At 41.4% G+C, this 72,089-nt stretch overlaps 1 protein-coding gene across 1 annotated transcript; it reads right to left on the reverse strand.

The window, feature by feature from the left end:
- Window positions 1-17,444: 17,444 nt before the first annotated feature.
- Window positions 17,445-55,289, reverse strand: LOC307194540 (overexpressed in colon carcinoma 1 protein). The gene is made up of 6 exons (XM_079937710.1): window positions 54,912-55,289; window positions 40,416-40,440; window positions 23,535-23,570; window positions 22,635-22,714; window positions 21,248-21,283; window positions 17,445-18,326 (listed from the first exon to the last, which is right to left on the reverse strand). The coding sequence occupies exons 1-5, from the start codon at window positions 54,955-54,957 to the stop codon at window positions 21,279-21,281; spliced, it is 192 nt and encodes a 63-aa protein (XP_079793836.1). The 5' UTR covers window positions 54,958-55,289; the 3' UTR covers window positions 17,445-18,326; window positions 21,248-21,278.
- Window positions 55,290-72,089: the final 16,800 nt, after the last annotated feature.

Genomic DNA, 72,089 nt, shown 5'->3' on the forward strand with positions numbered 1-72,089 from the left:
TCCTGCTCATGAGAGGAAACCAGTTCATTTCTCTTTATCATTAAAAAAAAAAAAGAAAGAAAGAAGAAAGAAAGAAAGAAAGAAAGAAAGAAAGAAAGAAAGAAAGAAAGAAAGAAAGAAAGAAAGAAAGAAAGAAAAAAGAAAACTAGTGCTGAACAAATGAGAATACCTATCCTTAACCAAACAACTCTTGCCAAGAAGAGAGCTCTGAGCAACTTGGGTAAGAAGTAATATAAAGGGGAGCATCTCAAAAATCTCCATTTGGGCTTCCCTGGTGGCGCAGTGGTTGAGAGTCCGCTTGCCGGTGCAGGGGACACGGGTTCGTGCGCCGGTCCGGGAAGATCCCACCTGCCGCGGAGCGGCTGGGCCCGTGAGTCATGGCCGCTGAGCCTGCGCGTCCGGAGCCTGTGCTCCTCAACGGGAGAGGCCACAATGGTGAGAGGCCCTCATACCGCAAAAAGAAAAAATCTCCATTTACATCCTTCCAAAAGTTCTTCTGGCCATTTTCCCTGAGGATCCATCCCCACCTCAGGCTCCAATGAATCCACGTATTCCCCTAAGGGGGCCTCTTCCCTGGCTACACAGCCCAGCTGAGGACCAACGCAGACTGGTTAGTTCAGAAAAAAAACTAAACGAGACTAACATTCCTTCTCCATGAGATTTTTCTCTCTTCCATTCAATCTAGAGAAGGAAATTTAATCTCAAGGCTAGGAGAGCTGTGAGGAATGACCCAATATAGTCATTTTCAAATCATTTCTAGCAAGAGAACACTTTTGTCCAATGAAATTTTATCCAAAACCATAATGCAGAAAATGGGTAAAGTAGTATTTTTTATATAAATGTATTATTTTATGTTTTTCTTCCAGTTTTATTGAGATATAATTGACATTCCGCATGGTATAAGTTTAAGGTGTACAGCATAATGACTTGACTTATATACAACAGGAAATGATCAACACAGTACGTTTAGCAAACATCCATCTCATGTAGATACAAAATTAAAGAAATAGAAAAAAAAATTTTCTCCTTGTGATGAGAACTCGAGGATTTGCTCTCTTAACTTTCGAATATAACACACGGCAGTGTGAATTATATTTATCATGTTGTTAAAGGTATCATTTTAATTTCAAGTTATCTGCCATTGAATTTGATTGAGGTTCTTTGGATGAATCCAACAAATTATACTGTGGGATTCTGCATAATGTAGGAGAGTTCGGTCCTATATTAGCTTCAGCATCTAAGTTGTGTTATTGCTGTTGCACAGTTCCAAGAAGACCTTGATTTCCACAGTTAGGCAATGTGCCAGTAATTATAATTACAATTCGCCATCTTTACGTTGCACATGAGAGAAACTCAGTTCAACTCAGATTAAGGAAAACAAAATAGAGGGAGCATTTATCAGTTCCCATAAGAAAGAGTCAAGGACTTAAAGAGCTTCAGCCCTGGCAATCTTTTCATCTCCCCCTCTCCCCACCTCTCAACCCTGCTCTCCCTCAAGGTGGCTTTATTCTCAGAGAGCATCCCTGTATTGGAAGGAAAGGTGGCCTCAATAGCTGTAGGCTTACATTATAGTTAAAGCTATGATCATAAAGGGAAAAAATTTTCCCTAAAGTTCTGGAGAAAATTTCAGGGCAGATGCACATTCTCTTCTCAGAAGGGATGACTACAGATAATGACAATAGGGAACTCTTCTTGACCAGGTTAGGGTCACATTGTCATCTCGGGATGAGGGAGGGTGTGAGGTCAGCCCTTCCCATCCATGAAGAATCGGTTTCCAAGGGGGAGGAGGGCTTCTGTTAGCAGAACAAGGGGAAAAGGACAGTGTGCTAGACAGACAAAACCCATAGTACCACGGCTCACTTCATTTACATAAGTAGCTACACAGGTAAAAGCTTTCATAGCTCACCTTCCAACCTCAGTTTACTGGAACAGACTCAGAGCTTGAGAGATAGTAGGAATTAATTGGTCTAACAATGAATCACTAACATTAACAATTATTCACGTTCCTTAACTACTAACTGTTGTCTTAGGAGGGATGTGACGAGCAAGTCTTCAGCCAATTTTGATTTTCCTTGTTTTGAAAAACCAGAACGCTTTTCAAACATACCTTGAAACATTCGATGACAACATTTTTAATTACTAGAAATCTCAATTTCTGTTCTGTCAGATTGTTACAGAATACTTCACAACTGGGCTTCCCTGGTGGCGCAGTGGTTGAGAGTCCGCCTGCCGATGCAGGGGACGCGGGTTCGTGCCCCGGTCCGGGAAGATCCCACATGCCGCGGAGCGGCTGGGCCCGTGAGCCGTGGCCGCTGAGCCTGCGCGTCCGGAGCCTGTGCTCCGCAACGGGAGAGGCCACAACAGTGAGAGGCCTGCGTACCGCAAAAAAAAAATAATAAGAATAAGAATCCTTCACAACTAATTTATTTTGTTTTGAATGTTCAGTCCACAATTGTGTTACAAGAATTTATCCACTAGCAGTTTCAGGCAAGTAGATGAGTGCTGGCCTAAATTGTTTCTAAATTTTAGTGTAACACTCCAGCCCCATCAGTTAGTGAGACTTCCACCAGAATTTTAAATATGTGCAGAGCTCTGGTCCAAAGTTGCATAAACCATGCAACATATGTTAAAAAGAAAAATGGTGGTGACCCGCCCCCCCCCCCCGGCTTTGCTACATGGTAGGATATGATACATTTGAGTCTTACTGTTCTTTTTAATCAATTTTATTGAGGGATAGTTAACATGCAATAAAATGAACCCATTTCAAGAGTATATTTCAATGAGTTTCCTAGATAATTAAAATTAACTTTAATAATGGTATTCTAGATTATAATCTTTAGCATTTACATGAGATCTAAACTTTCCCATCTTAAAAATAAGATCCCTGGGATTAACATGACCAGATATTTTTAAGTATTATAAAGCTATAATAATCAAAACAGTTTGAGACATTGAAGCACTGTATTAGCTTGCTAGGGCTGCTATAACAAAGTACCACAAACTAGGAGAAATGTATTGTCTCAGAGTCCTGGAAGCTGGAAGTCCAAAATCAAGGTGTTGGCAGGGCCAGCTCCCTCTGAGACATGGGGAAGGATCCTCACCTCTTACTGACTTCTGGTGGTTCACAGGTACTCTTTGGCATTCCTTGGCTTATAGGTACATCAACCCGGTTCTTCTTCTTCGTATGACTGCCTTCCCTCTGTGAAGGGGGACATCTATCTCTGTGTCCAAACGTCCCCTTTTTATAAGGACAGAAATTATATTGGATTAAGGTCCACCCTAATGAACTCATGTTAACTTGATTACCTATGTAAAGACCCACTTTCCAAATAAGGCCACATTCTGAGGTCCTGGGGGTTAGGACTTCCACATGTCTCTTTCATGGGATACAGTTCAACCCATAATAACCAGGAATAGCAGATGAAGTAGAATTTTACCAGAATTGACCCAAACACCAAAAAAGTGATAAAGGTGCCATTTCAAACCTGTTGAGAAAAGATGGATTATTCAATACATGATGCTTGAACAACCAGGCAGCCGTCCAGTTGTATCAACAACTAAGTTGTATACTTTGCACTGTGTACCTGAGCACTTCCCAGTTCCTGGTTCTAGTCCCTGGGGAAGCCTCACTGGCCTTGGGTTCTATGAAATACTCCATTATCCCTCCAAATAAATTCACGTTTTTACAAGGACTGGCTTGAGTTGGTTTCTGTAGCTTGCAACCATTTCAGAGGCTGATGGCCTCCTAACTGGGCCTTCCTTCTCACAAGGAAAAGTTTATATGTCCTTCATTAAAAAAAACAAAAAAAAAAACACCAAAAAACCTTTCCTCTCTGTCACCCTGCCTCCTTCCCAATTCATCTGGCTTCTCGCCTCCACCTGGAAGTAGGCTATTTGAAGTCAGTTGGTTCCTTCTGTGTCTTCCATCATTCCAGGCCTCCCAGGAGAAGTGATCAGTCCGAGCAGAAGCTGTCCTTTGAGGGCCACTAGGAAGTCTGCAAAGCCAGCTAAGATCACAACTATTTTAAAACCCAGACATCAAAGTATTTGGATGGGATCCAGAGTTTCCTGCCTCCCCAAGACCTCCTTCCAGAAGAGAATCAAACTGTCGAGGAGGGGGAAAAATCCACCTTAATTGGACCTCTGATTCCCAAAACTGCTATTGGACTTCTTACTACAGAAAGGAGCTCCTTGGTAGCTGGCTTATTAAAATATTTTTCTGAAAATTGGTGAGATGGAGGGCAGCCCTAAAACCAGACAAAGCACACTTCATGCCAGAGGCTTTCTCTCTGTGAGGTTTCCTCTTACAATGTCCAGTTTGGCTTTTCAAACAGCAGCAAGAGCCCCCGTCTATTGAGCACTTACGATGTGTCTGGCGTGCGTAAGACTCACATGATTATATTCTTGAATCCTCTCCATGGCCGCATAAGGTAAGTTCTATTTTTATTCCCATTTTACATATGAGGAAACTGAGGCTCAAGGAGGTGAAGTAGATTTTCCCAAGCGCACACATTTAGGAAGTAAGGAGCACAAATTTGAACCCAGGGTTTGTCTGACTTGAGTCTGCTCTCAACCACTAATCTGAGAATCCTAAGTCAAAACGTCTAAAGGTGCCAAGTGGGAGCAGAGAGGATGGTGTGGACCAGGGGTAAGACATGGGGAATGGCAGGCAGAACGGGGAGCCCGAGGGCCCCCATCTGAAGAAGGCACCAACTGGCGGCAGCAGCCAGTCCTAGCCCTGTGGGGAAGTGGCCCAGTGTGGCCAGATTTTCCATTTTCCAAGAGAAGCTTGAAATCTGGATTTTATATGAAATCTCCCAACTTTTATGGGAACTGATTCAAATATTTTTAGAAAAAAACACGGTGCAGCCTGGAAAACTGGCATCCGCAGTCCACTGTTAGGCAGGAACTCTTATTCCCCACTCCTCGTGTTTCCTGTGGGAAGAACTTTACCTGGACTACTCCCATCCTTCCCCTCTGATTGGTCAGTTTCCAGGAAGGAACTGGGCTTGCTCAGCTAATCTCCATCCTCCTCCTGAGCCAACCTGCCCTGGGGTAAAGCTTCAAAGAAAGGCTGGGTGGGAAAGTCCATCTATAGAGGGATGCGGCACTCACAAACCCACTTCCTTGTGAGCAGAAAGTCGTGTTCTCCAAACTGCTTTTGTGGTGTTTTAATTTCCTGTGGATGCCATAATGAAGTACTGCAGAATGTAGTCTCTCACAGTTCTGGAGGCCAGAAATCCAAATCTAAGGTGTCAGCAGGGCCATACATCCTCTGAAGATTTTAGGGAAGAATCTTTTCTTGCCCTTGCTAGCTTCTGGTGCCTCCTGGTAATCCTTGGCATTCCGTGGCTTACAACTGCATCACTCCCACCTCTGTCTTCATCTTCATATGACATGCTCCCTTTGTTTTTCCTTCTTGTAAGACACCAGACATGTTGGATTTAAGGCCCATTTAAGCCGGTATGAACTCATCTTAACTAATTACATCTGCAAGGACCCTATTTCCAAATCAGGTCACATTCTGAGGTGCTGAGTGGACATGAATTTTGGAGGGGGATGCTATTCAACTCAACAGATTTTTTTTAAGAGTGATATTTTAATCTCCACCTGTCTGATTCCTGTGTCTATCTCTACACTGGTTCCAACTGGGAGAGGAAGAAAAGACTGTTGTTTCTTTATCTCCTAAAAGTCCAGCTGTCGTATCTAACACGAATGTTGCCTATTTGCAATCTCTAAACCAGCGGTCCCCAACCTTTTTGGCACCAGGGACCGGTTTCATGGAAGACAATTTTTCCACGAATGGGGGGGATAGGGGGGATGGCTCAGGCAGTAACGTGAGCGATGGGGAGCGATGGGGAGCGGCTGATGAAGCTTCGGCTGCTGCTCACCTCCTGCTGTGCGGCCCGGTTCCTAACAGGCCGCGGATCGGTGCCAGTCCGTGGCCTGGGGGTTGGGGACCCCTGCTCTAAACCACACAGTAATGAGGTCATCTCTCTCCTGCATACTTTTTTCTTTTCTTCCCTGTCATTTCCTCTTATCTCTCTTTCTTTTTGCTTTTTAACCACTCTTTTGTTAGTTAAGTCTGTGACAAATATTACTATGCTGTAGTAGAAAGTCTTTGAGGTTGTACAAACCTAGACTCAAGCCCCACCTTGCCATCTACCAGCCTTTGGGCCTGATTCCTCGTGGAGTCAGGGAAGGCTTCCTGGAAGAGGTGGCTGAAGATGGGCAGCAGTGGCAGGACTTCTGGTAACCAGTCACAACAGCATGAATGTCCGGTTCCATCACCATCAGTGTCTGCACTAAGCGGCAGCAGCAGCAGTGGGATCTTCACTGGGGCAGCCCCCATGGGATGGCCTGGGTGTTGCTTCCGGCTGAAATAGCCTCAGAGCCTGACACTCTCTGCCTTCCTTCTTCTCCCGCACCCCAGATTCTTGCACTCCTAATATCCTTTCATTGATTCATTTTATGCTAAAATTAGTTAAGGCAGACTCTGCTGTTTCAACAAAAGCCCTGACTGTTATAGTAAATAGTGTCAGGGGTTGTCACTGGCAGTGGACACTCGAGGACAAGGGCATCAAGGATGGATTTCTGGCTCGACTCGCTCTGAAGTTGGGAGATTACAGCTAAAATTGTAAGATGGGACTCTAGTAGTGCATGGCATTTCATGGGTAAATCCAGCAATTATATTATCACCTGGGATCTCTGGAAACAAAATGTCCTTGAAAAGTGAAGCTTAAGCGGGGGGCCAGGGGTCACATGGCCATTATCCTGAGCAGTGCGATGGGCTTGAGGGATTCAAGGACTGTGGGTGGTAGGACGGATCATGGTCTGCACTTCTGCGTTCCTGTCTAAAAGGATTCCCCATCCTGGCAACAATAAGAAAGAAAGGATGGAGGGATGAAGGGCGGGAGGGAGGGAGGAAGGAAGGAAGGAGGAAAGAAAGAGAAAGAAAGAAAGGGGGAGAGAGAGAGAGAAATGAAGGGGGGAGGGAGGGGGAAGGAATGAAGGAAGGGAAGGAAGGAAGAAAGGGAGGGAGGGAGGAAAGGAGCGGGGAGGGAGGCAGAGGGGGAAGAAGGAAGGAAAGAAGGGACTTAGATTCTAAAGTCTTCAGGTTAAGTTGAAAGACCATGGATGAGACTTCACTCTGTGCTGGGTAGGAAGCTGGACAGATTCAGTATGTACTTGCACAGCAACAGTATTGGTAAGAACCGGCAGTTTCAGGTAACAGGCATTGCCGAGCAGCTGCCTGTTTCCCATGAAGCAGCCATGCTGTCATTATACCACTCATCTTCAAAGTGAAATGGGCACCAAGCCCATCTTTCCCTGGAACGTCCTATGTGCTGGTCATTCCCTAGCACATTCTCTTAATACTCCCTCAGCTTTCTATGTGCTGTCCTCTAGTGCTCTATTTGTTTTTTTTTAAAAATCAAGTTCCAAAATGTACTCCCTCCCACCTTCAATTATCGGCCTCCATTAATATTGGACTTGATTATTTAAATTGTCAGAAGTTCAATTTTTAATTTTGCATGAGCAGCACTTTGATCAAGATTCAAATGTGGGACTTCCCTGGTGGTCCATTGGCTAAGACTTCACACGCCCAATGCAGGGGGCCCAGGTTCGATCCCTGGTCAGGGAACTAGATCCCACATGCCACAACTAAAGATCCCTCATGCGGCAACTAAAAAGATCCCGCAAGCGGCAGCGAAGATCCCACATGCCGCAACTAAGACCTGGTGCAGTCAAATAAATAAATAAAATAGTTTTTAAAAAAAGAATCAAATGTAATGTCAGTTGTTGAACGTTCAAATGTTCACAGTACATATATTGAATTTCTTTACACAATACCTATCTTTTCTTTTTAAGATGCAATGTAAAAAAATTTGTCTGGAATTTCCCTGGTGGCACAGTGGTTAAGAATCCGCCTGCCAATGCAGAGGGCACGGGTTTGATCCCTGGTCCGGGAAGATTCCACATGCCGTGGAGCAACTAAGCCTATCAGCCCGTGTGCCACAACTGCTGAGCCTGTGCTCTAGAGCCTGTGAGCCACAACTATTGAGCCCACACGCCACAACTACTGAAGCCCGCGCGCCCTAGGGCCCCCATGCCGCAACTACTGAGCCCATGTGCTGTGACTACTGAAGGCCACGTACCTAGAGCCCGTGCTCCACAACAAGAGAAGCCACTGCAGTGAGAAGCCCACGCACCACAATGAAGAGAAATCCTCACTCGCCGCAACTGGAAAAAGCCAGGGTGCAGCAACGAAGACCCAATGCAGCCAAATATATATATAAAAATAAATAAAACTTAAAAAAAAATTTGTCTATGAGAAAATCCATATGTTAGCTGTGTTCTCAACTTGATCTGTGTCCCCAGTTCTTTAATTTCTGTTGGTATCAGCAGCATGATGAATTTCGTAAAGGAGAATTGAGGGAGAGGCCAGTGCTTAGAATAATACAAGACATGAGGGGACTCAGTACATATTTTTTGAGTAGATGAATAAAGCAATGGGCAGCATAATGAGGTACATGAATAGCTTTGGGCACCATCCTGGTTCCCTCATTCACACTCCCCATTCTCAGACCTGGGAAAATATTTGGAGATCCCATTTACCAGCAGACAATCACAAACTAATATAAATACTACATCTGCCCTTTTATCCTTTCTTCCCCTCCCCTGAATTTCCCAGGGCAGTCAGCAGTGAAATAGGCTGACCTAACATCAGCCCCTGGAGAAATGAGAAGGAGTTATGTCCTGACTTAAGAAAAGTGTCTAGAAGAATACATATAAATAAAAACAGTTTACTCTTTGATATAGTGTATGTTTCATTATGCAAGTAATTGGCATGTGTTACAAATGGGAGTAATCCAAACATAAATAAGGATCCATGTGGTCCACGGCAATGTCTTTGGCACAGATTCAGTCTTGTAATCCTCATAATATTGATGACGTTACTGAACACTTACTCCAGTCAGGCCATCTTCAAATCACTTTACATATATTAACTCACTTGATTCTCACACCTCTGAGAAGTAGAAACTATTTTTCTCTGGGTCTTTGGTTTCCTTGTTTTGTAAAATGGAAATAACATTTGTTCCTATTATGATAGGATTATTGTGGAAATTCAATGAGTTAATGCATGGCATGTAGGAAACACTTGATACCTATTGCTTTTTTGATATTTTATCCTAGTTACTTGTCTCCATTTTACAGATTAGGAAACTGAGACACAGAGAAGTTAAGTAAATTGCCCAAGATACATAGCTAGTAAGTGGCAAAGCCAGGATATAAACTCTTGGCCATTATGAAGAAACTGATGAATCCTTGTATGCATGAATATATTAAGGAAAGTAAGATAAGGATTACTTCCCACCAGCAATAAAGGGGGAAAAAATTAAGCTGCTATTAGATTTGATTCCACCAGAGGGCAGTAAATGTATGCATTACACAGGCATGACCCTAGCCCACGGAGTTTGTCTTTTTTTTAAGACGTTAAAGTCTGAAAGTTATCGCAGATTTTATGCCGATTGTTAAGGAAGAAATCAATTCAAACTTTTTCCTATCACCTTAAAGTGTAGAAGATTGTTGTGAGGGTTAAATATAATATAGTTTAAAATGTCTTATAAACTGTCAAGATCTGGTAAACTGATGAAAGGACTTCATCCATCAATATTCACTTCATTTTTTATTCACGCCTGTGAGCCTCACTTCATTTTTTATTCACGCATGTGAGCCTAACACTTCACTAGTGCTAGGGGTCAGGGTGTACCAGGCATGAAGGTCACTGAACAGTGAGAGACAAGGACCCTCCCCACCACCGCACTACCCCCCACTCACCCTTATTCTGTGTACACACACACACACACACACACACACACACACACGGGATAATTCTGCATATAATTTTTATCTCTGCTTTCTGAAATATACTATGCATATTTTCCCATTGAATTACATATTCTTCAAAAGCATGATTTTTCTGACTATGTAATATTCCTGTGCAGCTGACTCATAAGTTTTAAGTATTCCTTTATTGTTGAACACAGCAAAGGAAACAACTGAGTGAAGAGAAACTTATGAAATGGGTGGAAATATTGTGAACCATATATCTTTCTGATAAGGGGTTAATATCCAAAAAATATAAACTCAACTCAAGAGCAAGAAAACAAATAACCCAATTAAAAAATGGGTAAAGAACCTGAATAGACATTTCTCAAAAGGAGAAATACAAACAGCCAAGTACATGAAAAGTGTTCAACGCGACTCATCATCAGGAAAATGTAAATCAAACCCACAATGAAGTATCACCTCACACCTGTTAGAATGGTCATCATCAAAAAGACAAACAGTAAGTCCTGGAGAGGATGTGGGGAAAAGGAAATCCTTGTACTCTGTTGATGGGAATGTAAATTGGTGCAGTCACTATGGAAAACAGTAAAGAAGTTCCTCAAAAACTTAAAAATAGAACTACTATAGGATCCAGCAATTCTCCTTCTGGGTATATAGCTGAAAGAAATGAAATCACTATCTCAAAGAGGTATCTGCACCCCCATATTTACTGCAGTATTATTCACAATAGTCAAGACATGGAAACAATCTCGGTGTCTGTTGATGGAGGAATGGATAAAGAAATGTGGTGTACATATACAATGGAATATGACTCAGCCATAAAAAGAAGGAAATCCTGCCATTTGCAACAACATAGATGAACCTGGAGGACATTATGCTAAGTAAAATAAACCAAAGAGAAATACTGTCTGATCTCACTTGTAAGTGGAATCTTACAACAACAAAAAAATGAACTCATAAAAACAGAGAGTAGGGCTTCCCTGGTGGTGCAGTGGTTGAGAATCTGCCTGCCAATGCAGGGGACACGGGTTCGAGCCCTGGTCTGGGAAGATCCCACATGCCGCGGAGCAACTAGGCCCGTGAGCCATGGCCACTGAGCCTGCGCGTCCGGAGCCTGTGCTCCACAACAAGAGAGGCCGCAACAGTGAGAGGCCCGCGCACCGCGATGAAGAGTGGCCCCCGCTCGCCGCAACTAGAGAGAGCCCTCTCACAGAAACGAAGCCCCAACACAGCCAAAAATAAATATAAATAAATAAAAATTAAAAAAACAAACAAACAGAGTAGAACAGTGGGTACCAGGGTCTGGGAGAGCGGGGGAAATGGGGAGATGTTGGTTAAAGGGTAAAAAGTTCCCATTATGGAGGATGAATAAGCCTAGACATCTCATGTACAGCATGATGACTATAGTTAATAACAGTGTGTTGAATACCTGAAATACGTTACGGAAGTACATTTCAAGTGATCTCATCACACACAAAAAAATGTATGGGAGATAATGTGTTAGCTTGACAGTAGTACTCATTTCACTATGTATATCAAATCATGTTGAACACCATAAATATATACAAATTTTATTTTAAAATACATTTTAAAAAATTGAAAAGCAAATGGTCTGTAATAGTCCTGATCTTCCTCCAAAATCCCCCTTCCCAGCAGCCCTCTAACCTCTACTATGACTCTCCCATTTGCCATCCTTTTCCAGCCACACTGAGTTCTTTACTCTTCTTCAAATATTCCAGACACACTTCTGCATGGGGCATTTTAACTTGCCAATTCTCCTTAAAATGTCCTTCTGCTGGAACCCACACGGGTAGTTACTTCTCCGTCAGTCCTTTGCCTTCAAACGTCATCTTTTCGGTGAGTAATTCCCTGATTGTCCTATTTAAGATTAAAATTGCAATACCCACCTTTCCAACTAGCTCTTTATTCCCCCTTCTCTAGTTTAGTTTTCCCCATAGAACTTATTACTCTGACAACTACATATATAATATTTGTTCACTTAGTGCATCTCCCCTCTGTAAAACCTAAAACACATGATATCAGGGACCTTTGTCTGAATTGTTCACCACTGCATCTCCAATACCTAAAACAATGCCAGGCCTAGAGTAGACACTCAGAAAATAATAGTTTGATGAATGAATCAATGAATGAATTAATTCTGCTAATAATCCTAGAGGAAAATTAGAATAGATTTTGTCCCATTCATTGAAAATTTCCAAGGCACAGAAAAGCCAAATGATTTACCAAAGGCCTTAAATCTGTTCCAAAGATACTACTGCTCTAGAGAAGACACCACAGTCTGTCCCTGTCTGAGAGTCACAAATTATCTTGCTTTCACACCAACCCAAGGCCATTTCTTCATAATACGTTCCTGGGACCCAATTCTAAGAAGAATGGAAAAGAATATACAAGGCACCTGCATTCTAGGGAGTCTGCAATACTCTTCTATTAAATATTCAGAGGATAAGCAAAATAGGTAATCCAGTGCTAAATTATCTAAGTGTTACAGATTCTACTGGTGGAGAAAGAAGTTTGTCTTCATTTAAGGGATTGCTTTAGTGGAGAGAGAAGTGGGAGAGCAATGTGATGGCTTCAACATTATCAAAAACCCAATTACTAAGCACCTGGTTATACCTGCTGCTAGGGTAGGCATTGCCCTGCCCTATGGAATGTTTGTTTTGTTTGGAATATACACTTCTGTTTCTTCATTTTCCTTGACTCTCTGTGTTGGTTTCTATGCATTAGATTAAACAGCCAGCCACCTCTCCAGTCTGAAAGGAGTGTCTCGTATAGGAGATGGACCTTATTGTTTGTCTAACAAATGTTTCTACAAATTGCACTGTGTCTGAAAACTCCAAGTCTTTTGTATTATGGATTAAATGGGAAAGGCCCACCTTCACAAACACAACTGCAAGTATTGATCATGCTTCCTACAGAGAGAGACTCACAAACCAGGAGTTGGAACAGACCATAAGACAAAGCCTTCTGATGGCCCCCAGGTGAATGGAGGGACCCAGCAGGTAAACCTCACAATTGCTTCTGTCCACAGTGGTTTCGCACAGGCTTCAGGAGAAGCTCCAGCGCGGCCCACGATGCTCTCCGCAGCTCACCTCGCCCAGCTCTCCGACCCCATTCCCACCTCCTCCCACCCACCCAGGATGCACTCCCAGCAGTTCCCAGACCACGCCGAGGGTCCTCAGGGCTCTGCGCCTTTGCACCTATGGCTCTCTGCCCAAACTTCTCTTCTTCTCCTGCCTATAGTTGGCTACCTGGTGCTCTCCCTTGTGGCTCTGCAGGGGACTGCTCTCTGGGGAGTCTTCCCTAAGCCATGAGTCTGACATGGGTGCCCCTACGCTGTGCTCCCAAAGTCATCATGGTCCCCTGGGCGTTGCTCTGTGTTTATTACAGGTTAACCAGTGTAACCCCACTATTCTAAAGAGCCCCGAATGTAGGGGGTGGGTCTTCCAGCAGTACCCTTGGTAACTAGTGTGCCCCAAGTGGGGCACAGCAAGAACTCAAGTGGTGATGATTGATAAACAACTAAAAATCAGAATGGGGTATCAGAACCCAATCTATGGAAAAGCACATCATTTTGTACTGCTGGGATTTATCATGTGCATTAAGTAAAAGTAATGTAAAGAAAATGGAAGAAAATGTAAACTATCTTCCTGCGAATGAGTTCCTTACATAACTTTTCCCTCCTGAAATTCTTCACAACTTTGGGCATAGATATGACATGACTACATAAAGCTCCCATTTGCAAAACGGAACCTGTTTTCTTCTCCTCTTCAAGCTCTTCTCAATTCAAAAGCCCAGAGAGATAACTTCCCAGTTGTACTAACTTAGCCCCTTCTGTCATTCTGTTCCTCTCCCCAAAGCCTAGTCCAGCTCACTTTTTTTTTTTTTTTTTTTTTTTTTGCGGTACGCGGGCCTCTCACTGCTGTGGCCTCTCCCGTTGCAGAGCACAGGCTCTGGACGCGCAGGCCCAGAGGCCATGGCTCACGGGCCCAGCCGCTCTGCGGCATGTGGGATCTTCCCGGACCGGGACGCGAACCCATGTCCCCTGCATTGGCAGGCGGACTCTCAACCACTGCACCGCCAGGGAAGCCCTCCATATCACTTTTGAGAACTCAGTTCATCAAGCCAGCCACTTTTCCATAAAATCCCAGAAGTTAGCTGTACTTGCCAAACCAGATTTCTACATTCCAGAGACTGAAACAGTTCTTCCAAAACTAAATTCTAGCAGTCTCCTTTAACCAAGTCCAGGAATAAATGTCTCCTGACCTAGAAGGTTTCTTAAGAAAACCTTTTCTAATCTAAACAAACAATTTTATTAATCAGAAATTCTCTGAAACTCCTCTCTCCAGTACACATACATTTCAATAAAAATCTTACAAAGAAGCAGAATATAGTTTGAAAAGCTATTAACTCTTAAATTTCAGGCATTTTAAAGGCTTCTCTAATCTCTCACTTTTCTTTTGAAAGCTCCTAATGTTAGTAATTATTCTTCTCTAAGACTTTCACTCAAGATCTTTGCAATACCTAATAAAAATTATAATCATTAACCTTAAGACATAGGTAAGTGGGTGGTAAGTATTATTAACTGGTAAGAATCATGAGGTTCTAAATTTAAATAATGTCTAGTTGAAGGAAAATGGTAAGACTTGTCATAATATGGAAAACACTGTTCATTTATAATTAAATTTGATGAAGTTTTAGGAATGCGTTTTAACTAACTTTTGAATTGGATTTTTATTCTGCTTGCTATTAAAAGTCAACCTAAGAAGAAAAAAAGGATGGGGTTTGTCAAGAACCAACATGAAAACACTACCAATGGGCAAAGCTTGAACAATTTGAGCAATAAAATAGTGACTATAGTGTTGGATTATAACCTAAAGAAATTAATATCTATGAGTCCATATGGATATAAATAAATGATTGAATAAAAAGTAGATTTGGGAGATAAGACAAAATATTCCTTAGAGAAGAATTCCAAGTAACACATGTGAAGGAACAAGGGGAGTAGAAAATCAGCATTGGAACACCACAGTGTATGCTACAGGCAAGGTCCAAAGGTGAATGCTAAAATTAGCGGATAAATCTTTAAGGAGAAACAGGACATGTGCAGAGTCTCAAAGTATCTCCCCCAAAATAATTAATAATTACTGTGGTGTTTGGTTTTTCCCCTTTCCCTCTTGATCTGAAGTATAATTGACCTACAACATTTTGTTAATTCCAGGAGCACAACAGAGTGACTTGATATTTCTATACATTTCGAAATGATCACGAGTCTAGTTACCATCTGTCACCATACAAAGATGCTACATTATTATTGACTATATTCCCCACAATGTACATTTCATCCCTGCGACTCCTTTTTTTGTAACTGGAAGTTTGTACTTCTTAATCTCCTTCAGCAATTTCACTCTTCCCCCCAGCCCCTCCCCTCTGGCAAACAGCTGTTTATGTCTATGACTCTGTTTCTGTTTTGTAATGTTTGTTCCTTTGTTTTGTTTTTTCGATTCCACATATAAGTGAAATCATACAGTATTTGTCTTTCTTTGTCTGACTTATTTCATTAAGTATAATACCCTCTAAGTCCATCCATGTTGTCACAAATGGCAAGATTTTCATTCCTTTTATGGCTGAATAATATTTCATTATATACATAATATATAATGCTTATATATAAAAGTGCACGCACACATACACACACACACATATATTAAAAATGCTTTTAACAAATTCCAGGGACTTCCCTGGTGGCACAGTGGTTAAGAATCTGCCTGCCAATGCAGGGAACATGGGTTCGAGCCCTGGTCCGGGACAATCCCACATGACACAGAGCAACTAAGCCCGTGCGCCACAACTACGGAGCCTGCGCCCTAGAGCCCACAAGCCACAACTATTGAGCCCGTGTGTCACAACTACTGAAGCCCGCTCGCCTAGAGCCCGTGCTCCGCGACAAGAGAAGCCACCGCAATGAGAAGCCCGTGCAACGAAGAGTAGCTCCCATTCGCCACAACTAGAGAACGCCCGCGCACAGCAACGAAGACTCAACGCAGCCAAAAATAAATAAATAAATATTTTTTTAAATGGCTAAGATAGTAAATTAAAAAAAAAATTCCAGAAATTTCTTGATACTCTTTCCTCCAGGAGGTTGAGCTTAATTCCCCTCTCCTTTGAGTGTGGTCTAAACTTATGATTCACTTATAAGGAACAGAGGATGGAAACAGTAAACAAGAAACCTTACAGTGGAGAAACCTGACAGACGCCCCTATCCAAGTGATCATGGTAAATATCACCAATAACAAGTTATGTTGAAATCATGAGATATTATGATATGATGTGATGAGAGGGGCGCTTCACCTCTGTGGTGAAAAACAAAGAAAGACTGAGAAAAATGCCAGGGAGAGGAGACTCAGGAGACAGGATGACTAAATGCGGCAGAATGCAATGCAATCTTGGGTTGGATCCCGGAACAGAAAAAGGATAGTAATAGAAAAACTAATGGAATCCAACGAGAGGCTGCAGTTTAGTTTATAGCATTGTACCAAAGTTCAATTTCTCAGTTTTGACAAATGTGCTACGTTTTGTAAGATGTTATTTAACATTAGGGGAAGCTGGTCAGACATAGAAAGACAAGGAAGGACAAATATCATATGATATTGCTTATACGTGGAATCTAAAAAAAAATGGTACAAATGAACCTATTTACAAAACAGAAATAGAGTCACAGACGTAGAAAACAAACTTATGGATACCACGGGGGAAGGAGAGGGATAAATTGGGAAATTGGGGTTGACATATACACACGACTATATATAAAATAGATAACTAATAAGAACCTGCTGTATAGCACAGGGAACTCTACTCAATACTCTGTAATGACCTATATGGGAACAGAATCTAAAAACGAGTGGATATACATGTATACGTATAACTGATTCACCTTGCTGTACAGCAGAAACTAACACAACATTGTAAATCAACTATACTCCAATAAAAATTAATGTTTTTAAAAATGAAGGCATATAGGAACTCTCTGTACCATCCTCATACTCCTCTGTAAATCTAAAGTTATTTCAAAATTAAAAGTTTTCAAAAAGTGCATCTGTTATCTCTAATGGGATAAACTGCTGATGTTTCATCTAAATTCCATCATGGACATGTGGATATGGGACAGGAGTAGGTGTATCGTAATCATTTCTCAGTGACTCTAATCTTCAGCTTTATTTTTCGGATCAATCGGATGTCCCTCTAGAGGGGTGGGAGAGGGAGGGTGGGAGGGAGGCTCAAGAGGGAGGGGCTATGGGGATATATGTATACACATAGCTGATTCACTTTGTTGTACAGCAGAAACGAACCCAACATTGTAAAGCAATTATACTCCAGTAAAGATATAAAAAAAAAATTTGATGTTCCTATGATAGTTGTATGGACCAAATATACAAGATAATGCTTTTCTTCTTGTGAAAAATTTTGGTTTTTCATAGTAATCTATTTATACATTTTTATTTTTATACTGATATATATCTATACATCACAATGTGTGACTTACTTGAAAGTGCTCTTTTGAAAAATAATGAAGAAATCCAGGTAAAGAGGGATAAAAATGTTTTAATTGTTGAAATACACTGGTAAATTGAGTGACTTACATTTCAGTACTAAGTGGATACACACGATCACTATTGAATTAAGAACTTTCCAAATATCCGACTAACATCAGTGACAAGTCCTTGAAAACAGTGTAGAACTAACATGATGAGATGCTCTGATCACACACAGGTGGAATGGGAGACTCAATGGCTAGGAAGTATTTGTAGTTACCTAAGCCTTTGACTAAAGAAAATAGGAAATTAATCAAAATGTACGTACGGCATGCAAACCTCAACAGTTTAAGTACTGCCACGTAGTACACTGTTCTCAATAAAGAAACTCCTCTGATGTTTAAATAAAGCTGAAAACCAAATAGTAAAAAAGGAAAGAGATAACAGTAAGAATCAATGTAACAATTTTACAGCTAAAAATTAACATGAAGTAGAAATAGTGAAAGATAACAGACAAATATATTACTTTGGGTAATTCATCGATAGTGCCTTATTATTGTGAGTTATAAATAGATGAAGGATTTTGTTATATAAAAACTATCAAAAACGTATCAGTGAAAAGACATGATCTTCATGAGCTGTGGGGATGGCCAGGGTGAGAACGCAGCTGGGACACAGCAGCCAGCTGGGCAAGAACCCTTTGTAAGCTTGTCTTCCGCAGGTGGATCAAATATAGTTCCATATACGTGTGTTGTTTAACCAATTGCTTTCTAGTACCACAACATTCAATATGTACCATGGCTTTAACTATAAACTAAGAATTTGGGGCGGTGGGGGGCGACTGCTTAGAATTTCCTTGGAGATGTCTGTGCACGTTACAAAATCCCACAAAGCAAAAATTCCATCCAGGTCTTGATGAGCAGGCTATGAAGGCAACAAACAAAAAAGGGAAAAGAGTTAGCAAGCGCGAAAAGGCACCACTTAGATAAAAACGTATCAGCGTTAAGCCTGCAAATGATTTACTGATTTTCTTTTCAGTAAAACACATGTTCAACATCTGTCCAGTACTGATTTGAGACTGAATATGTGGCCAGCACAGTGCGAAGCACTGATGACACTTATATGAAGAGACCAAGTCAGGTGGAGAGAGAGACTTCTGAACTTATAACCAAAATACAACAGGAGGATGCCCGAACCAAGCTGCACGGCAACCTCACAGAGATACCAACTGCTCAGCCGCAGTCTATCCCTTCCTTGTTTGGTCAGACCCTCTCGGGAAGAGGGGCGAGCCATCCACTTCACCTCGAGCTCCCCCAGGGGATCTGATGCAGCGAGCCCATCCACTGGCATTTGAGAAGCATCACTGTGCTGGCAGCACTCCGTATACCTAAATGGGCATAACTTTCAGCCTTGGGTCATCTAGGGAAGAAACTACACATTTGTATCGTGATATAAGTAACTTTGATTCTGAAATCATTCCTCAATTTGCTTCAAAGAGTAACCAAATCAGGGCTTCCCTGGTGGCGCAGTGGTTAAGAGTCCACCTGCCGATGCAGCGGACACGGGTTCGTGCCCCGGTCCGGGAGGACCCCACATGCCACAGAGTGGCTGGGCCCGTGAGCCATGGCCGCTGAGCCTGTGCATCCGGAGCCTGTGCTCCGCAACGGGAGAGGCCACAACAGTGAGAGGCCCGCGTACCGCAAAAAAAAAAAAAAAAAAAAAAAGTTACCAAATCAACTTTGAAGCTGGGTCACTGAGTGAGTTCGGTGGCTTTATTTCTAGAGAAGTTTTATATGTTAGGTCAAAAAAAAAAAGTGTCTCCAATCTTTTCCATAAAATGTCTCTTCTCATCAGGGTTTCTGCCCAATAATTTAAGCTCAGATGCCATGCATCCAGATACCTCACAGATAAGTACCATAATGGGCGCTTAGCAATTGAGTAAATGGACAGCCTATCAACTTAGAAAACTTTTCAGATAACTCAAAAGAGGCAAATGGATTGTTTAGCAATAGAGGTAAAGAATGGCGGAAACTGAGAGAGAGGGATGGCAATAAAATAGTTTTTATTTTTATATTGATAGCCACGAGCAGTAGGGAAATATTCTACCTAGCTGTCTAATGTTATGTGGACTGACTAACCAGCAATGGTGCTGAACTGTTATCAGGAAATTTTAGATCCATATACAAAGCTGGACAATCATCTTGTGTAACTCTGTCATGTAAAAACTGAAATTGGGTGAAGCTGGGAGAAGGTAAGGGATTCATCTAAGGTCCTGTGTTAACAGCAGAGCTACCGAGTCTCCAGATATCTATCTACACAGCACTTCTTCCCACTCTATTCAGATGCTTTTTGAAATACACCCTGTTTTCAGGAGGGTAAACACTAATATATGTTTACTTTCAACTAGATTATCTTTTCTATTTGATGCAAATAGTAAAACTACTGCTGCATCAGGGAAAACTAGCAGGGAACTTAGAAATCTACATGAGACTTAGAACTCTGTTAAAAATACTAGAAATAGAAAATCCCCAGCAAGTTCCTAAAGAGAAGCTCAACACCCTAACGCGGTTATGGGCACTAGGGAATAATGCTCCATAATGCTGTAGCCTTGATGACAGGGTCTTTGAAAAAGCAGCTGCCCAATATTGTGGTATTTCTTGTCCAGAAGAAACCAGTTACAGCTTCCATGTCCCTTTCCTCCAGGAGGAAAGCTTATTTGTCTCCACCTGTGAGCTTATTCTGCAACCCATCCCATCCCAGACACCAGCATCAGTACTGGCCCTCAGCCAGAAGCTGGTTCAATATCAAATCAGTCTTGCTTCTGATCTACCAATGGCTGGATTCTGGTTACAAAAAAGGATGATGGTACAGTGATGATGATATTGATGGTGATGATGACAATGACAATTATAGCAGAAGCTACCATCTACTTCACATTTAATCCTAACACAAACCCTTCAATAAGCATCAGGGGAAGAAACTTGCCCAGCTAGAAAGTGAAAGAGCCTGAATTCAAATCCACGGTTGTTTGACACCCAAAAGAGAATGGGCTATCTCAGGAGACAGAGCATTCCTGATCACTGGATGTTCAAAAGAGGTGGGATGTCATTCAGCAAGACTGAAAGACAGTGGGGATCTAAGCATTGCATGCATTTTGGTCCAGGTAAACAGAAACTCTTCTCCTCAATGGAAATGCTGCTCAGTAGCTTCTAGAGACTAGTACCCAAACAGTAGTTAATAAATGAAAGCTATTTTTCTTCTGTCCTTGTTCTTGTTTGTTTGTCTTATAATTCTAACTCCAAGCTCTTCACCAGGTCCACAGTGCTTCATCTTTTAAACTTGGTCTATATTTTACTATTCCTTCCTGAAAAACTGCATCTTTGCACACTGACAATTGCCTATCTCTACTGGAGTTTTGGTACTGGTACATCTTCTCTCTGTATGTCAACTACCCCTGACTATTGCCAAACATTTAATATTGATCCTAATCTAATTCCCAACCTCTCTAGTCTCTCCTTGTCTGTCACTTCCAAGGTCCTAGCCCCTCAAAGATTTTGGCAATGAAGAGTGAAACCCTGGTAGTATAGGCAAACAGCTTGTTCTTATTAAATGAATTAAGTTACATTTGAAAAAATATTAATGAAAAAAAGTAACTGCAAAGAAAATTGATCTAGTCATTAAAGACCTCTTTACAATAAAATATATTGGGTTCCATAGATTTAACCACAAGATGAGACCCCTCCTCATACTCAAGTTCGAGATTTCTTAGAAATATAGAGCATTAATATCTACAGTTCATTCATCCAGGCTGAATATATAGAATTATTTAGAAAAATATACAGTACCTCTTGATTATTGTCATGATATTACTTTCTTCTAATCTTAAAAAAAGAGAAAATTAAGAAAAGTTAAATGTACAGTTATAAAGAATATATTCCAGTTTCCTACAAAACTACAAATAGTTGTGACATATATGTATTTGCTAGTCTAAATCATCGAGTAGAGAAAAAAAAATGAGGAACAAATAACCATAGTACGTTAAGAAATAATAAAGGCTTGTGTACAAATTAAATCAAATATTACATATATGTAATTTTATGTGTACATATTAATAGTTCTTTAAAACCATATTATCAGACAACTGTACAGTGATTAGTAAATCAGCATTCTTCACCACGAGCCACACTTAAAAATTTACTTAAGGGACTTCCCTGGTGGCGGAGTGGTTAGGAATCAGCCTGCCAATGCAGGGGACACAGGTTCAAGCCCTGGTTCAGGAAGATCCCACATGCCACGGAGCAACCAAGCCCGTGCGCCACAACTACTGAGCCTGTGGCCTAGAACCCAAGGGCTACAACTACTGAGCCCATGTGCCACAACTACTGAAGCCCATGCACCTAGAGCCTGTGCTCCGCAACAAGAGAAGCCACCGCAACGAGAAGCCCGAGCACTGCAATGAAGAGTAGCCCCTGCTCGCCGCAACTAGAGAAGGCCTGTGCACAGCAAAGAGGACCCAACACAGCCAAAAATAAATAATATAAATAAAAATAAATTTAAAAAAAAATTTACTTAAGCAAGAAGCTATCTACAAGGCTGCAATCGTACCTATTATCAAAAGAACTTCATTAGCCCTGCAATTACTAACTACTAAAACTCAGAAAAAGGAGTCTCCACTTCATTTCATTATACAAAAGACAGTTAATTTTCTTCTAATCACCAGACTACTTATCAGTCACATTTATAATATATTATAGGAATGTACCTTTATGTTCTACAAAAACTCCATAAACTTACTGAAATGTTTGCTTTCATTTTCACACTGATCATCACTGAAATTAACAAGAAATTTAAAATATCCATGGAGCATAATGACAAACAGAAGCTAAATTTTGCTCTGGAATTACTCTCATCATGTGGGTGGCAATTTCAACAAGTGATTACAATGAGCAGATATGGATTTTTTGGGTTTTTTTTTTAAGGCCGCACCGAGCGGCATGCGGAATCTTAGCTCCCCGACCAGGGGTCAAACCTACGCCCCCTGCAGTGGAAGCACAGGGTCTTAACCACTGGACTGCCAGGGAAGTCCCAGCTATGGCTCTTACACACAGTTCACTGCAAGTCAGAAATATGTAGGGTGAGTCAGGCAAGCTGAAATATACATTTCATACGTTTTTCACAAAGCAAAAAAAAATAAACATGTAGAGAGAGTACACATCACATGGTTTTACTTACTTTTTCGCACAGTCTTTGTTTGATTGGACACCATATTGACAGCTTCAGATGGCAGACCAACATACACCCCTCCATAGTTTCTTGATGAAAAGAAGCAGAGATAGAAAAAATCAGACCAAACTACGTGGTTACTAAACATTTGCAGAAAATGATGAGAGCATGGGGCCTTCAAACAATTATAGAATTATTAAAATAACTCATGACTTTCCAAAGTAGAATTCAGAATATTATTGCCCTTGGAGAGATCTTGTTTTTCCATGTTAAAAAAAAGAAGCTATATATAAAAAAAAGAAAGCTGTGTAGTAGAATTTTTAGATATTTTACTTGCAGTGAGAAAGAAGAGAAGTTAGGATGTTTACAATTTAGTAGAGTAATAAATATCAGTAGCGTGACATGTTACAGTTAATCAGTCAACATTTATCAAGAATTCAGAGTGGTCAATGTGGTATGAGGTGCTATGGGCACACAAAAACACTTTACCTGTAGGTAGGTATAAAGTGAGAAGGAAGAGAGAGAGATAAGGAGTAATGAGAGTGGAGTTCTGCTAATCAGAGGATGGAAGGACGGAGAAGGCGGAAGGAAGGAAGAGATATCATCCAATTTTAGAGAACAGCACATCCAAAGGCCACAAGATGGAAACTAGCACAAGCCGTGTGCACAGGACAAACCAAGCTTGTTTGGAAGAAGCAAAGATTATGGTCCCTGGGCAAGATATTTATCACACTGCATGCTCCTACCTGTATTCTCTGTGCCAAAAGTTTTCCTGGTGGAATCTGTATTACTGGCAATGTGCTACAGTGGTCGATTAAATGCATGAGTTAAATTAATTCATGTTAAATTAAATCCATGAGGTGGGACCAAAATTATTCAAATTAAAGGTAGCTTCAACACCAAACATACCTCCTCTTGTCATCTTCTGTTATTGATTCTTCTGTTCTAAAAGGTCAAAAACGTTTGCTATGAGCTGTTTGGTTACACAGTCAGAGACTTCATTTTTGGCTCTGAGAAAAGAGGGACTGACGAGTTAAAGCCAATTTTGTTTATTTCAAGTTCTTCCATCAAGTATTTCTGTAACACAGGATTCTCTCTTCACCTCAATCATTTATATACTAAGAAATTGGCAGTTTTCTACTTACCAAAAAGCGCAAATCCATCAAATGCCAATAAGTCCAATTGCTGAACAAGATCAAACACTGAGGTAACCATAACGGAAAAGAATATAAAGAAAAGAATGTCCATATATGTATAACTGAGTCACTTTGCTGTACAGCAGAGATAGGCACAAGACTGTAAATCAACTATACTTCAATTAAAAAAACAGAAAACACTAATTCGAGGGACAAAAAACAAAAACAAAAAACCTGAGGGCAGCCAATACTGGAAAGAGCACATTAATTGGATGTCAGGAAGCCTGGGTTCTTGTCTGGCTGTGCCACCCGCTCCCTGTGTGACAGGCTGTGGGCAAGTTGCCAGCCTGTATCTCATCTGTAAAATAACAGGGTCGACCAGATGACGCCCAAGGTCCCTTCTAGTCCTAACACACTATGAGTTTGTGTCTCTTATGCCAGTTCAGCAGCACAGTTCTAGGTATGAAAGATTTCCTTAGTGCAAAAAGAGTTAAAGTCAATTTAACTTTCTTTTATCTAAAAAAAACAGCCATTTTATACATGATCTACTACAAAGAGGGAAATGTTCAAAGGAAATTTCTAGAGGGAATCACTACTTTAAAATGCACAGTATCTTTCCTTGAATAAGAGGAATCCATATTCTACTAGAATTCTTTGGCGTATTTTTAGATCAGGAAGTTTACCTTGAAGTACTAGCTAGCATACATTAGTTATTTTTCTGAAAGAAAAAAAAAAAACAAGGTTCAAATGTAACTCGCTGAACTCAACTTGTAATTATAAGGGGCTTCAGTTAAGAAGAAAGCAGACTGAAAACATCTAAGCAGCTTCACTGAATCTTTTAATTGCTGGGATTGTCATATCATGGTTTCACACATTTAAAAGCTGTGAACGTATATATGTACATGAGATTTTGCTTCATTGCAACAGCCCGTAAATCAGAAGTCTATAGAGAAAGGAAGTGGAGATTTGGAAATTATCTGTTAAACACTGGCCATGCACACAGAAAGTAGAGGGCAAAAGCCACCCTGCAATCTAATTTGTCCAAATTGAGCCCATAACCCACTTTTAATTATCAACTTCATTTATCTCTTGCTAAAGTTGGATCGTTTTTTAATTCAAAGGTGTCAAAGTCATGCTGTATTAGAACTGGTGCTATGCTTATTGAAGTGGTATAACACTTTCAGGTGCTGTTTACCAGTTTTAATTAAAATGGATTTATAACCCGTTAGTACAGATACTAGGAAAAATGATGGTGACAAACTCGTTCAAGATTATCAGAACTGTTTACTCTGGTTCTGAATGGCCAACATTATAATGAAATTGTTTGTGAAGCTGAAACCGGCAGATTTGGACATATACAATGTCTCGTTTTTTCTCACAGATATTCTTTTCATATCCAATGACATATCTGTGTATTTTAAACCTTTCCCCTTTTGCCTAATCCATCTTAAGGATTTATTCAGTGTTTTAAAATATATTTAACTTCCCCTAATGTAAAAAAATAGTGAATTATTTTTAATCTATTATCTCTCATAAATTATTCAATGCCCTAAAACCCAACTGTTTTAGGTTTTGAGTAATGGCCTGGCCGTCCGAACACCTGGGCTGCCCCACCTGTGCACAACTTGAAATCACTGTACTTGTTTCCCCTCACAGAACATATTTTGAAAGATTTTGTTATCAACTGGCCTTACTATCTCACTTGCTGATAATTTTCTTAGACACACAAGTGCCAAAGGGAGCCTCTGATGTGCATGGGATGGTTCCCACGGGGTGTTTGTGTAATTCGAATCCAAGGCAAATAAATCTTATATTTTGCTAATGTAGAGCCTGGGCAGCCTCCTTGTAGGCACACGCAGATTTCCGTTCAGTTTCTAAAGTAATGAACATAGCCTGTGGTCCTTCTTCGAAGCTGCCAATCCAGAGCGTCGGGCTAGGAACTGCGCTCGGGCCAGATCACCCCCCACCATGGAGCCCTTGGATGAGCCACTGTTTTTCATGAGGGACTTGATTATTTTTCTTTTCTGGTCATGACAGCTTTAGTGGAAGGGCAGTGGTTACTGTGCAGCCTGCAGCTGTGATTGCTGACGGATCACAAGACTTGTTCCTAAAGCAGGGAAGGAAGTGGGGAGGAAGCGCAGGACAGAAAGCCACACGGACTCCGCCTTGGCGAGAACAGCAGTCGCTGACAGTCTGGAGGGCCCTCGATCACGGACATCATGGCCCTATTTTCTGTTGGTACTAAAGACAAAGAATGAGATGACTTCACCCTGGAGTCTTCCCTTAGAAAACAGAGACTGAAGATTGAATTAGTCCATGCTGGAAACGACAAAGTGAAAAAGAGGCCGATTCACATTAGATGAGCTGGAAAAGGCCAGACCACACTGCTCGGAGTTAATTGGTCCAAATATCTCCACAAACTCAGCCTACCCGTACACTTGCTCCTTTAGACAAGAAGCAAGTGGACATACCTCAACCAGGAGAAATCTCCTAGTGTAGCAATCCACTTCTAAATAATAGTTCTGAAGCACAGTGCAGGAGTCAATGCCCAGGTGCCTACAGGCAGAGGCACTGAAAATGGGAAGTGTGAATGAAGGGATTCAGGGACGAGAACACCCCTGAATCTACCATAAATAGGGAAGAAACCTTGAGAATAAGGTTTCTACCAAGGGAACCAAAACACGGGGTTGTAGGAGGCAAGGGACCAGATACCATCGATCAAATCACCTAAAAACAAAAAGTGAAAGGTAACTTTCACCAGTTTCCCTCCCCGCTCCCCCTGCTCCGGTCCCAATTTCACCACCATGGAGGCTGATGTCAATAAGGGGAAGGAAAGCCAGCACAAATTACCAAGGGGTCGACAACTGGAAACAACTACATGGCCTAGCAACACAAAATCTGCTCTGGCCAGGGAAACTGTGCTGGACTCACCCTCCCCATGTTCTGCAACGCAGGGGCGAGGACTCTGAGAAACATCCTCCTTTGCCACCCGGCTCCCTGTTAGGTTCTACCAGATGGGATGCTCAAGAGACATGAAATGCAAAAAGAGGGGAAAGGGCTGCTCCTTCTAGCTCTGCGTGCTGCTCCAGCCTACAGCACCCCAGCAGCTGGCTCCAGTTTCCAGGACTGGCCCTGTTAACACTCCTTTTCGGGTCACTACAGCTCAAGTGGGTGGGCAGTGGCTACTATGTGGCCTCCAACTGTGGTTACTGCTGGATTACAACATTCAGCTGCGATTACACCAGCCTGGCAGTGCCCTCTCTCCAGAAGTCAGTGTCCCAGCCCCAGAGAACTGCTCCTCTTCCGGGTCCTAGATTCCAATAACCCCAACTTCCTTCCTTTGTCACTCCTGCCCTAGGAACAGTAGCCACTTCCTATTATAACTCTCCCTACGACCTCAGCCTTCCCTTCTTACATCCTCAATCCTCCATGACCTGTTCAACCAATTCCTAATAGTAATTTCTCTCTGCTAAAATATTTAATGTGGTTTCCTTTACCCTGACTGGACACGAACTGACACATTACTTGGTAGCAAGAGTAGGGTTTATCTCCCAGCCCTGCATTGAACGTGTCTCACTAAAGCATTTAAAGTACCTGTTATTTCCTGTTTATCAGGCCCAATTACCATGTCATCAGTGTATTGGACCAGTATGACGTGCTGTGGGACATCAGTAACATCAAGATATTGCCGAATAGAGGATGAACGGCAACACTGTGATGGTATACTGTTGGCCTTGCCAGGTAAAAGCAAACTGCTTCTGTTATCCTCGCAAACCAGTTCAGAGGTAAAGTATTCGTCAAAGGTTGCAAAACAGGAGCTAGGGGCTATGTTGAGTGTTTTCAATAAAGATACCACACCTTGAACAGCAGCTGAAATTGGAATCACCATTTCATCAAGTTTACAAGAATCCAAAGTCACTCTCTAAAATAAATCTGCCTTCCACATGGGCCAAAGAGGCAAGTTAAAAGGAGACATGAGAAGCGTCTTCATTTTTTCAAGTCTTTGGTGACGGCACCAATTTCTGCAACTCCACCAGGAATGCAGTATTCCTTTTTGTATATTATTCTGGTATAGAAGGGAAATTCCATAGGCTTCTACTTGACCCTTCCTACCAAGATAGCCCTTCCTTCACAGGTCAGAGAGCCAATGTGGGGATTCTTCCAGTTGCCAAATACATCTACTCTGATTATGAACTCACAAACTGAGGAAATAATCAGAGTATGGGATCTGCAGACTACTGGAATCACTGCAATTTTTAGGTTAGCCAAAATTCCATTTTTTACCTGATGACTATAAGCCCACACATGGACTGATCGCCCATAATGGCATTTTGGGTCCTCAGGTGTTAACAGCAACTCAGAGCCAGTGACTAGAAATCTCTAAAAGGTCCAGGCACTTCCTTTTGTTCTGCACACAGTTGCTCTAGTAAATGAACACAAATCCTTTGGGGAAGATGTGAAAAAATATCTACCGTACATACATGTGGCCGTGTTTAAAATTCCCTCAAGGGAATGTGGCCTTAATTACTCTGAGTCTGACTTGGGTTTGGAAACTGGGTTAAGAGGCTATGCCTTTCCATTGTGATGACTCAGCTTAGCTTTCTGGCTCACAGACCAGAAGTCTTCCTCTTATAAAATATACAGAGGGAGAAAATGAACCCTTAGGTGGCCATCTTTCTCATCTATCCCTAGGGAGATTGTGATCAACTAGCTCTCATTAAAATTCCTTCCAGGATGAAACATTCTGCCTCTTCATCCCTGCTGTCTGTTATGGCAAGTGTGCCCACCTTGTCTTAGGTGGTTCAGTTCTTGGCCTCTGCTTCTCTGGGATCCTGTCACACCCAAGGAAACAAAGAACCCATCTCAAGGGCAGCATGTCCCAACTGTCATAGCCACGTTATAGAGGACAGTCATCTTGGATACTCCCTTCACTATGTGTCTCTCAATTTGCTCAGTCTCCTAGGGAAGGGGGTCTCCTCCGCAGTGGGGAGCAGCTCACACTTGAGAAATTCACACCAGCTTTCCTATCTCTTCAAGCCTTTGGATTCCTTCCTCTCCATCACACCAGAGAAGTTCTGACATGCTCCTCCCCTGGTGAGAGCATAAGCTCCTTCAGTTTAGTTTCGTCAACCAAGTTGACTAAACTGTTAAGAGTCCTAGCCATGCACCTAAACTAAATCTGGAATCTCTGTTAAATACAACAATATCAATAAATTCAGTCTCAGCATACACTGCTTCTCCTTGGTCTCACACCCTTAGAAGCCATTTCCATACATATTCCTGAGGATTCTGGTAGAAGAAAATGCACAAGCCTGCAATTACTTTGCAGTATAAGCTCTTTCTTCCCAGGTCAGACATTGTGCTTGTCCCGTGGGAACATCCTGAGATCTGATTCTATTTGTGGGTCCCGTAGCAATAAGGGGTGGTTGCAGTAGGCCCTGAGGGGGACAAGCACCCCCTAACAAGGCAATCACCCAGGCGAGGGGACCCAATTCCATGCCTCTTACCCAGCTGGTCTACCCCATTCTCAAAGGCCCTGCCAGGAAAACAGGAAGTTTCTGGCTGGCAAAGATGGGGAGAGAAAGTCAGCTCTTCATCATTAGCTTCACCTCAATTTTAATTTAGCCCAGTCTAGTGCTCTTGAGAGAGGAAATGGGAAATAGACGAGGCTACAACAGCTGTCTCTAATCTAACCAGGGACTAAATGGCCACAGACTACCCCCTGCAATGTGTAACTGAATCTAAAACAGGTAACAAAGAAAGCCCGGCCACTTAACACAGTCTTAATGCCTTAATATCATGGCAAGAGAAGGTCACGGCCCCCCTCGATTTCTGGCGTCCCCAACTAAGTGAAGAGGAAGGCAGGGTGGAGTGTTAAGAGGCAGGTAGGCTGGCTTTTTTTATTCAGTGGTGTAAGCAACCACCCATTTGAATAATTTTGAGGGTCTGGAAAGGCTAAGATTTAAACATAGTTTAATTCTACCTGTTGGCTAAAGTTACAAATTCAAGTTCTCTATTATCCATCACATGTGCCTCAGTGTCAACGAAGGGAGAGGCACGTGAAAGAGGAGGCCGGGCCCCAGGGGAGGGGCTGGAACTAAGAGCTGGGGTTTGGGTATAAACAGGGTACGTTTCACAGTGGTGCCCAGGACACATTTTAGAAGGAAGACTTACTTCTTGGGTCCAAAGAGTAAAGGAGCGAAGAGGTACTGAAAGACCTAGATTAAGTTTAGCAAGTAGTGCCTCCATTTTTTTTTTTTTTTTTTGCGGTACGCGGGCCTCTCACTGCTGTGGCCTCTCCCATTGCGGAGCACAGGCTCCGGACGCGCAGGCTCAGCAGCCATGGCTCACGGGCCCAGCCGCTCCGCGGCATGTGGGATCTTCCAGGACCGGGGCACAAACCCGTGTCCCCCGCATCGGCAGGCGGACTCTCAACCACTGCGCCACCAGGGAAGCCTAGTTCCTCCATTTTTAAATCCCCATGAGCCACTACTCTACAGAGTAAACTTGTGTAATAAACTTGTTTTTTTCCAGAGGGAGCATGACCGAAAGCCTCTTGGTAAATTGCTTTCTCTGGTCTCAAGACAGTGTCTTATTTCTGGGCATATACAGCATCTGAAAATTTGTGGAAAGTGATGTCACATTTAGAAAGAAAATGTAATAGTGCGATATTGTTTAATCAAAAGGTCACGTCACATCTTTTGGAAAAAAACTTTTAAACCGCAAGAACATTTCCTAAGAACCATGGAGCATATGTTAACAATTTGGGACCAGGTTTAAAAAATACACTGGGCATTTAATTACCATCGGGTCTCTCTTTGTTAACAAAGATTTAGCTTCTTTTATCAAAGGACAGGTGTTGTAGGAGAAACAATGTGTCCAAGTTAAAGCCATCCACTGAGTCTCATGATAATCTCCTAGAGTGAGATCATATGCTCCCAGTGTCTGACTCAGATTTTCGGCCACTGCATTCATAAAAATGTTTGCAGAGCCAAGTGTGATTGAGGGTGACCACCAGTCTGTCATTTCCTCCCACTTTGGGGATTGCTGAAAAGCTAAATCCTCAGTTGATAGTTTAAAAATGACACATCTTGTTATAAAACAGAAACTAACACACCATTGTAAAGCTATTATACTCCAATAAAGATGTTAAAAAAAAAAAGACACACCTTTGCAGAGCAATGTAGTGTTTAGTGATCGCTATCTTACCAAAGTTGCCCCTATTTGGGGCGATGTCAGAAAAAGAAGAAAAAAAAAAGCAACCGTTGGTTTCAAAAGTGCTTTCTTATATCTCAGAGTTTCCACCAAATACTTCTAGCCTACTTCCTTTGAAGCCAGCGTGGCACTCTCCTCACACTTCTCAGATTGAGTATCTACACTGATCCTGATTCTCTAGGTCACTGCACACCCATCTGCTTCCTACTAGCTTTGCAGACCTTCTCCTAAATGAACCAGAGACACTGAATTTCTCTCTAACCATAAAGCACTGAATTTCTCTCTAACCATAAAGCTCTGACTTCTTTTAAGTCAAGGTTCCAGAAGGTGAGACACTTCCAAACCAGCTCCATGTCTGTGGTTGCTCTTTGGGGCTGGCTGGCTTTCCTCTGCCTGTCCTTTCTTCATTAATGTATTTCGTGCATATACCTATTTAAAGCTAACTCTCCACACAAAACACATAAACCTTTCAATCCATTTATACCATCCTATCAATAACGATCACTTCAATGAAGCGAGACCTTATTCAGAGTTACTACAGTAAATATAAACCACTACTTTTTTTCTTCTTCAGTAGCACATGGTAATCAGAATATTTTCGTCACAATATTTGCTTAGTTTCTGGGTTGTATAAAATAGCTGTCCCAAGTGACCTACAAAAAGGGTTTCAAAGGTAAAATAATGGAACCACGGCATGGACACATCATGTGCATTCTCTAGAACAAACACAGATGATAAACATCAGGCAGCCGCTAGCCACTCCAATTAATAGCTCCTCACGCACGGTGGCTACAGGTGCCTTAAAATTCAGAACGTTCTCACTGCCCTAGACTTCCAGAACGACATAGTTCTGTGGCAAAGAAAGGAATTATTTTTCACTTATTCATCAACAAAAATGTTCTAAATACAGAGCTATTCTTATTAGCGATGATCTAAAAAGCAGAAAAACAGGCTGCAGCCTTTTCTTTTTCCATATTTGCAGTGTCACTACAGAGGCCAAACTTATTTTGATTTGTAAACGGTACAATTTCAACACGGAAGCCTCAGGAGATCATGCGTGTAGCTCCAATGATCTATTTTTAGTTAGCATTCATGATCATCTTTTGGAATAAGCTTATTAATTGACAATGTTTACTTCCATTTGACACTACCATCCTCTAGATAAAGTGGAATCATTTCATTTTCTCTATAATATGTTTTTATGATGACCCCTCCTTTTCACGGAGGTTCCAATCGATTCTACCAAGCATTTAATTACATATGATATTGGACAGAATTAACACTTTATCATTGACTGTTAGGGCCTATATGTAATCTCATTCATGTCTTCACAATTTCAAAACTTCTTAGGACAGTTAGCTTTAAGTCTCTCTCCTTGGATGGGTCCCTTTCTTTCTTCCAGAATGTACTACCGGAGAACATGAGTGACATTTGCTCTTTGTATGGGGTAATGGATCAAGAATTAAATTGCAATTTCCCTACCCCTCTTCTGTTCTCCTTCTAAGAAGCACACAGTGCTGGATTATTTCAACATTGGGTGTAGAAGTATCCTTTGCTACAAAGCAGGCAGGAGTGTTCTCTCCCCTTTAAGAAACCTTGCTTTTCCCAGATGTATCACTTTTCTCAAAACCTTGGGAATAAGCAGCTTGTTTTCCCTCGTCCCAGGGTCTCCAAACAGGAGACAGAGCCAGAATGCTCCCAACCTCCCCAAAGCACTCCTTTAGATGGGGCCAATTTCATTTTCACTCAAATACTCTCCTCGCTGGCATCAGCCCTGCCATAACAGCCCCGGACGCACTAAACATCTCGGCCCTGACTCAAAGGTTTTCTTCCTAACCGTCATTACCTTGGACAATTTTAAATCCCATGAAAACCACCTAAACGACCTCTTGCTTCACATTTTGCTGACTTCCTCTATCCCAGCAACTTTTACTGCTGCTCTAAGAACTTAATCCCAGGAGTGCTCCATGGAGCTTAGTTCCTGCAATTATTTCACCTCTGATATTTTAGAGTAGACAATCCCACTCCTTAGGGAAAAAAAAAATCCTTCTTTCTCCCCTCCCCACAATTCCCAAGAAGCCTCCAGCCCCAGCTCTCCCCATTCATCAGCCCCTTAGGGCTTCCCCTCCCCCTCTCTCTAGCATGTGCCTTGCAGTCAAGCATTTCAACCATACTTGCCGGTCACCACCAACCCCTCTCTATCCCTGAATGAACCCACTCAATTGCTTCTCTGCCTTTTATTCCACTGGGTCCCACCAAGGAAAATCTGAACATGTATTGATGAGCAACCAATGGGAATGTGAGATTTCTAACCACAGCAAGGCCCTCAATGCACTGGGTCTTCTGCCCTCAGGGATTCATAACAGAGGCACTGCCAAATCTTTTCAACAACCCTTAAACCACCTAATAATTCTAGCTACCATTTACGGGCGGGGGGCGGGGGGACAGGATGGGGGAGCAGGATAGCAACACATAATACCAAGTATTATCCTAGGAGCTGAATATACTGTACTAATAACCATCATAACCATTAAGCAGTTACTTAACCTCTCTGTGTCCCATCTCCTCATTTGTAAAATGAAAGAGCACTACTGTCTTCATCAGCCTGTTGGGGGTACTGAATGAGATAATGTACTTAAAGTGCTGGAAATCACTCTATGGTATGCAATTCTCAACAAAGATGAGCTATTAAAATTGAGAATGATGAGGATAATGATGAAGACGGTTACCCTGAACAGTTATTATTATCCCAATTTTACGGATAAGAAGATTAAAGACACAATATCACACAGCTAGTAAAGGATGGAGAGCAGTTTAAACAGAGGTCTGTCTGCTTCCAAAATGCATGCTTTTTCAATGCTACTTCCACCCCGGAAGACGGGTAGAATTTTTCAATGCTACCTCACTTCAGAAGACAGCCTTGCCTGCCATGTCACAGAGGAGAAACAAGGCTATCAGATACCCTCAGGCTTGTAATTAGGAGAGGGCTCAGCTGACACGGGTGTATATGACACGAGAAATTTATAAAGAATTCCAAGGAAACTCAAGATTAGAGATACATAATTCCATGTTTTAAAAAAGACAGAGCTGGGCTTCCCCGGTGGCGCAGTGGTTGAGAGTCCGCCTGCCGATGTAGGGGAGATGGGTTCGTGCCCCGGTCCGGGAAGATCCCACATGCTGTGGAGCGGCTGGGCCCGTGAGCCATGGCCGCTGAGCCTGCGCGTCCGGAGCCTGTGCTCCGCAGCGGGAGAGGCCACAACAGTGAGAGGCCCGCGTACCAAAAAAAAAAGAGCTTCAGCATGTTTTTGTTGTTGTTTTAAAGATTTTTTTGTGTGATGTGGACCATTTTTAAAGTCTTTATTTAATTTGTTACCATATTGCTTCTGCTTTATATTTTGGGTTTTTTTGGCCTCGGGGCATGCGGGATCTCAGCTTCCCCGACCAGGGATTGAACCCGCATCCCCTGCCTTGGAAGGCAAAGTTTCAACCACTGGACTGCCAGGGAAGTCCCTTCAGCGTGTTTTATGATAACTCATTCCAAGATATTTTTCTCTATAGCTGTCACCTTCCATAACAATAAAATTACTTTACCCAGAAAAAAATCTTAATGAAATATCACTTTACAAGTTTTAAGTGAAAGAAGTATTTGAATAACCTTGTTTAAATTGAGTGGCCATGAGCTTTTATGTTCAACAGCAGACATTAAATTTGAGTCAACTTGTTATTCAACATATATTTGGAAAATTCACATATATAGAATATATGTATTATTAAAAATCAAGAGATTTTTTTTGAAATAACATGGAAGGTGACCTACATGGAGAAGCTGCTTCTCTTCTGCCTGCCCAGTTATAATTCTCTCCCATTCTGGTAACAGCATCACCACTCTCCCACTGTTTAGCCATATGGTTAGGTGAGGTTAATGACACCAATTGGCTGCAGCAGCGGGCACGTGACCCAGGCCTGGCCAATGAGAGCCCACGTTCCCCTGGCCCACTGACTGGTTCAGGGAGAGGCACCTGACCCCACGTCCTAGCCAGGGAAAGCCTAGCCCTAGGACTTTTGATCAAACTACGGAGAAAGAGAAGCTCTTTTTCTACAGGAATGATTAAGCTGATGAGATAGAAACTGGCCATCTCCATCACCACTGGGGGAAAGCTGCCTTAGCATGGAGCCAAAAACAGGAAAGTAGAGATGAGAGTTTCTTCCTGTCATTCAATCACCTGGATCCAGCTGTGACTAAGGCCTAACCCTTGGAAGTTTTCCGTTACACATGCCAATAAATTCCTTTATGTTTGTTTGTTTAGGCCAGTTTAAGCTGGGCTTCTGCCATTTCCAACCAAAAATATCCCAACACGACCTATTTGTGCCAAATAGCTAAGATAATTCGCAGAAATAAAATAAAAGCATGGCTGGGGTAAGATGGGAATAAAGACACAGACCTACTAGAGAATGGACTTGAGGATATGGGGAGGGGGAAGGGTAAGCTGTGACAAAGTGAGAGAGTGGCATGGACATATATACACTACCAAATGTAAAATAGATAGCTGGTGGGAAGCAGCCCCATAGCACAGGGAGATCAGCTCGGTGCTTTGTGACCACCTGGAGGGGTGGGAAAGGGAGGGTGGGAGGGAGGGAGGTGCAAGAAGGAAGAGATATGGGAACATATGTATATGTATAACTGATTCACTTTGTTATAAAGCAGAAACTAACACACCATGGTAAAGCAATTGTACTCCAATAAAGATGTTAAAAAAAATAAATAATAAAAGCATGGTTGATTCGCAGGTTTGTGAAAATAGCCAAATGTCATCACATTGAATTTACTTCTGTTTTGTTCTGCATGTTAGTGTACTGTGATTTATTTTTGAAAAGAGAGGGAGAGAAAAAAGAAAGTCTCGGGCTACCCTGGTGGCGCAGTGGTTGAGAGTCCGCCTGCTGATGCAGGGGACACGGGTTTGTGCCCCGGTCCGGGAAGATCCCACATGCCGCGGAGCGGCTGGGCCCGTGAGCCATGGCCGCTGAGCCTGCGCGTCCGGAGCCTGTGCTCCGTAGTGGGAGAGGCCACAACAGTGAGAGGCCTGCGTACCGCAAAAAAAAAAAAAGTAAGTCTCACTCCCTGATATACATGTGGGTCTGTCTTATGATGATTAAATTTCTATATATCTTCACCCATGCTTTCCTCCTTATCTCAAGTCGCTAAGGGGACCCTTCTATGTTTTTAATCCTTCTTGCATGTTGTAGAATCTATGTACATTGATAACTCCCTCAGCCACACAGATAACACCTCCCCAAACTACCCTCAGCTCTTCGTACTCAACTTGCTCCTACCCTTTTGCCTATGGGCACACCTACCTCTCCTCCATGTAAAAAATAAACAGAAAAAGAAAAACAGACTTCAATATACAAAATCATCCATACACATAACTAGGCAGAAATAATCACAAAGAAACGGAAGAAAACAGTGTAAAATATAAATGATGATTGTCTCTGGTGGGAGGATAATAGCTGATTTTTTCTTTTTAAAAAAAATGCTTTTCCATACTTTCTGAACTTCCTTAGTATTCCTTTTATAACAAATATATTTCTTGGGACTTCCCTGGTGGTCCAGTGGTTAAGACTGCGCTTCCACTGCAGGGGGCACGGGTTTCAATCCCTGGTTGGAGAACTAAGATCCCACAAGCCACACGGCATGGCCAAAAAAAAAAAAAAGAAATGTATTTCTTAAAATATGCTTCCTCTTTAAGCTACTAACATCTTTCTATCCCTTACTGCCTTTTTGTTGTAAAACAAAAGACCAGGCATCCCTTCCTCACTCCTAAGTTCGCTTTCACCCTGACTCCATCAGAGAACTCACATCACCCAACTGAAACCAAGTGACCAGTGTGGCTGTCACTCTACATGCACTGGCTTCTCCTCTCCCTTTAGCCCATGTGATCTCTTTGGATCATCAGCCATCCCTTCCCTTGGCTCAAGTTTGAAACCACAGGGTCATCTTCGCCTCAGATTTTCCTTTCCTTTACTTCCCCGTTCAGTCATTCAACGGGTCTTATCAATTGTATTTCCGAGTGCGCCTTGAACACACCACCTCTGCTCCTTTCCAGTGTCCTGTCTGCTGTCTAACCCTCTCGTGGCCTCAGCGCCATTAATCCCCTGTGCCTCCACCCCTCCCCCATCTCACACATCCCACTGCCTTGGGAGTCATCACCCTAAAGCTCAAACACAGTCATGTAATTCCCCACCTTAAAATTCTGAATGGCTCTTGAATGCATATAAAAACCAAGTACAATGACCGGCCTGGCACCAAAGGCCCTCCACAAGCCGGCTCCAGCCCACCAGCCTCATCTTCCACCTCTGCTGAGCCTACACCACAGGCTCAGGGCAGACTGGTTGACTTCCCAGAAGAGCTGGGGCTCTCCTGCACCCATGTGCCTCCTTTCATGCTCTTTCTCCTGCCCTGGGTTGCCATCCTTCTCCTTCCTACACAAACTCTTACTCACCCTTCAAGACCCAGACAAGCATTAAATTTTGACTATTTAATAATTAACTATTTTAATAATTAACACTTAAAATCACACTGTATTTTGGTCCCCAGTAGCCACTGACCTACTTTAGGGCAGAAATATCATTTTATTTGTTATTAAATCCTGGCTTCTTGCCTATAGAACGCAGGCAAATAAACAGGTAAGTGGAGATATAATAAAAATCCCAAACCTTCCCTAGAGAACTATTTTTATTATATATTAAGGGAGTAATCATAACGTTTCTGACTTGTAAAAAACAATCGTAATTCCCCCCCCAAAGGCTTTTACGTGGTCTGTACACTATGGTGGTTGCCCTATTTGAGGTTCTGTACTCTTAGCATCCATTACGTGAGTTTGGCCACTTCTTTTGCCTTGAAATCAGTGTCTTCAGATTTAAAACAAAAAGAAAAAATTTAAATCTTCATAATATAAGTTTAAATTGTCTTAATTTCTTAGCTCCTTTCATGGCACCCCCTAATTTCATAGCACCCCCCAATGTTATGGTCAAGCTTTATAAACCTACAGCTTCTGATTTTTTCTTAAAAAGGGTTTGAATATACCTTTTGTGCGAGGAAAAATAACACTATAATATTCTTCAATTTTTTCCAATTAAATTTACCATATTTATTTTTTAAAGGGTCATTTATTGAGTAAAATTACGTCTTTTTAGTTATAGAACCTATGAGGTACACAAAGCCACAGGAAGTTTAAATTCTAGAGAATTCAGGATTTTAGAAAGTAGTTAAATGGCATCTCATGTCCTGGAGTAGTTAATGTTGACAAAATGTCCACAAAGGTATCACTAAATCTCCTTAGAAATTTCCATGCTTCTGAAAGAAAGAGGAAGTCATGAAATCAATCTCTCCTTAAAAAGAAATGATGGAATTCATTTATTGAACACTATGTCCACAGCACGATACTATTAACTAGAGGGGAGTTCTCTCAATTCCCAAGGGAGAAAAGACAAGGAGATAAATAACACTATAAGCCCAATATGACATATCATAAGACAGGTCCAAGCTGCTGTGAAAGTTCAGAAGAGGAAGACATATCCAGTAGAGAGATCCAGGAAGTTCTTCTCGTAAAGGATAAGATATAAACCCAGGAGAACAGATAGAATTTTCACAGACAGAATTGGGGAAAATGCCATTCCAGGCAGAGGGAACAGCAAAAAAAACAAGGAGCCAAGACAGGAAACAGGAGGTCAGTTTGAGACCATGAGAGTGGTCTCAGAGCAGGACTTCAGCTCACCTCTGGGTCCTTGGCCTCATTCACTCTCTAACTGCAGGGTTTCTTTCCCCCTAAAGGCTGAAACCTAAAGGGCCTTCCTATTCCCAAAGGATTCTGGGCTCAATCCCGTGGGCAGTGGAGACTAATCAAAAGTTGGGAGTGGGGGGCCTAAAAGGGCAGGGGATTAATCTGGCAACAACATATAGAAAGGGAGGGAGAGACTGAAGAGAGACCCAGATACTGCAATAACAGGCACAGGTAAGGATGCTGAACACATTGTTGCTAAACGTTTTGGTAATAAACTCAACCACTGCAACCAGGACACTGAAGCATTCTATACTGCCTCCTTTTATATGGGACTCGAAAGTCCCATATAAAAAGCTTATTTAATTCCCAAAAAACTTTACAACCCTATTCTAATCTTCTCCAGATTCCTTTTTATAATTAAAAAAAAAGTCCAACTCTGCTTTTGACGAGAGCTTTTAAGGCCCACCACTCCATTTGCCCCTGCTGTGAAAGCCTTTAAGAAAGCTGGGAACTCGTACATGTGTGCTGGCGGGGAAGATACAGCCAGGCGCTCCTCTGCCCATGCACAGGAGCCTTCACCCCAGCCCCACTCCCAATAAAAACCAAAGCTGCTCACCCCTTCCTTCACTCAGACTGAATGGACCAGTTCGGGAGCCACCCCGCTCTCCCCAGAAAGCCTCATTATGTGAGCAATACACCTTTTCCTACCCTCTTGGTGTGTGTGTGGCACCATCGCTCTTGACATCCAAACCAGCTGGGGTGGCTTGGGCAGAGGTTGATTCCACAATCCATGGAGTGACTGCAAACACTCTTTTTGTTGTTGTCGTTCTTGGGGTTCTCCATCCCCACCTTCTCCCTCCCCCAATCCCAATGTCCAGCTCCCTAATGGCACTTTTTTTTTTCCAGAACTGCTGATTTTTATTTATTTTTTTCACTGAAGTATAGTTGATTTACAATGTTGTGTTAGTTTGTGGTATACAGCAAAGTGATTCAGTTATATATTTTCTTCATATTCTTTTCCATTATGGTTTATTACAGAATATTGAATACAGTTTCCTGTGCCACAAACACTCTTAAATAGTGAACTACTGCAATGTCCTTACTATACCTAGATTTGAGGTAGGAAGATGCAAAGAAGGGGCATGATGGAAACACTGAAAGGGTCTTGTGGTATGAAGTTCAACTCAATATTGATTACCTTGAATGGTCATATACATTCACTCAAACATCTAATTATCGACTTTAAAACGATTCAGCATGCATTTGGTAAATGCTTGGCTCCAGGCCCTCCTCACGGGCTAAACTCTAAGATGTTGCATAGTCATAGGAGCTAGGTGCTTAATTCTTCCATAATCACTTGCTTGCAATTAGAAGAAATCTCTACACAAGCTGGTATAGAAACAGAGTTAAACATTTCCCTTTCTTAAAGCTCTGAGTTAAAATGCTAGGGCAACTGAAACGCTAAAATGAAAAGTCACAAATAAACCCATTCTTCAAATAGCCCTTTAGTTATAAACCAAACAATAATCTTAATTTGTGCTCAGTACAGAAAGTACTTCCATGTCTTTTCAGCCAAACCTACATATCTAAAGGTCATAACCATGAAAACAGTGTCTTCCTCAGAAAGAGTTTAGAAAATCATAATATTAAGTACTTACACATCTTTAGCTGCTCCTGCAGGGCCTAGAAAAAAAGAAAAAGATAGCTTTCCATTATCTTGATAGTATTGCTACAAAAATCTTAAGCCCAATACCCAACTAAAATAATATTTTATAAGAGATGAGTTGAGAATATGATTTTTTGAAAGATCATCTTAAAAAAGAAAAGGAGAGCAGGAAAATCATAAAATCCAAATCTTCGGTTTAGAATTTATTCTGCCCATTTTTAACAATTCCTATAAATTATAAGGTGTTTCTGAAAGGGATTTTACAGACCGCCCAAACTAATCTGCTCATTTTACAGATGAGCAGATTAGGAAACTGACAGATTTGAGAAATATTTTCTTTTCTAAGCTAGTACCTACATGGAACTGTTATAAGTCACGCTATGTACTAATCATAAAGTAAAGCAAAGTCACAAGACAAAATGGAGGTGATGTCCTAAATAAATTAGCAAGACTCAAGGATGCCAGCCCAGCTCCAAAAGGAGTAACATACATTTCTAACTCTGCTTCTATTTGCTACTGAACCCTCTTGTTTCTGCTTCCCACTCACGTGCCAAAAACAACCCATCTCTTTTGGACCCCAGTCCTATCACTTAACACAGATTCTCTGCCCACAGCACAGTTCCATCTGCACTTCCTCCCCCTAATACCCTTACCTGAACAATACAGAACTTGGTTCCAACTTTACAAGCCACATGGCATTAAGTATACTTTAATCTCTTAAAAACTCACTTCCCTCTTGTGACAAATGAGGAAAATAAGAATACCTTTCTCAAAGGTTATTGTGAAGTTCTTTAAAAGATGTATATCCTTATCAAAATACTAATGACATTTTTCAAAGAAATAGAACAAATAATCCTAAAATTTTTATGGAACCACAAGAGACCCTGAATTGCCAAAGCAATCTTGAGAAAGAACAAATCTGGAGGCATCATGCTCCCTGATTTCTAACTATATGACAAAGCTATAGTAATCAAAACAGTATGGTACTGGCAAAAAACAGGCACACAGATCAATGGAACAGACTAGAGAAACCAAAAATAAACCCATGCATACATGGTCAATTAATTTATGACAAATGAGGCAAGAATATACAATAGGGAAAGGACAGTCTCTTCAATAAATGGTGTCGGGAAAACTGGACAGTCATATGCAAAAGAATGAAACTAAACTATTATCTTACATCATATGCAAAAATTAACACAAAATGGATTAAAGGCTTAAATGTAAGACCTGATACCATAAAAACTCCTGGAGGAAAACACAGGTGGTAAGCTACTTGACACCAGTCTTGGAAATTAATGCTTGGATCTGATTCCAAAAGCAAAGGCAACAGAAGCAAAAGTAAACAAGTGGGACTACATCAAATTTTAAAACTTCTACACAGCAAAGGAAACCATCAACAAAATGAAAAGACAACCTACTGAATGGGAAAAAATATTTCTAAATCACATATCTGATTGGGGTTAATATTCTAAATATATAAAGAACTCATGAAACTCAACAGCAAAAAAGAGAGAGAGAGAGAAACCAACCTGATTTTAAAATGAACAAACATCTGAATAGAAATTTTTCCAAAGAAGATATACAGATGGTCAACAGGCACATGAAATGATGCTCAATATCACTAATCATCAGAGAAATGCAAATCAAAACTACAAGATATCACCTCACACCTGTCAGAATGGATACTATCAAAAAGACAACAAATAACAAGTATTGGTAAGTGATCTGGAAAAAAGGGGGCACCAGTGCACACTGTTGGTGGGAATGTAAATTGGTGCAGCCACTACGGAAAACAGTATGGAAGTTCCTCAAAAAATTAAAAACAGAACTACCATACAATCCAGCAATTCTACTTCTGGGTATTTATCCAAAGAAAACAAAAACACTAATTCAAAAAGATATATACACCCCTATGTTCATTGCAGCATTACCCACAATAGCCAAGATTGAAAACAAGTGTCCATTGCTGGATAAATGGATTAAGGAGATGTGAGATATATATAGATATACCTATATATATAAGAGGCTAGAATAATAGAATTCTACCCAGCAATAAAAAAAAGAAGGAAATCTTGCCATTTGCAAAAACATGGACGGACCTTGAGAGAATTATGCTAAGCAAAATAAGTCAGAGAAAGACACATACCATGTGGTTTCACTTATATGTGGAATCTAAAAAACAAAACAAATGAAAACAAAACAAAAGTCAAAGATATAGAGAAAGGAATGGTGGTTGCCAGAGGGGAGGTGGGTTAGGGAATGGGCAAAACAAGTGACAGGGGTCAAGAGATATAAACTTCCAGTTCTAAAATAAATAAGTCATGGGGATGTCATGTACAGCACAGTGACTACAGTCAATAATACCGTAGAGCATACTTTAAAGTTGCCAAGATAGTAAATCCTAAAAGTTAACTATGCATGGTGACAGATGGTAACTAGACTTATTGTGGTGATGATCTCACTGTGTATACAAATACGGAATCATTTCATTGTACACCTGAAACCAATACAATGTTATATGTCAATGACACCTCAGTAAAAAAAATTTAATAAATTTTAAAAATTATAAAAAGATGTAAACAGCACAAAGTCTGGCACATAAAAATAGCTCACTAAGTTGTTATTATTAGCAGTCACATTTTCCTTAATATCTCAATTTCCATATCTATGAAATGGGAATTAAATTAACTTCTGCACAAGTCACAGAGGTGTGAAAATAAAGGAAAATGTGCTACAAAATAAACAAGTAAGTCTGCAAAGAAGTTATTGCCAAAATTGTAAAAACTGTACCCCAGTGATATTAATCTAGGATCTATAATTCTGCAAATTCAAAGCAGAGCATAAAGGTAATCAAGACTATGTCTCAAATAAATTCTTTTAAGGCTTTGACCAAACCTGAACTTTGTAACAAACTTGAGTCATTACTCAGGGAAGAGTAACATTTCTGTTCCCACAATTCTCATTAAAATTATATAAATAAAAACTGCTTTGGAATCTGAGATCATAAAACCAAAAAAGAAAAACGTAAAATTTTTTAAACCTTAACATAAGAACAGTGGAGTGTTTTGATAGGTAAAAATAAAGGATTAGTGCCACCAAAACCCCATAAAAATTAACGTTTTATTTCAGAGTCAAAACAAGCATAAGAATCTGGAAGAAAGTCTAAAAAGAAAATAAATATCCTCATTTTCTTATTTTCATTTTCATGGAAAAGGACAGGGAATGATTGGGGGGTTGCTGCACTCAGGGGAAGGGAGAGCTGGAGGTGTTGGGAACTGATTCTGTGATGTCTTACAGAGAGAAGAAAGCGATCATGATGGGTCATGAGTGCTGGGCCTTTAGAGATGAAGGGCCATCAGGCACAAGCCACAGGGAGGGCACAGCAGACAGAAGCTGCCCCACTGTGTCTCAGGGAATGGCAGCAGGGTGGTAGGGAAAGAACAGCGTGGAACTGGAAGGCAGAAGACCCAAGTAAAATTCCTGCTCCAGTATTTGTTTGACAGTCACTAGTTCACCCAGCTTCAGTTTCTAATACTGGGCCGACAAAGGCAGCTGAGAAGACAAAGTACAATAAATGGCTGTGAAATTCACTTCAAAACAGCCACACGTTGCCTCCTCAGTACCTATTTTAATCAGCCACCAGCAACCCTGCATCCACTTCACCTTGACTGCACCAGGCTCCAGGCACCCTTATGGCCGCTTCCCTGCTGGGTTCACCATCTAACATCCCAGCAGGCTCAAGGCAGATGCCACGTACTACCTTCCAGAAGGAAGTCAGCAGGCCATTTCTTCTGTTCTCAAATGTCCCTCATTTAAAGGGCAACGTCTATTTAATAACTGCAAAGTGAAGGAGGCCAAGAAGTTAAAAACACTAAATCCAGTATATACATATGACTGTAATGTACACTCCATCTTTATAAAAGGGAAGAAGATGTGCATCTTCTTAGGAGCAAGGTAGCAGGGGGTTAATGATAAGGTTATAACCAGGGCAGGTAGAACACGACTCCCAACACACAGCTTCACAGAGAAAAAGGAAAAAAAAAGACGACTGTAATTGTTGAAACCCTCAGCAAAACTATCAGAATATCTAGGCATATAAAATGTGAAATATCTCTTTGTTCTGCAAAAGTATAAAATCATAAAATTATTAGAAATAGAAGAAAAATTCTGATTACCCTCAGTGCAACATTTTAATCACACTTCACCTATGTATTGATTATAATTAACCAGACGGAGAGTTCTTCTCTAGATAATTCATGCAAAAGATCCTTTGACTACAACTATTCAGATAGTGCCAAAATCCCATTTGCTTTAAGTTATGTTTATGGTTCATGTGATTCATCATTTATTGAACAAATATTTATAGTGGTGTAGCTACTTCTTTCAAGCCGTCTGGGATAGAACATTTGTTCCTGTTAGTACCACTTCATTTCCTGCCAAAATGACTCTTTACTATTTGAACATAGCCGTGGTACCTTAATATAAGGGAGGCAAGGTAAACATGTTTCTTGTGTGATAAAAGCACCACAAAATATATAGACCATTAGAATTTTTGTCAGTCAAAAGATTTAATGACTATTTTCCTAAATTGTAGTACTGATAATTATAATTTTAAATATCTTCCTAAAAAGTAGAAGGGGGGAAGGTCTGCTCTCAGAAAAGTATCATATAGAGTTCCAGTGACAAATATTGTAAATGGTTAGGGTATGTAAAGAAGAATATTTCCTTCTGAATGTAACTGTTTCTTTAACACTTAAAGATTATTGCTTGTTCGCAATATCACTTCACCGTTATTATGTACACCGTTGGGTTTTTTTTTTTGGCCGCTCCGCATGGCACGTTGGATTCGCCGACCAGGGATCGAACCTGTGCTCCCCGCAGTGGGAGCGTGGAGTCTTAACCACTGGACTGCCAGGGAAGTCTATACCTTTTATCAACACTTTCATCAAAAGATTTTAAAATTGTATTCATGATTCTCCAAGTCAAAAGCCTCAGTCACTTAAAAATGCATAGCAAATTCAATTTATTTTAAACATTTAAAAAACTTAATCTGATATTGAGGAGTCATAGAAAGATATTTGATCTTTGTTCCCCATTCCTGGCACAGAGCTTCTAGAAACCTTGGAATTTCCTGAGAGAGAGGGGTGATAGGAACCTCTTTCATTCCAATGAGGAGACTCTTGGCAGCCCCTACACAGCTTCAGGACGGGAGCTGGTCACCAGAAAAGGCAAGGCTTGATTAGAAGCTTGGAACTTTCAGCCCCATTCCCTGTCCTCCTGGGAAAAGAGAGGGGCTGGAGATTAAGTCAATCAGCAATGGCCAATGATTTGAACAGTCATGCCTATGTAGTGAAACCTCCATAAAAACCCCTATAAGGGGCTTCCCTGGTGGCGCAGTGGTTGAGAGTCCGCCTGCCCATGCAGGGGACGCGGGTCCGTGCCCCGGTCCGGGAAGATCCCACATGCCGCGGAGCGGCTGGGCCCGTGAGCCATGGCCGCTGAGCCTGCGCGTCCGGAGCCTGTGCTCCGCAACGGGAGAGGCCACAACAGTGAGAGGCCCACGTACCGCAAAAACAAACAAACAAAAAAACCCTATAAGGACAGGGTTCTGAGTTGAACACATCCATGTGCCAGGAGGGGGAAGCCCCCAACTCCATGGAGACAGAGACCCCCTGCCCCTGAGACCCTTAACATGTCCCCTGTACCTCTTCATCTGGCTGTTCATTTGTGTCCTTTATAAGAAACTGGTATGTTTAAACCAGTAAGAAAAGTGCCTTCCTGAACTCTGTGAGGCATTCTAGCAAATTGTCAAATCTGAGGAGGGGGGCTGTGAGAACCCCCAAATTTGCTGCCAAGTCAGATGGCAATGCAAGTAAGCTGGGGACCTGATCCTTGCTACTGGCATCTGAGGTGAGACCATCTCGGGGGACTGAGCCCTCAAACCTGTGGTGACAGACGCTAACTCTGGGTAGGAGCATCAGAATTGAACTGGATGGTAGGACAGCCCAGTTGGTGTACGAGAACTGGAGAAGTGGATAGCATCTGGAGGGAATAAGCCTCTCAGATATTCTTCATGTTTTACAAAAATCAGGTACCCCCATAAAAATCGGGTACCCCCTGAACAACCTTGAAATGCTTTATGAATCACACCAAGATTAAGTTGCACTGTATTTGCTTCAGCAAATAATTATTTATGCTCCAGGTATAGTTTGTAAACTATATTTTCTTATTTTATCCCATTCCCAGAACAAGTGCAGAAAAAGCCTTGTGTATTAGTTCCACAGCGCTGCTGTAACGAATCACCCCTAGTTGGGTGGCTTAAATCAACAGAAATACGTGCTCTCAGAATTCTGGAGGCCAGAAGTACAAAATCAAGGTGTCAGGAGTTCCCAACTACCTACAGAGGCTCCGGGGAAGAATCCGTTCTAGGCCTCTTAGCATCTGGTGGCAGTAGGCCCTCCTTGGCATTATTTGGCTTGTGGCCACATAGTGCGTTTTCTGTTCTACACCTGTCCTCACACCACCTTCTCTCTGTATCTCTGTCTTCTCCTCGTCTGTCTCTTATAAGGAAACTTATCACTGGATTTAGGGCCTACCCAGACAACCTAGGATGATGTCCTCATCTCAAAATTCTTCATTTAATTATACCTGCAAAGACCCTTTTTCGAAACAAGATAGCATTCACACATTCCAGGGATTAGGATGCGAACATATCTTTTTAGAGGTCACCATTCAACCCACTATACCTTCTCATCCCTGGCCTCCTCCACCTCTCCAAAAACAGAAATTCCCTTTTGAAAAGAAATACATAGCAAAATTAATCTTGGGGGAGAATTAAGTTTAATATGACATATCATACATTCTGCAAACACAGACAAAATTTTATTCCTTGTGCGTGAGAAAGCCAGCTGCAAGATACTACATCAGTTCAGTGATATTAAGTAGATATTTATAACACCTTGGTTCCTATAGACAGATGTTCCTTTGTAATCTAATCAGTCTTATAAGTTAAAAAGATTGAGCTGTACTGCCCAGTATGTTTTCAATATTGTTCAGTCATACGTTTATTGTTATGAGTTTCCTTACATGTGCCAAATTCTAATATAAAGAAAATATTTCTCTCTTTTAAAAGGTCACATACATCTGTCTATTAGAGAATATAGTCTATTAATGCCTTTTTCATCACTGTTCTCTATGCACTTTATAGCTTTCATGTAACATACTGGAAATATTCACAAGTAAATGAATTGCTAAATTACATATTAAATCATGTCTCTTTGTTCAGACTGAGTAGTGATAATTTAAACACACACACCAAAAAATAAAACTATGTATATGAAGAATTTCTAAAAGGTACTAAAGATTTACAAATCACTCTTCTTTCAGCATAAATCATCAGAAATATAAATGATTATGGCTCTCATGGGAAATAATAAAAATATGCAGAAACATTTTACTCTTTATTTGTTTTATAAAAGAAAAACGTCCCTCTGAGAACTGTATAAACATAACTACAGAAAAATAAACAGAGTTCCCTCTAATTTTGACAGCTTGCTACGTCTCCTCTGACCCATAATAGTTCTAAAACTATGTCATAGTCTCAATTTGGCCCAAAGAAGGAGAACAACAGCTCTTTAGTTCATCTAAAGCAGTGTTTATTTTTTAATAAGCCAATAAGAGATACAGATTCATTAGTCATTTCTTCAGTAATGCAGAAAAAAATTCAGGTCAACGTGTCCTAGAAATATAATTTTTTTAAAGTATAGTTGCTTTACAATATTATATTTCAGGTGTAGAACATAGGATTCAATATTTTTATAGATTATGCACCAAACTTATTAAAATATTATTGACTATATTCCTTGTGCTGTACCTTACATCCCTGTGACTTACTTATTTTATAATTGGTAGTTTGTACCTCTTAATCCCCTTCATCTATTTCACCCGTAACTCCACCCCCAACCCCTGGCAGCCACTAGTTTGTTTTCTGTATCTGTGAATCTGTCTCTGTTTTGTTATAGTTATTCATTTGTTTCATTTCTTAGATTCAACATGTAAGTGATAACATAGAGTATTTGTCATTTTCTGTCTGACTTATTTTACTCAGCATAATACCCTCTAGGTCCATCCATGTTACTGCAAATACAATTATGTTAATGAACGTGGAAGCTCTTACAGAAAATCTCTTTGCTTACAGGTTGTCCTTGCTGGGTAGCTATGCTTTCAGCAGGTAAAAATTAATAAATAAAGGTAGTCATATAAGTACAGACATAAAGCAACACATTGACAGTTAGCTGCTATAATTTAAGCCATGTCTAGATTGAGCTGTAAGTGGCTCACGGCAGAACTTGGGTAATTCACTTGGGTCACCTTCGTGAACCATTCACATGGTTGCAACATCGATTCTGGGGAGTTGGAACAAGTGAACCTCCTGATTCTGCTGCATCAGTGGTAACTGTCTGAGCACAGGCGTTTCCACACCCCTCATCATTCACATCACGTCAAACGCGGTACACCCAAGAGTATATGGGTCGCCTGCATCCTCTTACCTTCCTTTAGAGGAAGTAACATCTCCCAGTCGCCCAGGCTTTAACAGTTTGGGTTCATTTTTCCTTCTCCCTTCCCCTTCCTCCCTCACATGGAGCCCATCCTCAGCCTAGCTGGCTTCCAGGGGTCCCTGACATCAATGCCTCCATCACTCACCGACGGCCCTCTCACTTCACTCACTCCTGACAACAGCGTTAAATTATGTCACTCTACATGCTCGCTCTTTCCTTCTATACCAGTCATGAATGTCTTTCCCTATATTAATAATAAATAGCATACTGAGTACTTACATGAGTACTTACCAGTCATGAATGTCTATACCAGTCATGAATGTCTTTCCCTATATTAATAATAAATAGCATACTGAGTACTTACATGAGGCACTGCTCTAAGCACTTTACATATATTAACTCATTTAATCTTGAGTAGGTTCTATAACTACTCTCCCGTTTTACAGCTGAGGAAACTAAGGTACAGACAGTTTAAGCAAGTGGCCCAAGGTCATGCAGCTGATAAATGATGAAAGCAGGATTCAAACTAGGATTTTTTGGCTCCGGTGCCTCCTCTCAATTCTGAGGCCTTCCTGCCTCTCTGTCCTCCTCACCCCCATCCTAACTGTTCTTACTTCCAACACCCTGCAACCAACATGAACTACTAACCCAGTCAGGCCTGACTTCTCACTGCCCTGAAATGCACCGAACCCATTTCTGTCCCTATGTTTTCATACGGCTCTAAAAATGCCCTCCCTTCTGTTTTCTGCTTATTCAAATCCTACCTATTCTTCAAAGTCAAATCGAGTCCCACCTCCTCCAAGCAGGCTTCCCTGATTGCTTAAGGTTTTATTTCATTCCCTCCAGTGTTACATCAGTCACAGGGCACATGATGAAAATTTAGGACTCAATTTTACAACTTCTTTGTTTCCCCAATATAGTTATTTATTCAACAAAAGAAAAAATTTTAAGACCCTAAAAATTCCATTGAAAGTTTGGATATTGGTCTAGAGGCTGAGGGTCCAGCTGTGAACAAGATGTGCGAGGCTCTCATGAGGCCTACCTTTGGGGAAGGGGAACAAAAAAGACAGTAAATAAATTAACAAAATATCAGCTCTCCAGCAAAGAGTGTTTCAAACAGATAGAAAACAAGAGTGAGTTCAGCATAAAGAACAGAAAGAAGGATGGTGGGGCTGGGACCTAAGTGAGCTGGGGGGAAGTAGCACAAGATATTAATGACTTCTTTGATGATATCAGCAAAATTTTATATTATTCCCCCCCCGCCACATGGCCTGGACTAATACTGAGCATGGTGGAAGAATTTTAATACTACCAAACCATTTACAGATGTAGATTAAGGCCGGACCATACAGCTACAGCAAAAGAAGAGAATGCAATTACCTATCTAATTGAGGATAAGGAGATAACTAACCTAAGTAATTGGACTCAAAAGAATTAGAGTAACTCCCTGGGTACACTGATAAAATAGGATAAAGAACTGGTAAATTCCTCCTCCACGCCTTCTCAGACTATTAGTATATAAATAACAGAAGAACCATTATAGAAACATTCTAGTAGTAAGCTATGGTCAGATAGCTGCCAGTTACACATCTCTGGTAGAAAACCCACAGCTCACCAATTCAATCAACTACCATGAGCAGAACACTTCTGAAATGACTCTGCCCTGCAAAAAGCTTCTACAGCCTGCAAAATAGCCTGCATCGAGATAGGCTCTTGTAGATATCTGGAACCGTCCAAACTTTGAAGGGATTTTCTGGTTCACATAAAATAGGATTTTCTGGTTTACATTACAGACTTGCTCAACAATCTACATGTATGACTGTATACAGGAAACGACTGACCTGCTGGGGATCATCAGTTCACATGCAAGGGTGTTCATGTCTCGGCCTAATTAGAGAATACATTCAAGGGAAAACAAACGGATAGAGAATCTGATTGCTGAGTGAGAGAGTGGTGGGGACGGAGAGCAGAGAAAAACACACAGAAAGCAAAAGCTCCCTGCCCTATAGCAAACGCAACTCCTTAAAAATGGACTCTTTATGTCAGAAAGAGAAAGATAAATACCATATGATATCACGTATATGTGGAATCTAAAATATGACACAAATGAACCTACCTATGAAACAGAAACAGACTCACAGACATAGAGAACAGACTTGTGGTTGCCAAGGCGGAGGGAGGGTGAGAGAGGGATAGAGTGGGCATTTGGGGTTAGCAGATACAAACTATTATATATAGGATGGATAAATAACAAGGTCCTACTGTATAGCACAAAGAACTATATTTAATATCCTGAGATAAACCATAATGGAAAAGAATATAAAAAAGTATATATATGTATAACTGAATCACTTTGCTGTACAGCAGAAATTAACAAAATGTTATAAATCTACTATACTTCAATTTTTAAAAATGGACTCTTTAACCCAGATGTTTCTCTACAGTTTAGGGTCTAGACTCTACACTATGCAGGAAAAATGTACTGAGTCTTCAATGAATGGAAAATACAAGAAGTCCTTGTACAATTCTAAGTTGGGAAAAATCAAATTCCTACATTGAGAGGGTGATCTTATGAAAACATTAGAATGGAGAGAGCGCTTGTGTAAGCAGAACGGTTCTCATGATCCCATCTACACTGAAGCACTGATAGCTTGACTCCTCCCCAAAGATTTCTCCGATTAAACTAGCATCTTATTCAACATCTCCTGGGCATTTGGACGTTCGATGTATATTCTACTACACCTTGCTTTGCAACTGTTCTCAAATGGTTAACCCTCCTACCTAGACAATCAGCTTCTTAAGAGGGGGAAAGTTTGATTTCATTCTACAATCATCCCTTGCTGGCTGCCCCTACCCTTGCCCTAAAATTTCCTAAAAGGGTACAAAGCTTTGCACATAGAGTTAGAAATCTACTATAAAGGAAACCTAACCTGAATTATCTAGGGACTGAATGATCTGATTCCTTCTGGCCATTTGACCATTGTACTGCACTTTAGTTTTTCCACATGTTGGACATACAGAATCAAATTTACTCAAGTACACCGCTAAATATCAATTTGTCATAGAAACCAATTTCACCAGACAAAAGCCAAGAAAAGCAGTTGTCCAAATAGCTCAGGGAAAACAGAAACAATTATCTGGTTTTACCTGAATTGCTTAGGTAGTAAAACAGGGCTTACAATGGAGATTTCAGGTTGGGGGCATCATTATAAAGTGCAAATGCATCCTCTGAAAGTAGATTTGCCATGTTCTTATAGAAAAATATTCAAGGAAAACCATCTCACCTTCAACATTGTAGTTTCTACTACTATATAATAATTACAGTACAGAGTACAAAAAAGTAAAATGAAATGCCCACAGTAACACAGCCAGCACAGTGCCAGTGTCAAGCTTGAGCCTCACTCTCCAGACTCAAGTTCAGCACCTGCCCACCATCTTTCTCTGAACTGTTTTCTTAACCTTCCATCTCTCCTCCTTTCTGAAACAGAAGTCCTACCACCAGCTGATAGAAAATTTCAAAATAACAATGAACAAATCCCGAAGCTAGCCAGCTGGACTCCCTAGCAGAGAAATGTTCGGGGGGTGACTTCTCAGAGACAAGGGCAGAGCCATCAAAGAAGTGATGCAACAACTCCCAACTCAAATGTTTTCTCCTCCTTCATGTTTTACAGTCTGCCCTCGGCATCTTGCTCTTCTCTGAACATACAGTAATTTTTAGCAAAGAGCGAGCTTGAGGAGAGAACAGCATGCTCTTACAGGAGCTGTCCTTCGTGAACAAAAGTGAGGCTACTCATCAAGAAGAAATGCACTTGGAATTTTTTTTTCAATATAACTGTATTTCCCTTTACATAATAAGGGATGTGCTCCTGGGGTGGGGGGGGGAAGGTCAACCAAATATTTGTAAAGAGCATTATATTTTCTCTGTTTGTTACATTACCACTGCAGAGCTCCCTTATCATCATTCTGGTTTAGCAGTGGAACTCCTCCCTCTATCCCCAAACCTGACAAGCAGTTCATTAATAAACAAAAATGTAAATGAAGTAAACTAGCTCCACTTTAAAGGAAATCTGTTACAAATCCTTCCTATGATTTCCTTTTTTGTGTATTGTGGTTAATGGTTCTTAACCTTTTTAAAAGTAGGGTGAACATGCAGTGGAAGGCGTAGGGCCACAGTGCATGTTAGATCGAGAGATATACACTTGACACTTGAAAAGCGCAGGGGTTAGGGGCCTCAACCCTCCGCAGAGTTGAAAATCCGAGTATAACTTATGGTCAGCCCTCTATATCCGCAGTTCCACATCCTCGGATTCAAATGACCAAAGAGCGTGTAGTACTTTAGTATTTACTATTGAAAACTATCCGTGTATAAGTGGACCTGTACAGTTCAACCTCATGTTGCTCAAGAGTCAATTGTAATTCCTGGTGCAGGAAATGGCCTTGACACTGTTCCAGGTTTCCACGCAGAGCTCTCTGGCCACTCTCAAGTTAGAATCCTGTCCTTGCCTTAAGGCACTAACTAAGCTAACTAACCTATGTCACTGTTACAGGAATTGAAAAATGTGTTCCCCAGTGGCTCTCTGCCTATCACAAGATTGAGAATTTAATTCGCGATGGTAAATGTTACCTGCAAGAGATAAACTTTTCAATGAATTATTACCTGGGTTCATTCAAAGCTCTAGGACTAGAATCCCACATATTGTAGCACCGTTTCTTAAAATATTCCATTTGTGTGGTCACTGACAGCCAAAGAGGAATAACAAACTTGGCCAATTAAATGAGCAGATTTCCATATCTGATCCCATACGTGAACATCAAAATAAACTTTAAATAAATGAAAAAGGCTTAAATTTTAAACTACATCTTCCAGGAGGTCTGGGTTAAGGGAAGTGACAGACCCAAGGTCACAAAGTCATTGACAGGGCATCCATGCCCGCCTAGGAAAATACTGCAGCATCAGAGTGCTGTTCCCATTTGCTGGCTAGGATGGAATGTGGCATCTGATTGATCTCAACTGGATGAGATATGAGTTCTTTATCCAAAAGACACCAAAATAGGTCAGCAGATATTACTCAAAACAGATCCAGACTCGTAAATCAGTAGACATTAGCTGGATCAAAGAGAACGGTTGAGTTTTGGAATAAGTCACTCGATACAAAGCCTGGCTGACTGCGTAAATCTGTAAAAGACTTCCCCTGCCAATCAACAAAATGAAGAGGTGTAAACAAAACTTTCAATATTTTTTTATTTTTTTAATGAAAAATATACGAACAGATCACTGCTAATATTAAAGCTCTGTCACACATATTCTAAAGCATCCTCAATACTGCAGGTTCTCAGAGAAATCGTACAAGCAGCCCAGCGGGTCTTAAGCATCAAGACAGACTCGGATGAATTTTTAGAGCCCTGTTTGCAGTTCTTCCCAACGCACTAGCAGCCCCCTCCCCCCAAAAAAGTCCTGAATTGTTCTGCTGCACTTTTCCAGGTGCAGCCTCTGGGTTCCGAGGGGCTGGGGGCGAGGCCTGCGGGAGCGACTGCGGGACGAGGGGGTGCGGACGCCGGCCACGAGTAGGAACCCTCTCTCCCAGGAGGGTTCCGGGTCTACGCGCTGCAGGGGAGCCCCGCCGCCAGGACTCCCCGCGCTCCCTCCGCAGGATCGCTCTGCAGGCTCGCCTCGTCCCGGCGCGACCGCCCCCCGCACAGGGGGGACATGCCCTGCTTTCGGTCTTTCCAAAACCGGACAGTCTGCACCTGTCCCGAAAATGGGGGACGAGGAGAGGGGGCTGCTCGCCCGCCCTGCCCGAGGTCCCTGCATCCTTCCTTCTCGCCGCCTCTCTCCTGGCCTCTCCCGCAGAGGTGGCCCGCCCTGCAGAGCTCCCCACAGCCCCCGAGTCGCCGTCACCGCGCCCCCAGCCGCCCGCCGCGCTCACCTTGGCCCGCGCCCGCGCTGGTGGCGGTGGAGTTCCCGCAGCCCATCGCGCCGCCGTCCAGGGAAGCCGCGCTCGGAAGCTGGCAGCCGCAGATCCTGGGGGCGGAGACGGAGGCGGAGGGCGTCGCGCCCCTAGCGGGAGGCCGGCAGGAAACACACTGGGCGGAGGGGCGCGCGGGGACAGCCCCCTCCAGCTACCGACGGGCGCAAACCTGGGCACCGCAGGCTTGGGCGGGCCGGGACGGAAACCACCGGGCAACCCTCGCCCCCGCCGCGCCCGGCTCTGGGACCCAGCAGGACCCACCCGTCACCTGGGCAACCGCGGCGCCGGCCAATCCGCAGCCTCCTGCGGGCTCCCCGGCTGGGCATTGGTAGTCGTTAAGAGGGGGCGGGAGTTTAAAGTAGGTTGGGGCGAGGGCGGGGCCGAGGGGCGTTGCCGGTGCAGGCTGGAGGGTGAGGCTGGACGGCAGAGGATGCCCACCTGCTTGCCTTCCACATCCTCTTTGCCTTTTCTTCCTTTTCGCCACTTCCCCTCCCTGCTCCAGGATGTGGGGAGGAGAGGAAGTGTCAGGAAACAGCTGTTTTGAGCACGGTGGGCGCCCAAAATATGTTACAGACTGAAGCCAACACTGAAATCCATTTCTGCTCTAACAGAAAACCAATGCAACTCTGTTCCCCCATCCACAGTTGCAACATAAGTCTTCCCCATGTTGGTCATATTAACCTACTCGACTTTAAAATGGATATCTGCCACAATTGTGATGATCTGGATCCAGAACCTTGAGGCAGGAGATAGGTGGGCCCCAGGCTGAGCAGCTGGAATCTGTGCCCTGTGGACAGATACTCCAAGATAAAGATAATGGCAGGAGCAAAGATGAGCTGAGTCCTGCTTGGATAGAAGATAAAGAGACCACATATTTCTCATTCTTTTTTTTTTTTTTTTTTGAATTTTATTTTATATATTTTTTTATACAGCAGGTTCTTATTAGTTATCCATTTTATACATATTAGTGTATATATGTCAATCCCAATCTCCCAATTCATCACACCACCACCCCCGCCCCCCGCCGCTTTCCCGCCTTGGTGTCCATACGTTTATTCTCTACATTTGTGTCTCAATTTCTGCCCTGCAAACCGGTTCATCTGTACCATTTTTCTAGGTTCCATATATATGCGTTAATATACGATATTTGTTTTTCTCTTTCTCACTTACCTCACTCTGTATGACAGTCTCTAGATCCATCCATGTCTCAGCAAATGACCCAATTTCGTTCCTTTTTATGGCTGAGTCATATTCCATTGAATATATATACCACCACTTCTTTATCCATTCGTCTGTCGATGGGCATTTAGGTTGCTTCCATGACCTGGCTATTGTAAATAGTGCTGCAATGAACATTGGGGTGCATGTGTCTTTTTGAATTATGGTTTTCTCTGGGTATATGCCCAGTAGTGGGATTCCTGGATCATATGGTAATTCTATTTTTAGTTTTTTAAGAAACCTCCATACTGTTCTCCGTAGTGGCTGTATCAGTTTACATTCCACCAACAGTGCAAGAGGGTTCCTTTTTCTCCACACCCTCTCCAGCATTTGTTGCTTGTAGATTTTCTGATGAAGCCCATTCTAACTGGTGTGAGGTGATACCTCATTGTAGTTTTGATTTGCATTTCTCTAATAATTAGTGATGCTGAGCAGCTTTTCATGTGCTTCTTGGCCATCTGTGTGTCTTCTTTGGAGAAACGTCTATTTAGGTCTTCTTCCCATTGTTGGATTGGGTTGTTTTTTCTTTTAATATTGAGCTGCATGAGCTGTTTATATATTTTGGAGATTAATCCTTTGTCCGTTGATTCGTTTGCAAATGTTTTCTCCCATTCTGAGGGTTGTCTTTTCGTCTTGTTTATGGTTTCCTTTGCTGTGCAAAAGATTTTGTTTCCTTAGGTCCCATTTGTTTATTTTTGTTTTTATTTCCATTACTCTAGGAGGTGGATCAAAAAAGATCTTGCTGTGATTTACGTCAAAGAGTGTTTTTCCTATGTTTTCCTCTAAGAGTTTTATAGTGTCCAGTCTTACATTTAGGTCTCTAATCCATTTTGAATTTATTTTTGTGTATGGTGTTAGGAAGTGTTCTACTTTCATTCTTTTACATGTAGCTGTCCAGTTTTCCCAGCACCACTTATTGAAGAGACTGTCTTTTCTCCATTGTATATCCTTGCCTACTCTGTCATAGATTAGTTGACGATAGGTGCATGGGTTTATCTCTGGGCTTTCTGTCTTGTTCCATTGATCTATCTTTCTGTTTTTGTGCCAGTACCATATTGTCTTGATTACTGTAGCTTTGTAGTATAGTCTGAAGTCAGGGAGTCTGATTACTCCAGCTCCATTTTTTTCCCTCAAGACTGCTTTGGCTATTCGAGGTCTCTTGTGTCTCCATACAAATTTTAAGATTTTTTTGTTCTAGTTCTGTAAAAAATGCCATTGGTAACTTGATAGGTATTGCATTGAATCTGTAGATTGCTTTGGGTAGTATAGTCATTTCCACAATATTGATTCTTCCAATCCAAGAACACGGTATATCTCTCCATATGTTTGTATCATCTTTAATTTCTTTCATCAGTGTCTTATAGTTTTCAGCATACAGGTCTTTTGTCTCCCTAGGTAGGTTTATTCCTAGGTATTTTATTCTTTTTGTTGCAGTGGTAAATGGGAGTGTTTCTTAATTTCTCTTTCAGATTTTTCATCATTAGTGTATAGGAATGCAAGAGATTTCTGTGCATTAATTTTGTATCCTGCTACTTTACCAAATTCATTGATTAGTTCTAGCGGTTTTCTGGTAGAGTCTTTAGGAATCTCTATTTATAGTATCATGTCATCTGCAAACAGTGACAGTTTTACTTCTTATTTTCCAAGTTGTATTCTTTTATATCTTTTTCTTCTCTGATTGCTGTGACTAGGACTTCCAAAACTATGTTGATAATAGTGGTGAGAGTGGATATCCTTGTCTTGTTCCTGATCTTACAGGAAATGCTTTCAGTTTTTCACCATTGAGAATGATGTTTGCTGTGGGTTTCTCGTATATGGCCTTTATTATGTTGAGTTAGGTTCCCTCTGTGCCCACTTTCTGGAGAGTTTTTATCATAAATGGGCGTTGAATTTTGTCTAAAGCTTTTTCTGCATCTATTAAGATGATCATATGGTTTTTATTCTTCAATTTGTTAATATGGTATATCACATTGATTGATTTGCATATATTTGCATCCTGGGATAAATCCCACTTGATCATGGTGTATGATCCTTTTAATGTGTATCTGCATTCTGTTTGCTAGTATTGTGTTGAGGATTTTTGCATCTATATTCATCAGTGATATTGGTCTGTAATTTTCTTTTTTTGTAGTATGTTTGTCTGGTTTTGGTATCAGGGTGATGGTGACCTCATAGAATGAGTTTGGGAGTATTCCTTGCTCTGCAATTTTTTCGGACAGTTTGAGAAGGATGGGTGTTAGCTCTTCTCTAAATGTTTGATGGAATTCACCTGTGAAGCCATCTGGTCCTGGACTTCTGTTTGTTGGGAGATTTTTAATCACAGTTTCAATTTCATTTCTTGTGATCGGTCTGTTCATATTTTCTATCTCTTCCTGGTTCAGTCTTGGAAGGTTGTACCTCCCCTAAGAATTTGTCCATTTCTTCCAGGTTGTCCATTTTATTGGCATAGAGTTGCTTGTAGTAGTCTCTTAGGATGCTTTGTATTTCTGCAGTGTCTGTTGTAACTTCTCCTTTTTCATTTCTAATTTTATTGATTTGAGTACTCTCCCTCTTTTTCTTGATGTGTCTGGCTAATGGCTTATCAATTTTGTTTATCTTCTCAAAGAACCAGCTTTTAGTTTTATTGATCTTTGCTATTGTTTTCTTTGTTTCTATTTCATTTATTTCTGCTCTGGTCTTTATGATTTCTGTCCTTCTGCTAACTTTGGGTTTTGTTTTTTCTCTTTCTCTAGTTCCTTTAGGTGTAATGTTCAGTTGTTTATTTGAGATTTTTCTTGTTTCTTGAAATAGGCTTGTACTGCTATAAAATTCCCTCTTAGAACTGCTTTTGCTGCATCCCATAGGTTTTGGATCATCATGTTTTTGTTGTCATTTGTCTCTAGGTATTTTTTGATTTCCTCTTTGATTTCTTCAGTGATCTCTTGGTTATTTAGTAATGTATTGTTTAGCCTCCATGTGTTTGTGTTTTTTACATTTTTTTCCCTGTAATTGATTTCTAATCTCATAGCGTTGTGGTCAGAAAAGATGCTTGATAAGATTTCAATATTCTTAAATTTACTGAGGCTTGATTTGTGACCCAAGATGTGATCTATCCTGGAGAACGTTCCATGTGCACTTGAGAAGAAAGGGCAATCTGCTGTTTTTGGATGGAATGTCCTATAAATATCAATTAAATCTATCTGGTCTATTGTGTCATTTAAAGCTTGTGTTTCCTTATTAGTTTTCTGGATTAGTTTTTGGATGATCTGTCCATTGGTGTAAGTAAGGTGTTAAAGTCCCCCACTATTATTGTGTTACTGATGATTTCCTCTTTTATAGCTGTTAGCAGTTGCCTTATGTATTGAGGTGCTTCTATGTTGGGTGCGTATATGTTCATAATTGTTATATCTTCTTGTTGGATTGATCCCTTGATCATTATGTAGTGTCCTTCCTTGTCTCTTTTAATATTTTTTATTTTAAAGTCTATTTTATCTGATATGAGTATTGCTACTCCAGCTTTCTTTTGATATCCATTTGCATGAAATATCTTTTTCCATCCCCTCACTTTCAGTCTGTTTGTGTCCCTAGGTCTGAAGTGGGTCTCTTGCAGACAGCATATATATGGGTCTTGCTTTTGTATCCATTCAGCGAGCCTGTGTCTTTTGGTTGGAGCATTTAATTCATTCATGGTTAAGGTAATTAATGATATGTATGCTCCTATTACCATTTTCTTAATTGTTTTGGGTTTGTTTTTGTAGGTTCTTTTCTTCTCTTGTGTTTCCCACTTAGAGAAGTTCCTTTAGTATTTGTTGTAGAGCTGGTTTGGTGGTGCTGAATTCTCTTAGCTTTTGCTTGTCTCTGAAGCTTTTGATTTCTCCATTGAATCTGAATGAGATTCTTGCTGGGTAATCTTGGTTGTAGTTTCTTCCCTTTCATCACTTTAAATATGTCATGCCACTCCCTTCTAGTTTGCACAGTTTCTTCTGAGAAATCAGCTGTCAGCCTTCTGGGAGTTCCCTTGTATGTTATTTGTTGTTTTTCCCTGCTGCTTTCAATAATTTTTCTTTGTCTTTAATTTTTGCCAATTTGATTACTATGTGTCTAGGCATGTTTCTCCTTGCGTTTATCCTGTATGGGACTCTCTGTGCTTCCTGGACTTGAGTGGCTATTTCCTTTCCCATATTAGGGAAGTTTTCAGCTATAATCTCTTCAAATATTTTCTCGGGTCCTTTCTCTCTCTCTTCTCCTTCTGGGACCCATGTAATGCGAATGCTGTTGCGTTTAATGTTGTCCCAGAGGTCTCTTAGGCTGTCTTCATTTCTTTTCATTCTTTTTTCTTTATTCTGTTCTATAGCAGTGAATTCCACCATTCTCTCTTCCAGGTCACTTATCCGTTCTTCTGCCTCAGTTATTCTGCTATTGATTCCTTCTAGTGTAGTTTTCAATTCAGTTATTGTATTGCTCATTTCTGTTTGTTTGTTCCTTAATTCTTCTAGGTCTTTTTTAAACATTTCTTGCATCTTCTCAATTTCTGTCTCCATTCTTTTTCTGAGGTCCTGGATCATCTTCACTATCATTATTCTGAATTCTTTTTCTGGAAGGTTTCCTATCTCCACTTCATTTAGTTGTTTTTCTGGGGTTTTATCTTGTTCCTTCATCTGGTACATAGCCCTCTGCCTTTTCATCTTGTCTATCTTTCTGTGAATGTGGTTTTTGTTCCACAGGCTGCAGGATTGTAATTCTTCTTGCTTCTGCTGTCTGCCGTCTATTTCTCATTCTTGAGGTCGAGGAGACCTCCTAAACCACACACAGCAAAAAGTTTCCTCAGAGGTCAGAGAAGGGAGGGGGCACTAGACCATAGTATGCTCTGTCAACTACACTTTCTCTGAGCCCACCCATGTGTGTCTATGCACATGTACTTTTTTCCTCCTAATAAATGCTTTACTTGTTTCACTACTTTCCATCTCTTGGTTGAAATTCCTTTCTCCAAAACAGACGATCCAGGGCCTTGTCACTAGCCACTGGCCCTCATGGTCTAGTGGCTAGGATTTGGGGCTCTCACTGCCATGGCCTGGCTTCAGTCTCTGGTCAGGGAACTGAGATCCTGTTTCAAGCCACTGCAGGCCAAGTCCACCCGAGATCAACCTGAACTCTGATTTAATGACAGAACTGTGAATTTATGTGGCATCTTTCAACCTAATAGTTGGGCAAGTATTACTGGAGTCAGACTGAGTTAAAATCCCTGCTCTGCTGCTTAATAGCTGTGTTACTTCAGCAAAATTACTTAACTCACAACTTATCAGTTGTTTTACCTGTAAAATGGCACTAATAATTCTGATACATGCAAAGCACCTAACACAGTGCTTGACCCTAAATAAATGCTGGCTTTTCTTTTTTTAAACCTATTAGAAATGAGCACTATTTCCCTGAAAGTAAGGACTATCTGGTTTATCAAATTGTCCTCCTGGCTCATAGGACAGACTCAATAGATGTTGTGTGAGATGAATTCAAGCCAGGAATTAAATCTCCATTTTAAATCCATTTAATATTTATAGAGACTATAGCCTGGGCCAAGACCTTTGTTAAAATTAAGTTCCAGGGATACTAACATGTGGGAGAGGGTCTAACCAGGCAGACAGATTATAAACAAATTAATTACAATATAGCAGGGATGCTAACAGAGGAATACAGGGAACCCAGGGGATGCTGGGATACTGGTACAAAGACTTTCCTAAAGGCATACAGCTGTGTTTAGATGAAACCTTGAACTAGAACAAAGGCCCTGGTGGATGGTTGAACATGATCTTTGGGACAATGGTGAGGAGTGGGTAGTCCTATCATTCAGGATACAAAAGACACACCATGCTCCGTTTGAAAATTAGGTATAGCTGGGCTCATGCTGAGATGGTAATTAACTCTTGGGCAAATAGGGCATTTTTGAGTTGTCTGCCGTCTTAGAAGCGCTGCTTCTCTACCTTGGCCTCCACCATCTTGGTTCAGCGGCTACCCCCTTACAAATACAGAATTGGTGAGGGAGAAAGAGGGGAATTATCAAACAGCCAAAAGAAACACTCTTGCTTATTTCTTCACTGTATGACACTGGAGCCCTAGAACACTCATAAGAAAGAGAAAAACAGACCCTGACATCCAGAAAATGGTCTGACATTCACAGCTAGGTCTTCATGTTCTCCTATTAAAGATAATTGCACAGAACACCAATATCAGAGATGGTGGCTCAATAACTCTGAGGAAGTAGACCAAAAGTAAGACCACTCAGTTATCTTGTCTGAATATGACAAAAACAAAGTCACTGGCAAACCAGAAAACACCACCCAATCCTGACTAATACAAATGATTGCTACTTTTTTTTTTTTACCAGTTATAATTTTAGCACTATTCCAGTCTTCCTGCCTTGTAAGTGAGATTCATTAAGGATATCCTGTCATAGAACTGTCCATGCTTCCCGACAACATCCAATCCAGAAATAAAAGTGCTGCTGCCTTAAATCCCAACCAAAATCACCTAACTTGAACCCAGATCTTTTAAGTCCTTTTCTAACACTCTGTTACTGAGATGCTTCATGGTTCCCCATGGTGTGCATTCTCTGTCACTATGATGAGCAATAAACCCAACTTGTTCAACTACCAGGATGTTCCTGGAATTCTTTGACTGGAGGACATTGGCCCTTGTAAATCATACGTATTCTGCCTTATAAGGTTATAGAGTGTGCTATCTGCCTATTCTTTGGACAAACACTATTGTGTGTCTCATTTGTGCCAGCCACTCTTCTAAATGCTTGACATACAGCAGTGAACAAGGCATAGAGGAAAAATCTAATGCAAGGAGACAGATCAAAATCAAAAAAAAATAACTTCAGATACTATAAGTGCAATGGGAAAAAAAATAAAGCAGCATACTGGACTAGGTTCCTAAGAGGGAGGTCTGTGTTAGGTTGGATGGTCAAGGAAGGCCCCTCTGAGGAAGGGCTATTTTAGCTGAGGTCTGATTGATGAGAAGAAATTAGACATGTGAAGACCAAAGAAAGAGCATTCCAGGTAGAAGGAATGTGACGTGCAAGAGTCCTGAGGCAGGAACAAGCTGGGTATGTTTCATAAATGAAAAAAAGGCCAGGATGGCTAAGCTAGAGCAGAAATGGAGGGGGTTCACTGAAGAAGTAGGCCAAATTGCACTGGGTAGGATGGGCTTTGGAAGAAGTTAAGATTTTATTCGAAGGGTAATGCAAAATCATTTGATGATAAGTTCCTAATAAAATGTCAGGCATACAGTAAGTGCCCCATGTTAGTCAGTCCTCTCCCTAACATGGAGTGAAAGAATAAGTCTAGTGTCTCCTTTTTCCTTTTTAAGAACTTATTTTATTTCATGGACAATGGCTAACTGCATTTGGATGTTTTCGAAAAACAATGAATCAAAAGAAAATCATTAATGCATGCCTCATTTCCTGACTGGGCAATTTTAGCTTCTCTCTCTGTGCCAGTTTTAAATCACACCATTTAGCTGTTGTTTTCATTCTTCAAACAAGAACTGATGTGGTGTGAAAGAGAGAGAAAAGGCATGTGACTGAAAAGGATCTGACAAGAAAGAGTAAACAAGGTGCAGGAGAACATGGAGCTCAGTCAGTCTCAGTTTTCACGGTTCGTCTTCTGTAAAGGACTCTCCACAAAAAGTTGGACAACCTGAGTTTTATTTTTGTTTTTCTATTTTTCCCTGTTGACAGGTTGCAAGACAGCTGCCTCAGCTCTGAGTAGCTCAACCACACATGACAATACTCAGCAACAAAGAGGGAGCTTTCCCCCCTTCATATTCCTTTCTAAAGCCAGGAGGCACCCAGAGAACTTCCTCTCCCATTTCATTGGCCAGGATCAGATCACATGCCCCTTCCAGATCCAGCCACTGGGAAGGTAAATAGGACACTTATAATTGGCTCTGGTAAGTTACAGTTGGCCCCGGTCATGACAGGAAGTGCAGGATAGACACCTGAACAAAATTGGGGCTCTGCTGGCAAAAAAAAAAGGAGGAATAATTAATAGCTGCTTAAATCAGTAGTTGTGATAGATATTACAAATGTGCCCCAATATCTAGTTGTCTTCTGGATTAGGTGTCCCACCCCCCTTGAAGATGGGCACAGACATGTTATTAGATTTAGCCAATGAAATATGAGTAAAAGTAAAATGTGACTTAGAGGCTCCATGAGTTCTGGTCTCCTGGGAGTTAGGAGTTAGCAGAGCAAGAGATTTATTACAGGAAACACCTGAAAGATACAGGGAGGAGGGATCAGAAGGAGTCAGGGAAAGCCTTTCAGGCTGCATTGCAGGTCTGTCACCCACAGGGAGACTAAGAAGAGAGGTCTATAAGGAGGACTGGGTAGGAAGAAGATCAGACTGTGGTGCAGCTTTGAGAAAGTCTTAGCCAAGGCAGCAGAACTTCAAGTGCAGATTGCCTGTAAGGGTGGTTCCATGCTGGGCAGAGATGGCCAGGCCCTAGTATCCCAGCCAGGCTGCAAGCTGCCCAGAGAGATCTTGACCTCAGCTTGACTACAGCAGCAGATCCCAAAGATGCCAATAGCTGGGGACTGTCAGCCAGCTTCATCCCTCACAGCTGGTTCTCTCTTGAAGGGAGATCTGAGCAGCACATCTCCAAGCCTGCCGCACATGCCGCGCATGAATCTTGATTGCAAGTGCTAGATTCTCCAGCTGTGAGGACCCTAGAGGCACATGTGGAGGAGTTTCATCCTCCAACAGCCTAGAACCCTAAGTCGCTGCATCAGGCAGGTTCCCACCCAAACCCCCACGGGACCTGCAGCATGAGCAAGAAAGACACTTCTGCTGTGTTTAAGCTGCTGCTGAGATGTTAAGGTTATCATAATATACCAATAGGTATATCATAACATACCATATCATATCAAAACAGAGCATAGCATTTCATAATGTATCATAACACAGATATAGCAATGAAACCTGTGTTTGGTACAATATACATTTTCAAATGTATGAGCATAAAATTGACCACAGTATTTTTCTTGGATTTTGATCTCTTTTATATCCATGGGTGTGCTCTCTTTTGCTGTCCCACCGTGTTTATTTGCACTTTCTTTTCTTTCTTGATTAGTCTTGCTATAGATTTGTCCATTTCATTGGAGCTTCAGAGTCCATTTTTAATTTTTTTACCATCTCTTGTTTTGTTTTGTTTTCATTTATTTCCAGCCTTTATCTTTATTATTTTCTTCTTTCTAATCTCTGAGTTTACTTTGTTATTTTTACAACTTCTTGAGTTAATCACCAAACTCATTTAAATAGTTCTTCTAAATATTGCTTATGCTGCATCCCAAAAGTTTTGATATTTCATATTTTCACCACTGTTCAGTTGTATTTTGTAACTTCCATTACCTATTAATCCATGAATCATTGAGAACATTTTTGTTTCCAAATGAATTTCTTTTTAAAATGCGTTAATATTTTTACTACTGATTTTAATTTGTCTTGGAAAGAATTATCACTATGAAAATGATGGTTTGAAATATACTGGGACTTCCCTTTTCATTCTCCATGTTTAATATTTGGACATTTTCAAAACATTTTCATATGGCATGTGCTGCTTATTCAGCCCATAAGTGACATTTTTTAACAGACAACATTGAATATATGTATCTCGCATCTCTCTGATTAAACCGTTAGCTCCTTGAGGACAGAGATGTGTCTTCCATTTTTTATCTCCTTTAGTGCACTATGAGAGCAGGTAAAATGTCTTTGTGTGAGTGTAAATGGACAGGGGTGAGGGAGAGAGAAAGAGAATCATTCACTGTAAAAACATTTTTAGCCCAAATGCCGTTATTCATCTAGGACTGGTTTTTCCAGAGAACTTACATCATTGTTCTGAAAACAATAATGAATTTTTGAGCACTGACTGTGGGTCAGGCACAATGATAACTACATTGCATGAATTAGCTCATTTAATCCTCAAGGGGATTAAATTAAAATCCTAAGGAGTCGATTCTGTTGGGTGGTTCACAGACTTAATAGGAAGATTGGGAACAGACCTGGGAAGCAGTCAGAAGGCAAGGGAGACTGAGCAATGGGGACACTGCAGCCACGGTGCGCTGTGCCTGTCCACGAGTGCCACCATACCTGCCACCAGTGGCACTATATTTGCCTCTGTCTCTATCCACCACTGCTGCTATCACAAACCCCACCCCACCCTCACTTAACCACGTGCCACTCTGCGGCAAGATTCAAAGCCCCAGGAGGAAAAATCCAAAGTGAAATGCTATGTAATGTCAGAGAGAAAAAGAAGTTGTCTCCCTTCCATCGAGAGAGGGAAAGGGGAGCTCTGCCTCCCATCGTGACTTAGTAGGTGATTTCCCCCAAACCTGAGAGAGGGCTCATTTTCTGAGTAGTTTTAAAAGGCATTTATCTACTATAACATGTACAGTGTTTGACTTAAGAACACTGATTCCGATGCTCTCATCTGAGGGTGAGGAAACTCAGCAAAGAGGTCTATTCACCATGGCTCCGTTAGATAGCAGAGCAGGAACTTGGCACCCCCCCCCACCCTCCATCTCCAGACTATACTGTCCTGCCTCTTTTATCCTTAAAGATACACTGGACCACTGACAACCCTCTGACGGTTCTCTTCCCTTGCAGATATTATTCTTCCTTTGGTAGACAAGAGATTGAGGGGTGTGAACTTTTGAATCTCAAATAACCATCAGATTTGGCAGGCGGCTTTGGCTCTGAAAACCTAGAACATCAGTTAGAACTCAGAGTTCCTGGCTGTAGAGGCAATGTTGGCAGGTACTTAGCAGGAGTCCCCATCATGGGTAGAAGAGGACAGTCATGTCTCTCCCTGGTGACTGGCCACAGGCACATCTCCCTGGAGCTGAAGTTTGGCCTCAGTGGCTGCCACACCATAGGTCTCCCAGCTTCCAGGGCATTCTGACCTCTCTGGTTCCCCGATTCCCTCCCTTTCTCCCTCAGGTCAGCCAAGAGCCAACCCGAGCTTCCAAAATGAACTTTACCAGGAAACCAAGAGACAGCAGCACCCACACCGTAATTTTTTCAACATAGAGAAGGGTAAATTTACACATCTCATCCTAACTAGATAACCAAGTATTGAGAAATACATCTTCCCAGGCCAGGGTCCATTTCCCTCTCACTCCTCCTCTGGTGTCCACGCTCCTTAGCTGGAGTAGTTGAAACAGAAATTCCCATCTCTTCCACAGTCCTAATGCATCACATAGCATGCCCAGATGAAGACTGCTTCCACGTGCCCCTACTGCCCATCAGCCCTCTCACCCTTTGGGTGAAATTTGACAAAAGCAAACCAGGAAAGCATTGCCTCATGGAACTGAAAAGTACATAAGCAAAGACTACTTCAGCTGTGCTTTGACAAGATACAAAAAGTCATCAGGACTCAGTTTCACACCATCTCTCAGCTCGGTCCCATTCTCAGGTCCTACTCAGTGGCCCCTGGTAGGATCAGACTCTCCACATCATGGTGGCCAAGACAGCTGCATGAGATCCTCATGTGTGCTCAAGTTCAAGGCCAAAGAGAAAATTCATGCATCTTTTCTGGCAATTCCTGCTCAATTCCCAATTGTCACTCTGACTGAGCCATTTTGCATCACATGCTCATCCGTGAAAGAGTCATTGAGGACGAGAGGGTGTGGCAATTTGATTGGCCAGGCTCACTTCACCCAAATCACTCTGCCCAGGCTGCAGGGAGTAGGACTGAGGGCCGGGAAGAGAAGACCTTAGTCAGGCACCAAGGTGGGCTCCCCTTCCCTTTTCATTCCTTGCACTAAAGAGAGCCTTTTCAAGGGACTTCTCTGGTGTCCAGTGGTTAAGACTCCACCCTTCCAATGCAGAGGGCATGGGTTCCTTCCCTGGTCAGGGAACTAAAATCTCTGCATGCCCCGTGGCGTGGCCTAAAAAAGAAAAAAACAAAACAAAACCAGAGCGCCTTTTCAGAATGTCAATCCGATCAAATCAGCCCTTTCCCATCTTAGAATCTTCAAGAGCTGCCCATCACTCTTATGATAAAAAGCAAAAGTCCTAGACTTGGCCCCCAAGGCCAGTCTTGGTCTGATCTCCATCCCCCTCTCCTCCTTCCATGCTCCTCTTATCCCCTTCTTGGGTTTCTCTTTGTGTCCCTCCCACCACTACGGGTTTGCACTAGCTGTTCCCTTTGCCTGGAATGCTCTTTTTCTCTCCTCTTTGCCTAATTAATTCCTGGTTAGCCTTCAAACTTTACTCAAGTGTTACTTCTTCAGAGAAGCCTGGCCTCACCTCCCTGAAAGGGTTAAGTCTCCCTATTACAGAGCCTCTTTGTCCTCAAAGCGCTTGTCACAGTTGCAGGTTTAGGTTTCTGTGCGGCTCTTAGCTTAACCTCTGTGTCTCCTATGAGGCTATCTGTTCATTAGCACAGAGATCGGGCTTGGTTTGGCTTCATCATTGTTTCTCCAGCACTACGCTCAGTGCTTAGACCAGTAGGGATGCAGAATATATGTGAGCATCTATCCATGCCACTGTAGGGCTGACCTAGAGAAGCCGACAGACAAAAAACCAAAATAAAACAAAACAACAACGAAAACCCACAGATAGATGCCCCCAAATCATCAGCTGAGGTAAGTACAATGAAGAGATTCAGCCTCGCAACAGGCTGAGATCAAACACACAAGTGGAGGAGCTCCTTACATGGTGATGGTGACTTTTAAGGTGACATCTGAGGGTAGGATGGAGCTAGGCTCTTAGAGCTTCTTGGCTATGTGTTTCATCAGCTATGACAACCTCAGGACCCCAAGACTTGGGGCTTAGAACCAAGGAACAGGCGGGGCCCCAAGAGTGGAGAGGAAAATGTGCTGAGCAAATTTCCTGGGATTTCAGAGCAAGAAAGGATCCCAGGAATTGTGGTCCAATGTCCTGCCATCAAGCCTCTGGGGGGACCCCATCTTAGAGCTCACACGATGTATCTACTTCTTTTTCTCTGGGCTAACGTCTAATTACTTGGCCATTTCTAAAGGAAGGGACTGGGGCAGAGACCAAAAATAGGTATGTGGTTTCAATCTCCTTGTAAATCACCCATTTTCCTCACCAAGCGTCATTGCCAGCCCTCACAGTTTGAAGTTATCACATTTTTTAAATTGACCTACAATACACATAACATAAATAAAGCATTTTCAACTATACAATTCAGTGGCATTTAATCTTCATAATGTTTTGCAGCCATCACCACTATCTAGGTCCAACCATTTTCATTATCTCAAAAGGAAACCTTGCACCCGTTAAGTGTTCACTCCCCATCTCCCACCTTTATTCCCAGCCCCTGGCAACCACTCATCTGCTTTCCATCTCTGTGGATTTGTCTATTCTGAGTATTTCATATAAATGGAGATGTTATTACAGTTTAAATTTGGGGTTATTCCATAGTATTTTTACATTATCAAAGCTTGTATATTATTCTGTGCGCCCAAGAATTTACAGACTAAATAGGTCCAAGTGAGATTGAGAATAAAAAGTTGTATTGGGAGTCAGTAGCTAGTTATAATAATGAAGAGAAGCTGGGAAAATTTTGCAGCGGTCAAGTGGCAAACCTGCTTCTTGGGGCCTAATCAGCACCATGATGAAAGTTTAATGCACGTGTAAAACAAATAATGTCACATCCTTTTCTCTGAAGCATGTCCTCATTTCCTACAGGGAGCTGTGGGCATTTTCCTTGGGCAGCTAAACATTCAAGATGTGAAAGACAACTATTAGCCTGTGTAGAGTGGATGAGTTTGCCCTGATGAATTAAAGAGAGATCAAGCTAGAATTCAAACCAAGAACAGGAAGTAATTTGCCTGAAATGTTTTTTGTTTATGAATTTTTTTTTTTTTTTTTTTTTTGCTGTATGCGGGCCTCTCACTGTTGTGGCCTCTCCCGTTGCAGAGCACAGGCTCCGGACGCGGAGGCCCAGCGGCCATGGCTCACGCGCCCAGCCGCTCTGCGGCATGTGGGATCTTCCCAGACCGGGGCACGAACCCGTGTCCCCTACATCGGCAGGCGGACTCTCAACCACCGCGCCACCAGGGAAGCCCTGTTTATGAATTACTTTTTACACGCTATTTTTGAAGATTTTAAACATGGTTGAATAATCTTCAATGGCTTAAGAAAACATGCAGTAACATTGACAAACAATGTTAAACTTGTAAATAACCTTTTACTTGAATTACATTTAAGATCACGTATTTTAAATTATACAACACGACCAAACCTTAGAGAAAACTGGGAATGACAGTTTAGATGCATATATATGAAGTTTTCCTTACAACAGGCTGTCATTTCTATAAGTTCAATATTTAAAAATGGGATTTTAACAGTTACATATTTGTTTCTCTAAACAGGAAAATTAAAGGAAGCTTGATATTGAAATCCTCAAATCCACATTTCTCCTGAAAAGCCCCTTTCTTCCAAAGGAAGTCCCTTCCTTCTGGATTATTTTTTCACAGACGACTTTAAATGAAATCAAACAAGCTGCATTGTCACCCCTTAGGTTTGCCTTACCAATGTATTTGAAAGCCAAAGCAATACAGTCTAACATGCTAAGGAAACTTTTTCCTCTAGATACAACATGATCATTTCCAAGCGAATTGGCCATCCATGGAGATCAGTCAAACCTTTATGCTAGAAAATCAAAAATTTGGCTAACAGGGCCAGACTGTCAATATCATGTCTAAATTTAGTTGCTAATTGGCCTATCAAAGAGCCTCGTTGCCATGACTAACTAAACAATATACATGAATGGTTAAGATTAAATTGCTTGGAAAAGAGGGAAGGAACTGGAAGGTGAAAGGGGGATATTTAATCATTAGCTAAAGCACACGAAATTTGGACTCCTGTGTCTGGACACAAAGGGATTTCTGAAGAAAGTGATTTCCACATTCAGGCCCCTTTATTAAAGAAAATCTTTCAGGATTCAGGGAGATAATAAGGACATCATTTTCTGATTTTAAATGCTTCAACAGATGACCAAAAAGATTTATTAAATTACAGATGTTTGCTAGCTTGAAGATCTTGAAATGTGATCTTGGATACAGAGGCTCAGGCCAGAAACTTCCTCGACTAAAGCGATTCTAAATCCCAGTCTCTTACAGACACTCAGTCCACTCACCTTGAGTTTCTCCTTCTTCCCCCACAACTGGCTGCTTCTAACCTCTCTGTGAATCAGACTTCTCCCTACCATGCTTTGTTTAATTCTGCAGAAATTCAGTTTTCTGAATGCCTTAATGATAACCCTGGTGAACATTCATATTATGTTTAAGATAAAACAGGGCAGGAAATTGAAGCCTTAGAACTTTGAAGTCAGACGGACATAGGGTCAGTTCCCTGTCCTGACATTCATAACTGAATAACCTAAAACCCCCTAACATCTTTAGACCTACCGGATGGAGATCATATAACAACAGAAAGCGCACAGACTCTTAGAGCCAGACTGCCTGGGTCCAAACCCTAATTCACCACTGACTAGTAAGTTATCTAGGCACTCTCTGTCTCAGCTTCCTTATTTGTAAAAAAAGGGAAAATAATAGCAGCTACGTCAGTAGGTTGCCATGAGGATTAAATGAGTTAATATACATAAATCACTTCAGTATCTGGCACAGGGCAAGAGCCACATAAGAGATTTCAGTATTAGTAGTCATAGTAGTAGTACTAGTAGTAGTACTAGTAGTAGTACTAGTAGTAGTAGTGGTAGTAGTAGCAGTAGAAGAAGAAAAAAAATGTTATTATCACTATTGCTAACAGTTTTGTGTGAGAATTAAGTGAGATCATAAAGTATCTCACAGAGTAAGCATTCAATCAATAGTACAATACGTATTGTGTATTTCCAGCTTCAGAAAATCTAAAGGCAGTGGGTGCTTATTCTCATTCATTTAACGATAAACATTTT

This window comes from Stenella coeruleoalba (assembly GCF_951394435.1).
Source record: "Stenella coeruleoalba genome assembly, chromosome: 11".
In the NCBI taxonomy this organism is placed as follows: Eukaryota; Metazoa; Chordata; class Mammalia; order Artiodactyla; family Delphinidae; genus Stenella; species Stenella coeruleoalba.

Bases quoted from the DNA above. Each gene is read 5' to 3' on its own strand.
- LOC307194540 (XM_079937710.1), bottom strand. From the start codon at position 54,957: ATGGGCTGCGGGAACTCCACCGCCACCAGCGCGGGCGCGGGCCAAG. The intron at 40,441-54,911 runs GTGAGCGCGGCG...CTTTTTTTCTAG, and splicing joins CAGCGCGGGCGCGGGCCAAG to GCCCTGCAGGAGCAGCTAAA. The intron at 22,715-23,534 runs GTATGTTTGGTG...CTTTTCATCAAG, and splicing joins ACAGAAGATGACAAGAGGAG to AAACTATGGAGGGGTGTATG.